The sequence below is a fragment of the Bacillus rossius genome, chromosome 11 (genome assembly GCF_032445375.1).
Source record: "Bacillus rossius redtenbacheri isolate Brsri chromosome 11, Brsri_v3, whole genome shotgun sequence".
Classification (NCBI taxonomy): domain Eukaryota; kingdom Metazoa; phylum Arthropoda; class Insecta; order Phasmatodea; family Bacillidae; genus Bacillus; species Bacillus rossius.
This window is the reverse complement of record NC_086338.1, coordinates 3,333,590-3,388,359: the sequence shown is the minus strand read 5'-3', so window position 1 is coordinate 3,388,359 and position 54,770 is coordinate 3,333,590. Positions and strand designations below refer to the sequence as shown.

Below are 54,770 nucleotides of genomic sequence, written 5' to 3'. Positions count from 1 at the left end.
AGTATGCAAATTATGTAAATGGTGGTTGTATGCTAATTAATATACTAATAAATTGTGATTAACTTCTCTCCCAATATTTGAAAATACACAAAATAAATTCTCTCTGTACTACTGTTTAAAAATCAGGTTCTCTGCTTGTTTTTGTTCTATGAGAGTACGGGAAAAATCAGCAAAATATTGTTTTGTACCAATATGAATTAAAGTTTGTTCATTCATATGGCACTTGTTTTGATTCGCACGGTATCTTTGAAGTAACATTTAAAAGCATTTCAAAATGATAAGAGAAAGTTTTTCCAGAAGTATTGATAAAAACTGTATTTCAGAAAGTTTTGCCTTTAAGATTTAGAAACTTTTACGTTCTTTTTTTGTTCAATAAAGTTAATTTTAGAATGCCATAGCTATCAAACTAATAACGGCTATAATTATGATTGAAATTAGTGTGTTTAAACACACTGGACTTTTTGTACTTTTTTATGGTGCGGCCACGGGAGGGTCAAACCAATGTAATCGATTAGTGTTTTGATGGCCAGTGCGAGAAAAAAAGCACCTTCATTAAGTAGTTGAATATAGAAATAGGGAAGTGAGGAAAGGAATGTTAATTAAAAGAGAAAAATGTTGGAAGTTTAGAGTTATGTATCTGCGAGTTGTCAAGAATAGTTATAGGACATTTTTAAATGTCAATACGATCTAATTGCTTGTAAATAAGTGTAATTAAAAACCAATAAAGTCGTTTTTTACTTTGTAAATCGCGTCTGTGAGCAGCAATGTCGGTGATGAAGTGGCTAAATGCCAGGGCTGTTTTTCTGATAAAATTTCGTACACGTTTGGTAAATCATGGACAAAGCGTTGGTGTAGGTCGTTGAGAAACATGTAAATAGTGGAATGATTGAAGTGAGGTAAATATAAGTTGTCTGTATTTACCATACGCAGGTGTTAAATTAACGAACTTGTCAACTAACAGCCATTTTGGAAGTTTGTAATTTTTACGAATTGTAGTTGACATTTGCTGCCGTAATGTGTGCGGTAATTTTCAAATAGTTGAAAAGTTGCTGTATTTGTGTTCATGTGAATCGAGTGTTGTGTCTATAATGAAGTTGAATGAAATAGGTGTCATTCATGAGGAAGTAAGGAATGTGTTACGTAAAATGATTTTATATCCTTGGGACGATATGTAACGACGACAAGGTGCGAAATTGTTTGTTGTGTCATGCTTGATTTCGTTTATAGTTATGAAATGAGTTAAATGTGAAAGAGCTTCCAAAGCGAAGGTTGTTTAACCACTTTGTATGCCAATTTAAATATTTAAATATGGGTACAAATGTTATTGTTAACCTTTTTTTTGTGTGGCACAATGTGTTCGGTACAAACTGTAAATTGATAGTTGAGTTTGGTTTTAAATTCTTTAATTTTAAAAGGAAGTAATTTAGTTTGTGAATAGAAGCAACTTTTTTTTGTGTGGTTTTCTTGACATGATGTAGTGGCTTATGCATGTGTGATTAGAAGGGTGATGGGTGCTGTTATATTGTAACTGTAGCCTTAAGGCCTTGCTAAAATAGGTGCTAGAATAGTGGCTAGATGGGTTATAGGTATGTGGAGGAGGGGGGAAGGGAGACACACACAGGCCATTGGTGAGATGAAGAAGCTGGGGTGGGACACACTACACAGAATGAGGATACTAGAGAAAATGGTGAAGTCTTAGTGTGAAAAGAGGTGAGGAGGGCTGGGAGATGCTGGGAAACAGGTTGAATAAAGGGAGGAGGGATCATGGGTAGAAGATTCAGAGTGGAGAAGAATGAAAGGGAAGGCAAGTATTACTGGTGAGGACGGGGAGGGAGTGGAAGAGGATTGAGGGAAAGATACTGGATGTGAGAAGAGGAAAGGACTTGAGGAAGAGGCTTCAGAAATTGGGCGAGTAGGGGGCAGACTCCTTGCCAATGGATGAGAAGCCCAATCACAAGTGTAAAAAAAAAATTGGTGCTTGAATGTGGAGCCTAGTTCCATGTCCTGGTGTGATATATCACAAATCTGTAACTAAAGTAAACATTATTTGTGTCATTTTTCGCACACATTTCAAATACTTACATATTATTTTATTTGTGAATAGGTAGAAGCTTTCTTAGCATCGAGCTTCCATTTATTCTTTGCTACACATACTTATACTGTAATAAAATTTATTCAATACACTTTTATATAAATTAATTAACTCTATATTAAATATAATGTAGAGAAATAACAAATAGCATAGTGAACATGAAGTGACAGTACTGCTTTTATTCTGTTCACAAGCATATTTTGAGCCAACAAAAGTTTGTAAGTGAGCTTGTTTTAACAGTACAAGAAATTGGTTTATTTATATGTTATTTCATATAATATTTTTCTTTGTGCCAATTGTGTTTCTTGCGGGTAGACATTTCATTTGGCGTAGGTATGTCATTTGTGATGCCGCAGAACAACAGCCAATCATGCGTGCCCGACTGCTGATGGCCCCATGAAAGTTGGCACAGCACATAGTGTTAACCCAAGTCGGCGTGACGTCACGTCCAATCAGCTTCCAAAATTGGGAGCAGCATGTAGTTTCATGTCCAAGGACAGTCCTATTGTATAGCAGGGCCTTAAGTTATAATAATCTAACCATAGTTATAAGTATCTTTTGATAGGTAATGAAGAATTGTTTTTTATTAAAATTTAAGGTAGTTCTGCTATACTGCTTTTGAGCAATTTAATTGTTGGTAAATATGTAGTTTAGCGGTATTTTCAGAAAAAAATGTTAAAAATCCAAAAATACTTTAATTATATGCTCTTTCACTTCCTCTTTTCATTAAACCTGGCGGAGATAAGAAATTCCAAATACTTTAGGAGATATCGCCGTTCTTATTTTGCAATACAAGACCTGTGCAATCATTCGACCGCCGCAATTTTTTTATTTTGCAGTGTGTTCGTGAATGCCTAATTAAAATGGTCAATTAGGTCAGGTCAGTTACATTATAAATTAAGCGGACATTAAAAATAATATGAATTAATTTTAATGGTTGTTTAGTTTTAAAGTATTTATAATGTAACTGACCTGACCTAACAAACCGGGACAAAGGATGAACAGTAGTAACTCACGTATTTTTTTTTTTACTTATTACTTGCGCAACAATATCCAAATAACAAATAAAACATTAAAATTTGAAATGTTTAAAACTCACCTAAGTTAGAGGCGGGTACAATTCCTCTGCTATTAGTAGAAAATTATGTAGTCGTTTATCTACTTCACGAAAAAAAAAATTCATACTCGTAAACAAGAAAAATTTTAAATGCCGCATGAATGCACAGGTATTCTGATGAAAATTTAAAAATTTGATATCTCCTAAAGTATTTGGAATTTCTTATCTCCGCCGAGTTTAATGAAAAGAGAAAGTTAAAGAGGATAGAATAAAAGTATTTTCGGAATTTTAAAATTTTTTTTAACAAATCGCCCAACTATGAAAATTAAAAATTTTTATATCTCCTAAAGTATTTGGAATTTCTTATCTACGCCAGGTTTAATGAAAAGAGGAAGTGAAAGAGCATATAATAAAAGTATTTTCGGATTTTTAACATTTTTTTTTCGCAAATACCGCTAAACTACATATTTACCTAATTGTTGCTTATTCATCCTTTGAAATTTTTTTTTTTTTTTTAAACGTTTAGTTGGATTCTGAAAGCAGTCAGTAATAAAGGCCTGCAATGAAGTCCATGGAATTTGTGCATTTAGAAACAATAAAAACTTGAATAAGTTTAAAATCAAAACTTTAGAAATTTCTTTAGTAAATTACAACAATTTCAATAATTTCCTGTCTAAATTCTTTTTTGTCACTGAATCCTCACTAAACTCCCTGACTTAAATGCTGTTTAAGACTACCAAATTTCTAGAATACAATGAGAATAAAAAATGCCTTTATGCGAGAATACATAATCAATATTTCAAACTATTTTAATTGTTGCTGACTGGACATAGCTAACCTTTCATGTAAAGAATAATTTCCCAAACAAATGAACCTTACTATGTACAAACAAATGCACATAACTATTATACCTACCTATATTTAAATGCATGAAATTCATTTGAAGACCTATTTAGTAGGTGGGTACAGTGTTTTGTCTTGAAATGATGATTTCTCTCACCAACATACCTTCGATGAAATATGAATTAAACCGGGTAACGTGTGAAATATGGTTTTGTTCATCTTTAACCAGATATATTTTCTATGACGTCCTGCCGAATTTCCTCTATTATTTGTGCCTTTTTCAGGATCAGCATAGTTCACACTGTATTGACATATGGACACACATGTGCTCAAAATTGTGGTGTGGAAGTAGTCTCTCATTATTGTCGCTCTAAGCAGAATGTAATTTTTGATTATTTGAAGAGTTCCGTTAGTACAAACTTACTTTTTCCCTGAAAACCCATTGCCCTTCATAATGCCTTCATTATTCTCTCTCTTCTTCTGCTTCGTAAATCTCGACCTCACTATTCTCTCTGAACGTCTCCACGATCTCCTTCAAACTCCGTTTATTTGTAACCTCCCAACACCACAAAGATCAATCCATCATGGTAGCGCTAGTGACATTAATTAATTCAATGTACTCAGATCGTGGTTGTGGTATAAACCATTATGTAATGACCATGATAGTTTGAATTAACAAATTACTTTTAAAAAAAAAACCATGAACCATGTCTAGAAGATTTCTTGAAGTTACATCTGTTTCACTCTCTCATTCTCTTACAAACTCATTTTACTGCCATCTGTGAACAAGTGCTAGCTCAATTACCACCTCACTTTGATTGCATGCTACTTCACATGAGAAAATCCAGTGAGATAGTAAAAATTCAAACAAGAAAGGCCAGTTATTGTTCAACCTTACAAAATCGTGGATGTCCAGAGAACATCCTCCACATAATTTTCAAAGACCACACGATGTACTGCTGGACAGACGCCATACCAAAAACAAACAGTACGAACTTACAATCCCAACACTCGAGAAAACTATGCTAATAATTTAGCATCACTCTCAGTCCACAACATAGGTGCAAATCAAAAATCATCACAAATGTTGGGCGTGTGTTTTTAGGCAATACAAATTATGTTATATCAAAATGTGTTTGTTGTTAAATAAGGAATGATTAAAATAAATGGTATTTTTTTATTTTTTCAAAGGAAAAGCTGTAACACTGCAGAATTATCTTGATATGATTGAAATATTAATTTCATAAGGCTGAGATCCAGTCTAAGAAAGACTGGACACTTACCTATCAAACATTGTCCTGTCATTCTTGTGTAGTTCAGCCAGCTGTCCCACCATTTCCAGTGGCCTATTTAATTATGGGTCTGTTATTATACAAACAACCAACATCACTATTTATGTTAGCAACACACATGAGGTTCAAAATTTTTAAAAAAATTTTAAATTGTCTAAAGGTTCAATGCATTGTTGAAAGACAGGGTTCTAAAAAAAATAAACCTAATAAATACGTATTGTGTTCATCTATTCCTAAAAATTGACATAAATTTGGGAAAATGATATTATTGAGTAGACTACTGATGTTGCTTTATTATCTCTTAATGAAGTTTTTTTTTTTTTTTTTCAATTCCTACTGGTTTCTAAGGAACTCAAATATTGTAATAATTGATGTTCAAAGAAATTGTGGAGTAAATTAATTACAAACCAGAAAATATAATGAATGATCAAAGACACTAGAAAATATAATTTAAGTTCAAAGAAGAAAAAAACTATCAAATATACCTGCAAATACTTTCTAAATGCTGCATGAATTTGAGTTTAATAATTTTCCATCAACATATTAAAACTCAAATTTTTTGTAGTCATTGTAAATGGTTAGAATTACTTGTTAACACATAAATGTTGATAGAAAAAAAAAATCAGATGCACAATTTATGCGTTGAAATACTAGAATGACAGTGCACTAACACATGATTCCACATGGTAAGTAATTTGATTAAATGATATAACATGCATTGTTACTTTTTCCACCATGACAAACTTAATTACCACGTCTACTCCACATGCAAGGTCGGTAACAGTATAAACTGAACAACTAATGGAATTCATAACCGGAAATTCATACCACGTTATACACTCGGCAATGTTCTAAGATAGTAAATTTGGTTACCAAACCTTAAAATTAAAAATTATAAATTAGTGTGTCAATTTTACATGTAAAAAAAAAAAAAGAAAAAAGAATATAGTACAACATTTCAGTTAAACCCATTGTATTATTTAGTCACCAGGGGCCATATGCTTCAGTTAACAGATTTCGCAAAAAAAAATTTTTTTCTTAACTATAAAATAACAAAAATAAATTTTTTTGAACTCTTGAGTTGAAATAAGTGAAGGAAATTTTTTTTTGATCTCTCAATTTTGGAATAAATTGAGCTCACTGATGTAAATTAGTTAGCTGAAAGCGCTGCAACTAACCTAAATTTTTGAAAAATGAACCTGAGTTTGGTGTCTAATGAAAGCTAATTTTATGCTCTTTTTTATATTTAACAGACCATACAATGCTATTAACTGTAAAAATAATAACATGAAATACAATTTTTTTCTTTCGAAATATAGTATTCTCATAACTTAGAAATATCACACCATTGAAACGGCTTTTTCCAATATCACCTTAGCTTACACTTAATACATTAAAAACATTTAGGTTTTTTTGTAGTTTTTGAATGATTGAATTTTTTTCTTTTATGCATGTACTGGCCATGTAGCATTTTAATTATTATAAACAATTTAAAAAGGGGGGGGGGGGGGGGGGAATTATGCAAGAAAAGAAATATAAAAAAGCTTTCCGAAGAATATGGCAGGGTGGAACAAACTGTGAGTGATTTACAAAAGAAAAAGGATGAGCTGTTAAATTTTGGATCCGTGTCCGACTACAAGTGGTTTGCAGAAATGCAAAACCACGAAGCAATCCATGTATCAGTATCTAGAGAAGGCCATGGTAGGATGCTTTAAACAACAATGGGTTCGAGGGGTCTCTGTGTCTGGTATAATTTGCAGCACAGAAGCAAAGGTCTTTATTTGAAATTCTGGGTCTGGACGGGAATTTTGATGCATCTCTGGGATGGATAACAAGATTAAAAAAATCATCGTGGAATTCGCAAAATTAATATCCAAGGTGAAAGGTTAAGTGGGGATCAAACAGTTGCAGATGCATTTCGCAGTATGTTTCAGGAACTCATTGAAAGAGAATATTTAATCCTACATCAAATTTGTAATCCTGATGAAACTGGGCTGTGCTGAAAATGTCTACCTACGTGAACCCTAGCATCCAAGAGCGAACAGAGTGTGCCTGGCCTAAAAACTAATAAAGAAAGATTGACAGTTTTGTGTTGCTGAAATGCTTCGGGGACAAAAGCTATAAATTAGCTGTCATAGGAACAGCAAAAAAAGCCACGATCTTGTATCCGTCCAAGAACTGTCTTGAACTTTCCAGTAAAGTATTTCACCCAGAAGGGAGTATGAATGGATAGTCATATTTAAGGAGTGGTTCTATAAAACTTTTGTACTAGAAGCCAGTGAATTTCTGAGAAGCAAAGGGGTGCCGGAAAGAGCGGTGCTTGTTATAGATAATGCCCCCTCTCACCTCAATGCAGCCGCACTGAAATCCGATAATGGTGGAATATTCGTTGAATATTTGCCATTAAATGTCACTACACTAATCCAGCCCATGTATCAAGGTGTGATTTATGCCTTGAAATGAATCTGTCGTTCAAGTTTGCTGCAGAAATGCACTGACGAAGGAAATTATTCAAAATCTTTTTGGAAAACAGTTAAGTGTTCTGGATGCTATTTATGAAATTTCTGCAGCATGAGATTGAGTAAAGCCATCAACTCTAGTAAAATCTTGGAGAGAAATTATCCTAGATAATAAAGATGATTTTGCTAATGATGAAATGGTAATACCTGCTGCACATTTAGCGCAAATTGCTAATGATACGAATCAGGCAGCGAGTGAGTACGTGAGCAAGACATGTGGAATGGTTTTGTTTTATTAACTGATATTCAAAATAAAAGTGGAAGAGAATGAGAGAGAAACTGAAAGTGAGTGAAAGAGAAGAGCCAGTAAAAGTGTTGCATACTCTCGCCACTGTTACATCAAAGGTCTTCTTGACTACCTGGATATGGAGGAAGATGGCTTGCGTATCGTATGGATAAAGGTTTTTTTTTTTTTTTTTTTTTTGAGAATTCTTACAATTTCGTAAGAAGGAAAATGAATCCAAGAAGCTGACATTACTGAAGGATTTTTGACTGCTGTGTAAATGTGACAGTGATGTAAAATATGGCTTTGTTTTAGTGATGTACTGAAACATTTTCTGAAAATTACCTCTTAACACTTAGTATGTATTGTGTACTGTGCATATGAATAGGGGTGTTTTAATAATTTTTGTTGTGAATCAAGCCAGAAAACTTTGCTGGGATGTACTCGGGTAAGTGTACATTTATAAATTATGAACAACTTTATACAGTGTTTGTCTAGATAGTCTGGATAAAAAATTTTTAAATTATTTTTTTTTTTTGACATTGCTTTAACCGTGTTTTTTGGTTATCCGTGGATCCCTTGCCTGTCATTACCTGGATAATTGGGAGTCTGCTTACTGTATTTTGCCTGATATTATAGAAGTGCACCTGATATGTACGTTGTAAGTAATGATCTGAGCACTCGTGATAAACGAGAACAACACACTTTTTTTATGGTCGGTTTCACCGTTTTGATTGCCTTGATTTCAGTTACACAACAATTGTTTGTTGTTAAAGTAACGCTAATCATAAAAGTTGTTCAGCTTGTGATCAAATTTAAACAGCTCTCAGTTATTTAATAACTGTTAGGAAGTGGGCTTTATTAACTATTTTCTAATTGTTTTTATAGTTATGGTTGTTTCGTCTATGATTACTTATAGAAGCTTTTTTGTCATTCATTCAATAGCAATTTATAATATAAAATGATCTCTAAAACTGGGACAAAATATACTTTTCATTTGAAGGAAAAAGGAAAATCTCAATGTCAGTATAGTGGTTCTACATAATATTGATTACCTTAAGTTATTTTTAGCCAATAACTGTTAATAATAATTATTTAAATTACTAGTTATTCAATTTGAACGTAATGGCTATAACCGGTGTTGATAAATAACCATTTAGCTCATATATTCTTTACATCTATACAATATATTATACCTTTGCCTTTATGACCAATTTTAGAATTTTTTTTTAAACCAATTCTTTTTTTTTGTTTTAACCAGCTTTTTTATTACATTAGTTATTTTTGTTCTCAGCATGTTCAGATGAAAGCCATATAACATCCCGCTTTTTGCCACTCATGTTGAACCAGAAAAGTTATAACAGTCCAGCAAATATGCACATCTGATAGGGACTTAACCACCAAAAGAGTATTTCCCCACAAGTGGAGGATTCTCTATAAAATGGGTTTTTCCCACAGGATGGGAATTTTCAGTATAGTCTGGGATTTCCCACGGAATAGGAATTGTTTTTAAATAATAAAATTTTAGTTCCTTTTTTTTTTTACACTTTGACTACAATTCACTAATTTATTTAATTTGAGATGAGTATTTGGCGGGTACAATTTACAACTTGTTCAGATTATTTAAATCCTATGGTCTTGATGAGTATATAATATTTATGTTTCTGTAAATCACAAGCAAAATGTATGAGCATACTATTGTTTTAAAGTGGAATTATACTTTTCATTAAAATTTATTAAGATATTATATTTAAAGTATCTTTTTTTAAAATATAAAAACTACTTTGTTTAAACCATTGTGGTTTAAATCAGCCAACCCTGTTTATGACCCTGTCTATTTGGACCAACCTCATGTCTACAGACATGGTGTAATGCAGTCAGCTATATGCACAGTTAGTATCAAACCGTCTTTGACATACAGGATGACAACATAGTTTAAGAGTTTTAAGCAGTGTCAAATCCTCAGTCAAAGTGACACCCAACCCGAGATTAAATACATTAATATTCATGTCAAAATTCCACTACCTTTCGTTGTGTTCCCCAGAGGAAGTAGAGCTGCTATTTCTTTTGTAGTGGAAAAAGTATTGTAAATGCCGCTGATAAAAATAGTTAACCAGGCTGTCTGTTACATTTATGCTCTCATTTAATGCCAATGTATAAAACTTAAACTGAGAAGTACATTTTTGTAAAGATTATTTTCAATGCTCTCTGCTGGTTCTTTATTTTTCGGACAACAATAATGCTGGCCAAACTTACTTTTGATAATATATATATTTTTTTTGATGGACAGAGATTCAGCGGCAGGCTCCATACTAATTCTCCATCACTATCAGTGGAAGGCTTCAGTCTAACAGCTATTTTTTTTTATAGATATTTTTGCCGCCACAATTTTTCACTGACAGCATTTTGTTTTGTAAATTATGTCTGTTGACATTGCAGTTTTCTTTTCAAATCATCTGCTTAATGTGATTGCAGGTTTCAATGCATGCTTCGTGTCGTTGTGCTCTTTAAATTGTATTCTTTTGATAGAGAAACCATGTTTTGACAAAGTAAACTAGTTTCTCTGTAATATTGACTAAAAGGTATAATAAGTCTTGACATTTTTGTTTAAACTTTTCACAGTGGTCAGCAAATTTCCTCTCTTTACTTGCAACCATTGTTAAACTGAACAAAAATTATAAACAGCTCTGCAAACCACAAACAACACAACTTGTACTGGGGGACGAGAGACTTGCGATAGTATTTTATTTATTTTGCATAAGAATTAATAATTCACACTTGGATCAATTACAGCTCGGCTGATGTTTAATGTATTCAGCGTTTCTAATTTCAGAGAGTTATAGCGCGGCCACTTTGTTGTGAACTTCATGGAGTATGTTTCACTTGAAACCCGCCTTCCGGTCAAATTGGAAGGGGGGGTCCCGTCCCCGACTCACCCTGGGTAACAATCAATACAAAAAACAGGGAAAACCAAAAATAGGTAATTCGCTCCAAAAGTTGCACCCGGGCGGTCGAGCTATGAAAGGGAGAATAATTACGAACGTATACAGCAAGACTTTGGCTCATTTCAAAAATCAAACAGATTAAGGCTACTCAAAATTTTATTATTAATAACATCTTTCGTAAGATTCATAAACAAAAAAATTAAACCTTTATGCATAGCAATTACCTGAACCAAATAACCTATAAAATCAGAAAATACAAATACTATAAAAATACTATATAATAAAAAACAATTCATTATGAAAGTTCCAAAAAGAGTCCTACTGGGAGCCGGATTTATACACGAGCACGACCATCAATATTTGCACGTCTTGCTTCCAAGAATCAAACAGCTGATAACCGTGACCTTCAGAAAATGCGTTGATATAGTTCAGTCAAATGTGCCATGGAAAATATCACTCAGTCAGAACGAGGCGGCTGCACTAAAAAATGTTTTAGTTCCGAGGGCAAATCTCGCAGGTAAACATAATTTAAATTATAAATCTCTTCAGGGCATAACGGGAATTTCTACACTCCACATTTATCAAAGTCAAGCAAAGTAGCATTCACCCATTATAACAAACGGGAGGGTCTAATCAATAAGCTTGCACAGTTATACGCAGTTCATATGTAAGTTCGCCTTGCAAAGCTATGCTTCTTTTTAATAATATATCTTCATCCACAACCCGCTACTGCCAAAACTATGTGTCGCCTCTTTACCTTAGCGTAAATTTCGAATATCTCGCCGCTGAAGACGCCTCCGGGTAAGGCAAGGCCCCATCTCAGCAGGCCCCGGCGAGGACTGGCCGGTGCAGAGTCGAAAAGCCGTTCAGCTTGCCTCGCGACACACGTCCGGTCGCGGCGACTCCAAAAACCAACAGACCGCGGCCCACAGTTCAGTCCGGGCCCGCCGGCACTCGGGCGCTCATGACGTCATCGGTAAATCGAACCCGCGCTCCCAGTAGCCGGCCATGAAAACACAATATATATATATATTGCAAAACAATAAACTAGAACGAAACCAAACCAGAATAAAACTATAAAAGGAAATAATCACAATAATTAAATAATTAACCAAAATAACATTAAATAAGATTTTACAAAAAAAAGAAATTTAAAATGGAAATAACTCGTAAAATCAATAACAACTAAAATAAATAACATAAATGTGGCCTGGGGGCCACACACTGTTTGTTTTTAATGGACTTTTTTTTTTTTTACTTTTTAAGCTTGCCTTGTTCAGACAATATGATACAAGAAAACATATATGCCTATTAATTATAAAAGTGCCGTCACCTTGTGCACCTAGGCAAAAGTAATGCTTGTTGATTGTTTGCGGGCCACAGAAAATCAGTTGGTAGCCGTGAGTTGAAGACCACTTATTCAGAAGGTGGGAGAGGGCGTCTCCAGCTGCCTGGGTTGTGGGTTGTACGAGATGGCAAATGTAGAGCACTCTGAGGAAATATAATTGAATCACTGTAACGTCAGCTTTGCTTTCTATAAATAAATAAATAAATAAATAAAACTGAGCTTAAATTTGGCTTGGTTGAACCCAAGCTGCGTTGCAAGAGGACCCACCCTAATGACCTTGCTGTTGATGAGATGTGAAGACACAAACTTCAGAAAATTAAGTGTTATAATTACTACACCACCCATGGCTATTGTTTGACATAATTGTTTGTCGTCACTTCCCAGACACAATTTTGACTCAAGTTTGCCATAACTGATACATCCTATATCTGTTATTTTCTGTCTATTTTCAGTTTTCTTTCTGTGTACTTTTCTTTTAGAACCAAATAAATCCTTAAAAAAGAGTTCCAAAATATTTGCAGTTAGGTTTTTTTTTTACTTATTTTTGTCAAACGTTGCCATAAACTTGTGCCTTTATGAACACATTTTTATTTGTTAGCCCTGCCTTTCCACCAATTCAACATTTATCACATTTCAAAAACTTAGAAAAGATTTTTTTTTTACGAAATACCAACAGGCGTAGTTTTACTTCCATTGACACTTAAACCACACATAGCTACAAGCTGCTGTGGAGTTTGGTGATAGGCAAAAATTGTATGATTTTAATAATAGGTTACTAACTTGATTCTTGGGAGTGATTTAAGCAATATTATAAAAATCTGAGGTAAATTGTTTTCTTCTGTGATGTATGTCCTTATGCACTCTTGGAATTTAGGATTTTATCTCTTCATTCTGCATGACTGTCCATTGGAAGCCAGCTGACTGTCTCCTTGTGTCTGAGCATGAATCCTTGTAAAGTGGTCAGTGTCAAATAGGTTTCTATCATAATTTCAGGCACCAGTCAACAGTGAAGTAATTGTTGGTGAGAACTGTTGTTTGCTAGAGGGAGGAGGGGTGAATGAATTTCCGCTCGTTCAAGAATTGATGGATCTTATGCATCAATTGTTGAGAACCGCTGTGGGCGAGGGAGCTAACGCAGCGGTGCTGTTGTGTGCGCAGGTGCCGTCATGTGGTAAGTGGGTGCAGCTTTGAGAGGGCAGCAGCGGGTCGCATGGCAAGATGGTGTTCTTGCTAGACAGTATGTGCCGGCTGTGCATGTCGCAAGAGGGCATCCTGTACCCCATCTTCTACCAGGACGCCAGCGGCGGGCCCACGCACAATCTCCCCAGCAAGATCATGACCTTCGCGGCGGTGAAGGTGCGTCCCCCGCTGTCGATCGGTAGGGTTTGTGTGCCTCCTCGACACTCTTATAGAGTCATTAATTGAATAAAGGCCCTTACAATTCACTAAGAATCATTCAAACTCCGTAATAAAGACTGATGACATACAAGTAACCGATCTTTTGTTTCCGACTTGGCATCAACAATGCTTCACACGTGTGAATTAAAATTGCAAATGGGGGGCAACAGGATTATATTTTATATGCTCTTTAAATTATTCATGCAATGGGGAATTTTGGTTTAATGCAGTTTTTTGGACTACGCCATTGCAGTTTTGCAATGTTAGTCATTGAAAAATTCCGGGAAAAAAAATATGAATATAAAAAATTCATAGAAAACAACACTGATTCAGCTGATGTTGGACACACGAAACCAATGAATCATTCAACCTCTAAATTTCAGACAGCACAAGAAATCCGTTGAAGGAACTTAGTCACGATAGCACTGACCAATACAGTTTTCCAGTGACATCAGTTGCGATATATATATTTTTTTCCTTATAACTATTAGCTTCCTACATCGCGTATTTATCTCAGACGATGTCTGAGTATTCAGCCAAAGTTTATGTTGCGCCATCCTGCATGTGAGCAGCAGCTCTGGAGAGTGAAGCTGGAAGCTTTCAGGGTTGGTTCGCATTGTGCCTGCTCGGATTCTCTAGTGGCAAATCATAGCAGACACACATTTAGTGAACATCAAAGTCGGGAATTGAGTTAACAGGAGAAATAATCTTTCCAATAGTTGAACATGTTCTGTTTATGCTTTTTTTAAATTCTTATTAGAACTGAAATATATCCCCTGTATTAATAACATTATTTTGTGACTCAGAAATGTTGTTAGCATCTACTTAGGAATGCTATGTTACGTAAACAATGTGGCATGTGAATTTTTAAAAATTTATTTTTAGGTTTTTTAGTCTCAAAATGTTGTTCAACATTCATTTGAATGTACTTAAATGACATTAATTTTAATGGGAGCAGTGATTAAAATGGTTGTGAGCAGATATGACTTACCAGATTGAAAAACAAATTATTTTTATTAACATGCACTCGCATGGAAAAATGTATTTGATCAGCATTGTTTTTGATTAGCACTCTGTTTTCCTGGAACAAATTAGAGCATTACTAGTGGAGCGGGTGTAATGGTTTTTCTGTTTTGGTCTGATAGCAATTTTCAATTGACCACACTGGTGTGTAATTGTATTCAGAAGTTAAAAAAATGCAAATTGTTTCAGGTTTTCAAAGGGCTAGTTTGTAAGATTTTATATTTTGTAAAGTAAAAAATTATGAACATCACTGTTCAGTGGTTTAGTGGCAACAATTACTGTAACATAGAATCCTACTTGACTGGCTGCAAGAGCCATGAAGTTGCACATTAATTTTTTTTTTGTGTTTTTGCATATGGTCCAATATAGCAATTGAACTTCACTATGAGACATTTTACTCTATCACATGAAAATCGTAATTCATTCTACTATTTGTAATTTGTCATAGACGGTGATGAAGAGAACATTTTAGAAAGTGAGCCAGAAGGCATTACCAGTAGCTCAGAACGAGATATTAGAGAAGAAACAGACAATGAAGCAGAGAAGCAGACCTTGCAACATAATGAGAGTAAGGCCTTGTAGTAGAAGTACAAGAAGCAGCAAAGTGTGAAGCAGAAATAGACACAAGAAAATATCAGGAACAGACTATGAAGATGGTGCAAATGTGTACGCAGAAGAAACTGGAGTGATGCCTAAAACAGATTAGGATGAACACAGTGCACCAATATACTTTTTTCTCACTTTATAAATGCAAACACAACCAAGCATATAAACAGGGTGTCTACCAACCTAAAACCAGGAAACCCTGTAGAATGGATTAGATGCACTGGGAAATAACTTGTTAAAAAGTCAAGATTTTCTAGATAATTCCAGGAATGTTTGATTGTGTTGATAATGCTTTTCTTTTTATTCCAAAAGTAAATTCATGAACATAATACCTTTACAAATGGTATGGTAATTGTCAATTTTGTGTTTGATCTTCGATTATATACCTTCAGTATTAAAAATACAATATATTCTCACCATTCGCTCAGATTTCTGCTCATTCTCAAAAATTAATTACAATAGCGAACAAATGATATATTTACTTTAATAACTAATATGACTCGACTGTGTGTTATTTTAGATTTATGCTTGATTGTAATCAGCGTGGTAGAACAGGACCACTCATTCAGGTAAACAAGTATTATTCAAGACAAAATATAATCAATCATCTAAATATGTATGTTGAACTATGTCAAATGCCCTGTTCAAAGGTCAAAACTCTATAACAAACAAGTCCTTGAAGTTATTCTACATCAAATGACAAACATGACTCTAATATGGTCTCGGCGGCAAAACTATGCAAATTAAATTTTGAGTTCATGGTGGAATGCAAACAATTATTACACAACCAGAATAACAACTATATTTAATGATGAACTGATTTTGTGTCCCAAAACAGGTATTCATATCAACCTACCCATGTCTCAGATATTTTGTCTCTAGAAATCGTCAACTGAATGAACCCTGTTACCAATACACATTACACGGTTTAAATAGATCTTACTTGTTCGTAGAAATTAATACCATTCGTATTCCCAAACCATTGATCACAAGATGTCCTGGTATATTTTGGTTATGGTTAACCGAAATAGACCCTCCAAAGTCTTACCAATGGTTCTGTAGTCCTCAGTACACGAATGTAGTTCGTACCTGGTGAATTTATCGTCTACCAAGGCTGCTACACTCTCTTCTTGGGTATGGAACTAGAACTGTTCCTGTGAAATGGCGGTAGAACTCCTTCCTTCAGTTTTTATTTCTAGAAGCAAAAGTTTTGGAGACAGTTATCTCTTGAAATTCTGAACGACAATTTCCTTGATGTGGAAAACTTCTATCAGTGTTATTCAGTGTTAGCCTGTGTTGTCTCCAGGCTTACAATTCTCAATGCTTGTCATTCAGTTTTTACTTAACACTGATATCATAGAATTATCATATTAGCGTAGTGGAATGATGTCAATCTCCTTCGAAAGTGCAGTTCTTGCAATTTCAACCTTGAGAAGCACCAAATATTACTTACATCTTCCTTTTTCCAAAACAATAGACAGTGTTTTGGAACCATATTTTGTAGTTCCCAAATAAATACAAACTTATAATAGACATACAAATACTATTGACAATAAATAAAATACCGAAAAATGCATTTAATCAAACATCAGCCTAGCAAACAATGTTGAATAGAGTAAAAATATAGTTAAATAGCTTTTCTGAATAAAATAATTAAGTATCAAAATTCCTTACAATAATATCCACATCAATAAAATACTACGTCGCCATAACCTTGAACCGTATAATCAGCTGATATACTGCAGTACTTAACATTGCCCTCAAAAATATCATGAAAAAATAGGGAAAGACAGTGGTCTGCAATGCCACAAAATGTAACTTTACTTTGCAGATCATCATGATGGCGAATATGCAGAGCATGTTTGCCATTTTTTAACCCAAACATTTTTTGCAGCAGGTTTAAAATTCCTTGCATTCTAATACATATTTTAGTTATTGAAAATAAAAGGTTATTCTTGCAAACATAAATAAATCAAAATTATTTTTACTATGTGAAATATAAAATTAGCCTTACTAAACCAATTGAAATAATATTTTGAAATAATAGACAAAAACATATACATAGTTATATTATCTCTGGAATATTTAGCCTATTCACCTTTATTGTTTTAATTATTCCACATACTGAATAATGAAATATGTTTACTGAACGTGTAAGCAAAATTAAAACTTGGCATTCTTGTGGAGTTGAAATATTTTATTTACTAGGTCTGTGCGAATATTAGAATTTTAGAATACTAACAAAAAACTACATATTCATATTCAATTCGACCTAGAATACTAACACTTTTTGTGAGTTTGTCATGTACCAAATTTTACTTTTGAGATTATGCATTTGTGCAATATAAATACTCTTTTTTATGTTTAATGGGACTTCATATCAAAAACATAAACCTTAAGCAATGTTTTAAACATCGAACAAGTGTTCAAAGTTATTTTTCCACTACTGTTTCGCCAAGCAGTAACATAAAAAATTGCGTAAAGAATTCAAAATACGGCATATTTGTTGTTTCAAACTTGAAAACAAAAATATTATTTGCATTCTTTTCATCACACGCACCAGAAATGGGAAAAAATAAAGTAAACATCAACAACACACACACTCCATTGAGATGGTCATTACAAGAAGTAAATCATCATAGTTTGAAGGGCATATAAATCAATAGTCACAATCAATCTAACACCACGTGATACAGTAGCAGCTTAATTTCTGTCTATGAAGAAACAGACATTGCGACTCAAAAATATATTTAAAAAAAAAGTCAATGTTTTAAGATTCCAGATGAAATTAGCAAAAAATGTGTTTATAAGATTGCTGAACTAAAAAACAATATATGCCTGGCTGCCACTAACAATGAAAACTTGTGAACAAATAGGGTTCAAATTTAGGACTAAAGCATTTTAAAAAAGGATTCATGTTTTTTATAAAATAGATTGCAATGGATTTTATGGTTCGCACAAAATTTTCTGGATCAATATGTGTAGTAGCAGATTGTGGAAAATAAGGCGAATAGGAACTGAAATGAAAGCTTGGTTAATTGGTTAGGTTAAGTAAGGTTAGCTGCTTGCTTAAAAAAAAGTTAATTCATAATTTAAATATATTAACAAACATTTTCCATATAATTATTACAGCTGACTTAACATAATGAATTTTTCACTTTAGTATTATTTGTCTAATTTTCTAGATATGACGAGATAAATTTTTTTAGTGGAATTCTAATTCTCATTCTTACTATTATAATTAGATATTTGTATTTGCGAATAATTTGATATTCATATTCAAATCAAACTAAAAAAAAAACTACATTTGCACAGGCCTGTTATTTATGTATCTTATTTGGTGTGTTTGGTTTACTGAGCATGTTTGGTCTTGCAGCATTATGTCTGGCTTACATTCTGGGTGATGGGTTTACTGCGTTCATCTACAATGGGGTGGTTTTACCCCAATACTAAAGCCTTTTTTCCATCCCTAATCTAAAGACGAGGCCACACAGAAAGCTACACTATGTTCGCTATGTTCGCGATGTTCGCTATGTCACTACGTCAGGTGGCCAGAAAGATCAGTCTAGTTCGCAATGTTGGAGAGATGCATGCCGTGGGATTCGAGTGATAATTCTGACAATGATAATATTCTGCTGACTTTTGCATAAAAAAGAAATGGGTTTATTCAATCAGTTTATAAAGAAAATAATTTATAGAATTTCATCATTTAAGAAACCAGGTGAATGAGGACGAAGCCAAATATATGGATTATTTCAGAATAAATACAACTATTTTTGGTAGCAATTCATTTCTTATCAAGAGTAAAATTGAGAAGAAAAATCTAAATTGCCGGGAAAGTGTTTTAGCAGAATGATGATTGACGTCAGTAAACAATGATTTCATGACTTTATAATTTTTTAGCGATTAATCGTCAACAAAATTAAAGGAAAATTAAAAACAATGGGAGTTCACACCAATAATTATTATTTCTTTAACACGCAGCAAAAGTGAACCCTTTAAATCAAATCCCAAGCATTATCTCGCATATCCTGCTTTCTAAATTCTTGTACCGATTTAGTCCATAAACATGGATATTTTCGTACTTCTTCAATTAACTTTTCCGTCGACATGATACTAATTTAAAGCAAACGCAGAAGTACAGCACAAATATGTGTAAAAACAGATGTGCAAAGTCAGCGACGTTTTAGAAAAACTATCAGAGAATTGAACACCTGGTGATGTCGCCAACATAGCGAACACAACTTTGTGTGGCCAGTGATACCTGAGATGCAGCTGGCCGTAGCGAACACCGCGTACATAGCACGCATAGCGCCCCGTGTGGCCGTTTGACACATGCCAACCCCACTGCCTTCGTGGTGCTAGGTGGCATCAAGATGTTAGTTAGTCAGTGCCAATAACTCAGCTACTTAATGAAAATAAATAAAACTACTCTAACTGAAGGAAATACAGGTTTGCTGCATTTTACTTGTTAAAAAAAGGGAGCACAAAGGGTTAATATTAGTCGAAAGCATAAACAACACTGTTGCTGTGCACTAAAATATAGCCCACCACACGAGGAATCATGTTTCTGTACTCTCTATATCCGCTAAGCTCCTTGCTGAGCCACGGAGCAAGGCACGTTGCTTGCCGGGTTTACAACTGGTTGTGCCGAGCATGCGAGGTCTAACTCCTGGAGCAAGGAAGCTGTGACAGCATGATGAGAAATTCAAATATTTAAACCCTTAAAGATAAATTAAAGTGCAGCAACAATGTTGCTTGTTTTTGAGGTAAATTTGATTGCTTTCCACTAACATTTTAATTAAATTTACAGTAGTGTTTTGGCAAACCGTGTTAGTGTGAACCGCGGCAACCTCAGGTAAACAAACCCTCTGATAATCCGGATGTTACTCAAAATGGTCATGGTTTTTTTTTAGTCCAATGGTATCATTTTTTTGGGTTAACTTTTTTCCAGCTTTTCTTCAGTGTAAATCCTTTCACATAATGTTGTGATTTACTTAACCAATAAATTGCATCATTGAGGTTAATTGTATTAAGGTTTTTGACGATGTTTAGATAATTTCCTATGTCCTCCAGCAAATGTTTCAACAGTCTTTTGCCTGGAATGGCACTTTAGGTCTGCTCTGAAAATACTGAATTGGTTAATCGAGACACTACTATAATACAAAAAAATCTTTAATTGGCCAAGTCAACAAAGGGGTTGTCTCAAATATTTAGTATAGATAAATAACACTTTGTAAATATGAGTTGCTCATAAATAGAAGAGTTGCTACTGTAAAGTTATAAATGTAAGCATGTCTGGTTCATTGTTTTGGTTTGGGTTTGGGCTGTGGTTGGTAAAAATTTTTTTTCCCCTTGTAGTTAAGAGGAGAAGAAATCTGAAACATAGCATGCTTTGTTTTTGATTTAATTTACTTTCTGTATAAGTTCTGAAAAAAAAAAAATTATTTATTTCTCTTCATTTCATATGTTTTCAAAAACTTCTGTTGAGTACATTGTAAATATTGAAGTAAAAAATAAATAAGTTATTTTTTGAATCATAATGAATAACTATTGACTGAGAAAATAGCAGCCTTTGAAAAGGAGAGGGTATATACAAATTGTCCATAAATTGACTCTACAAGTGTTTTAATTAATGTGTTTGGATGTCATAGGTGTATGAAGGAGACGGATTGCCAACATTAATATGCCAGCAATGCATACATCAGGTTAACCGCTCGTACGACTTTAAAATACAGTGTGAGAATTCTGACGCAATGCTACGCCAGTACGCAAGCAACATGCAAGCGAGTTCGTTTCAGGTTAGTCACTTCAACAATACATAATATAAATTTGGCTTTTTGTAGTTGTCATGATGAAATTGAAGACTGTTTAATATACTTTAGGTTGAATGATAAACTGTGCATGTCCAGCCAAATATAGGAGGGTTTGTATTTAATAAAAACTAGAAATGCACAGTTTTGTTGACTTGTATGTATCTTTATCAACTATAAAATAAGTTTTTAAATGTCATGATTTAGGTTTATAATTTGCAATGTTTTTCACTTGTTTTTCTCATATTTCACTTTTGCATTTTTGGTTTATTTGGATTGTATTGAATTATTTTAATTTCTTATATAGTAGTTATAATTTTGTTCTGTTATGTAATACAATGCATGTATATGAATTGTCATTAGTATTCAGGGGGGGGGGGGATCTTTAAATTAGCATTTTGAGGTATGTACTGTTAAGCTGTTTGCTATCGTAGTGTGTGTTGTGAGCAGTGTTAACGTAGTTGTTTATTTACATTTTGTATAAAAAATTTTTTGTTAAAGATTATAATTTTTTTATTTAATTTGTGTATGTGATATCTCGACTAATGTGTTTTAACATTTAACTTTCTTCTTAATATGAATTATTTTATTTAAAATGTAACTTTATTATAAATCAAATCAGCCCAGCTAGAAAAATATCCTGACTTAAATGTTAATAACCCCTCTTCAAAAAAAAATTCTGAAAATGTAAGCTGAAAATATTCATCAGTGTTTTTAATTGAGATGTTACGATTGTATTTAGGTAAACTGTCTGTACCAAAGCATTGATAGTAAAATATTAATGTGTATTTAGTTTTAGTTTTTCCAGAAAAACAAACACTGGCCGCCATTACATGATGCTCACAATTCCACATCATCTTCGTAGCATCAAAACCAATGAATTTTCACTGTTTGAAAAATTAATGTTGGTTAATTTTGATGATAGCGAAAATGTTTTGAATATTCTCATACCAATCACCTCTCACAAATAAGTCTTGCGGTTGCTTTGCGTCGACGGTACAGCCAAGGACAAACATGTTCCTGGGATGGCGGCTAAAAATCATTAGTCACATCTTGGGTAGATCACAGGCGACTGGTCGCAAATATTCTAGTTAATAGATCCGATAAGGTTTATTACTAGGGCAGCCCGGACCACAGTTGTTAAATTCATCGTGACCTGCTGCTTGATGTGACTTGCTTAGTCCGCATCGAGCAGAGAACAAAAGAAGTGACAAACTACGTTCAACCATGCAAGGAAGTATAGCTGCCTGGCTCTGTCAGCCAATCAAATCACAGCTTCTCCGTACAAGGGAATCAATACTACATAAAATACATTACCCTCACATCTAGGTGTTTCTGTAAAGAACACACACAATATTACAAAGTTCACTTCTGGTAGCACAATAACATGATAAATTTACAGTTTCCCGTGGGAGCTAACACTTGCCGATTTTCACATCGTAAGAAATATACACAGAAAGCAGCAGAATGTCTCGGTTGTGCTTTCTGATAAAAAGTGTGGATAATTGATGCCACTGTGTGGTGCAAATGTCTCTCAACGTTTCGCTTACAAAAAAAATAATGTTCTTGAAACATTACCAATAAACTATGTCATACAAAAAATATATTTACAAAAATAACATTTAAATGAATTCAAATACTGCAAATACACTACATAAATAGCAATCTAGTCAACCTTGTGAAAATCTGAAAAACATAGTCAAAAAGCTTTACTAAATAAAAATAATGAACTATCAGACTTACTGCAGGATAACCATGACCTTGAACCTACATTACTGGTAAACATGACATCATAAAAATACTCTGTATAGCTAGGGTAAGGACCACACCTTGTTTTAAGGCAAGCTGACGGAGTTAGTTGGAGTGCTAAACGCAGCAGCGGTTGTCAACATGGAAGTTGGAAGTTGCCTATCCACGGTAGGTACTCTCTCAAACAGCTTCAGCTGCTGAGCTTACATGTATGTGTACATGTGACAGTTGGTGCTCATTTTACAATGGACTAAAAGAAAGACCCTAAGTGGTTGGCAGACAGTTTGCTTCAAGACTTAATATTGTGGTAAATAACAAGGTTTGTTAACTAGTAAGTAAAATTATTAGTAAGATAGCAGATAAGACCTGGATGTGTACTGATTCCCTTTGTTGTATTGTGTGTTCATCTGGAGTGATAGCTCTCCAGACGTGTGCGAGATGAAGGTGGAGTTCCCGGAACTGTAATGTCTCCCATTGAACACTTGGCAGCACTGCTTAAAATATACTCTCAGTATTATCCTATTACATGTTAAAATTAACATCATAATAATGACTTGGTGTTAGTGTTGATTACATGAAAGTCAGACCATTATTCGAGATCCTATCTAAACCTCTAATTACTTTTTTGTTTTAATTTTCCTATAGTTTATTATTTTATTACATTGTATGTATATTATACCATATAGCTTATAACATGCTGCTTCACTTGCACAATTTCAGGGTATTGATTATACCTTGTCATTGGAAGAAATGTATGTGATTAATTCCAAACATTTTTACGAAAGAAATATACACAATAAATTTTCAGATGTATGAAAGATTTAATTCATCACAAAACTGTTTAAGAATGATATTTATTTAAAGTGGTCAATGATAGGTATTTTTAATTTTTAGTATATATGTATTAAGTACACCAATCCCTCACTTAGCACAACTAATACGTTCCTAAAAATGATTGTGTTATTTGAAATTGCGTATTCTGAAGCATGTCTTCATGTATAGCAAGGCTAATTTACATAATGTGTTTCCAAAATGTGTAGGGAAATACCTTTATGTAATATAAATACGTAGAATGACACCTAACGATAAATAAGTCACACCATTTATCTTTATATGCCTACCATAGAATACTTTGTTTGACAAATACCACACCGCATAACGGGAGATAGGTGGTTATGTAGGTCAGTCGGCTGGTTGGCTTGCCTGCCCGGGTGTGACCTTCAGCTCGTGTTGCGTACCTTTCCACGAACTTTCTAAACTATCCTTTACTGGCAGTGCTTAAAGTGTTTGTTCGCATATCACCGCTTGGTTCACACCAATCAGGTCAGGTCCATGATTTTTTTCATTGTACCATTCATTTAATAACCTTATCCATGTGAATCATCTGTTCATTTCTGTCCTGATATCTAATGCCATATATATTCCTGCTAATACAACCAACAACATCAGACTTGTATAAATGTTTGATAGAGTCCTTATTTTGTACGACTGTGCGCACAGTTGACTTGCTTAAAACTAAAGTGCGACCAACACAAGTGTGGTCTTCAGGACATACTGCATGCCATAAAACTTGTAGTTTTGTCTAAAATACTTGAACACAATGCATTATGCTGTCACTTGGAAGCCATGATTCCAACTGCAGTTGCTAGCGCACATGCAGTTACCAGCAAACGAATGGCTAGATTTTGCTTTGTGTTGTGCGAGTTCCCTGCCACTGGCTACACTGAAGTTCATCACGGCCCGGTCTGTGGCCGTATAGCCCGGCGGCATACGTGCGGACGTAAAAACATTTAGTCCTTACATTCCTTAGCCGCAACTGAACTTGCCTTAGCTGATGTGTGTACAACAGCTGATAATTTCCCCCCTTGTATAGCTAACTGTATGCCACGGCACAGCTGTTGAGTTGAAACAGACTTCTTGGCGTCATCCCCGATTTTTTTTTAATGCCTGTTGGAATTTTGTGCTGTGCGAAATTTACAGACGTGCTATTCAAGACTGGGGCAGTATAATTAACATAGCACTAAATTAATTTGCGCAATTGGAAGATGTGCTAAGTGAGGGATTGGTGTATTCTTATTTTTCCGATAACTTTGAACTCCTGGTAAGTGAGCTCAATGATATTTATTATACTAATTTAATCACACTTGCCTCCTTTTCTTTTCATTAGCCAAACATTTTAATAAATTGTTAAATACACACCTATGTCATTTTAATTAAGTAATCCCATCATTTACACTCACACTTTCATTTTTTCTGGTTAAATATATACTTAGAATAAGTAAATAAGTTCACCTTATTACAAATAAATATCTTCATTATTTTAAGATATTTGATATAATCACATCTTTATTTGAAATGTAGAATACAGATATCAAATTTTTTATGTAAACATTAGTTTATTCTTATATGTGCTATTTAAACTAAATTCCCAAATTTTTTACTTCTCTCCTCTTTATCCCTCAGGGATGCCTATGTAAAAATTCAGAACTAAGTAAATATAACAACATATGTTAACCAAATAGAACCAAACTCATCTCGTTTTAGTTACTGTAAATGTGAACTCCAAAATAATTATAATAAACTTACATCTATACTGAATTTAAATGTATCTTGCCAATATTGATTTGGTGTACACCAAAACTATTTTTCGTTCATATTATTAACCTCTGTTACAACTTCATTGGTGATATTTTGGAGAATGTTGAATAAGAGATTGTAGCTTAAGGTTTGTTTATTAATCATTATCTTAAGTTTGATTTGATTACAAGACATTATTTGTTTTGATATTAAAACCATATGTACAATATTTCACCCCTTAAGAAGTAGAACTTCAGCAAGTAGTAAAGAAGAGTTGGTAGATTTTGTATGTTTATACATCATACTGCATAATATACAACTTTTATAATAGAATGAAATTGACTGCCTTTTACCCCTTTTGCAGTTGATAGAAAAATTGGTATGGATATAAAACATTCCATTAAATCATATAATGTACGATAATCAGTTCAGTTTCTTACTCCATCATAATTTGCTTTAGTATCTGATTTATTACTATAAAAACTTATGTACCCCTGTTTCACTGTCTTTGGAGTTGGAATATATAAAAAAAAATTGAAAAACCACCCTACATAATTAAGTTATTCATGTTCAGTTTCTTAGATTTAGCTTTATTTGCTATGGAAATAAGAGTATTTTTTTATGATAAAACAAAATTACTCCCTTTTTACACCCTTAAAAGTCCAAACCCAGAAAATTGAAAAAAATACAACTTGCAACTCGATATGCTCTTTGTCATTCTTAATTTCTTACCCCTAGATCTTGTATGTGTGCAAATATGAATTTTTTCTTTAAACCAAACTAACCTTTTTACATCCCTTATAGGCGGAATCTTGCGAAGTGGTAGAATGTTAATTTGTAATTTATTATTTTTATTCTTACAAAATAATTTATATCTTAGTTAATTAGTTTTGGAGACATTTTTTAAAATAAATCAATTTACCCCCTAAATGAAAAAAAATAAGCAGTACTAAGGTAGATGTACCAGTAGTCGTCATGCTAAGAAGAGTTTTATGAAAAAAAAAATTGTGTACATAACCTTGTAGGTGTATTACTGCTCCTACATGTTTGTTTTTAACCTCAAACTTTACTCTACAATGCTATCCAACACTCTTCGATAAACACAAATTATTTTTGTAGATTTATAATTTTGAAAAAAGTGTGATTTCGAGCCAGTAGTCGTCATGCAAATTTTCGTGTTTGCCAGTGTTCGTCACATGTTTGTGCCAGTAGTCGTCATGTGCGATTTCGGCTGCATTAGTTTTAATTCATGGATCCAGAATGATAGTATTGTACTATTTGGGCTTCAAATTTTATTTGGTACTATATTTTAAACATCAAAATGGCATTTCATAAAGATCGTTCAGTAATATAATGAATAATCCTCATTAAATTTTGAATTTACTTACAGCACTCACGGAACAAAGAGGGACAGCACATAGAGCTGTAGCAAACCGAATGTATTCGTTACTGAGTAACGGGTGTGCCGTCTAGTAACGAGTAACGAAACGTTACACACGGCTGCATTTTATACTCGCATTTCTCGTATATTTTACGCATGCGCGCGCATATTCAATGAATTTACGATACAAAGAACGATGTTTGTTTATTAATAAAGTATAATTTGGAAATTCCTCGTCTAAGTTTTTTTACTGTTTATTAAAGGTATTATGTGTGTAGACAAAGTTTGAGATTGGAACAGAAACAACGTAACAAAGTATTTTTTTACAAATTAGAAATATGTATGTTTTTGTTTTTCACTATCGCGTATTTTCACGTTTTTTTTTTGTTCTTATCTTAAAAGAGATATAATAATGCCGCTCTAATGAGATTTAATTGTTTCTTGGTTAACAAAAACTGTTTAATTATCAAATATTGTTAATTGTTTATATTCTATTTATTATTATTTACGCGACGTCATACTGTACGCGTACGCAATACGACTCAATTCGTTGCTGCAACATAACATAGCATGTTATGCGGTATCACAAGTAAAATATAAAAATGAATCAGGGCCCGCCCATCTTCCTACCCAAGGGCGATTTGCCTTTGTGTTTATCGGACAATGTGTTCCTTGGCACACTATTTTTTTCCGCTGCTCATTTTATACTCATACCATTCGCTACATCTTTAAGAGCAGCTTCCATGGCTGACTCTTCATACAACAGTATTTTCCGTTTTGGCATTTTGCCCTGTAATTAAAGAACGAGACACATTACAATGTTTAGTTTACTTATTAATGTCAAAATATATATCGAATGACCCCTAAATTAATGTAAACAATGCCTACACAATTTTTGCAATCAATAAAGTAAAGTAATTTCCGACCCAGAAGTCGTCATACACATGCATCGGAAGTCGTCATAGGTGACGACTACTGGATCTGATCATAATAACGTACTTTGTCTATTAACAACAAAGAACCAATATTATTTAAGAACTTTAGGGTGTAACTTAGCACAACTTTAAATAAAATATTAAATGTACCAGTGCTCGTCAGGTATGACGAACACTAGCAATACAAGGTTTTTATTGATCCAGTTTTCGTCACCCTAACTAAATCATACAAAGAAAACGAATTTTTTTAAATAAACACTTTCACCTCTTCAAGAACATTTAACTAACACATTCAGCACAAAACATCACGAATAAACATGAAAAATTACAGAATTAGAAGTAAAAATGTGCACTAACGTCCTTAGTGTTTTAGTATAGGAATTCCCCTATTTATCTTCACTGCTCTACGAACTTTTGATGCACGGACTTTTTTTGATTGAAAATAGTGTTTGTTCCGAAAACTATTGTGGTAATTTCAGCTAGAACGTCGACCAAATTTTTGTCAATATTTAAGTTGGCGATATATTGAGCTACTTCTCTATTATTTACATTTGAAGTTGCTAGTGACGACCATTGGAGCAGTGACGAGTACCGGTGCACTTACCTTAACTCTAATAAGTTGTTTTTTCCTAGTTTCTTATTTCTAGCTAATGGAATCGGAATTCTTAATTTTTTGTTTTAAAAACATACTTACCTCCCTAAGGTTTTGAATTTCACAAAGTGGTAAAATTGTGGTTGGTAGTTTTCTTATAATTATTATTGGTATCCAATATATATTTTAGTACAGTAAACTCCCGGTATATCGCGCCCCGATTGATCGCGGAATCGGGTATATCGCGGGTCAAACCATGTCCCCCAATCATAAATGAATAATAATAATAATAATAATGGAATAATGGTTGACAACCGATTAGGATAATTTTGCGTCGTAACTCACAAACTGAGCATCGGGCAGAAAAAAGCCGAGGCGTAGAAAATGTCCGCAGCGAAATTCTAAACAAGATATCTCTGTACATTATTCCTCTATCTTGTAGGGTTTTCAAACTATGGTCCAATCCAGCCCAGTGTAATTTTCTGAAACACTAGTTCTTAATGTCGCTTTATTTCACAAATAAAGCATCGGACAGGGGACCTGATAAAGCCCACCGTCCAGCGACATTATCCAGCGTGACTCGGCTGGGGATTGATGTTGGATAGGCTTGGATGACGGCAAACGCTGGGAGGGGAGAGGCGCCGCGGGTGGGAGGGGAGAGGTGAGCCGAGAATATGCGACCAAGTCACCCGGGTAGTCGGGAGGGGTGGAATATAAGCGCTAGTGATGAGAGGGGCGATGAGTAAGCAGAAAGGGGGGAAGTCTGGTGATTTTGAGTATGTAGTTCACTCATTTCCCGTCTGCACACTTCTCGTGGTCACGTGTGTTGACAAGCAGAGACAAGTCATTGTTGACCGTACGTTATTGAAGCCGTGTTTTTACAGTGAGTCTTGTTAGCGCTTGGTACGATGTCACAGAAACGAAAAACTCATTCTAAAGCAGATAAACTAAAAATCATTGAGCGTGTGAAAAAAGGTGAGACGAAAGCGAGCATATCACGTGAGTGCGGTATCCCAGAAGGTACAATCAGAGGGTGGATGAAAGAGGAACAGAAACTGAGAAATTTTGTGGATGTTATTGAAAGTGATGTAGGGTTGCAAAGAAAAACAATCAAGTTAGGTGAAGACAGTGAACTGGATGAATGCCTTTACAGGTGGTTTTTAACTAAACGAAGTGAAGGTGTACCATTGTCAGGACCTATTTTGAAGGCTCAAGCTGTGAAGTTTCATAACGATTTGCATGGAAAGACGGACTTCAAAGCTTCAGAAGGGTGGTTTTCGCGATGGAAAGTTCGTCACGGAATACAGCAGGCAAGCATCGAAGGCGAAGCCCAATCTTCTGACAGTGTGTCTGCAACACAATTTCCTGAACAACTGCACAAGGTAATGAGTGACGAAAATTTGACAGATGATCAGGTTTATAACTGTGACGAAACAGCTTTGTATTTTCGACTACTTCCGACAAAATCTCTAGACCTCAGAAATTCAACAAATAGGTCTGGATTTAAACAGAATAAGGATAGAGTTACTCTTCTTTTTGCCGTCAACAAATCAGGCAGCCACAAACTCAAACCACTCTGTATCGGAAAAAGTCGAAGTCCAAGATGCTTCAAGCATGTAAACATGAAGTCGTTGCCTGTTATGTATGTGCACACAAAAAATGCATGGATGACGGCCGAGATATTTTCCAAGTGGTTCAATGAAGAGTTTGTTCCGTCAGTGAGAAGCCATCTGCGGTCACTGAACCTAGAAGAAAAAGCTATATTGACACTTGACCACTGCCCAGCACACTCATCTGCTGATTTGCTGCAGTCACGAGATGGAAAAATAAAAGTTATGTTTTTGCCGAAAAATACCACTGCTCTGATCCAGCCCCTCGACCAGGGTATTATAAGAGCATTTAAAGCTCACTATCGACGAGAACTTCTCAGCGCAATTGTAAGTTCTGACGATGACATGGAGGCTTACCTAAAATTGCTTAACCTCAAGGCGGTAGCCTATTCCGTGGAACTAGCGTGGCAAAGTGTTTCCCAAGCAACCATTCAGCATTGTTGGAAAAAGTGTTCTTTTTCCATCAGCGAAACAAAGAACTTCAGTGATGAGCCGTTCCTAGGATTTGGTGACAACGATGTACAGTCTGCACGTAATATTGTTGACTCCAACCTATCTTTGGATGACCTAGTGAATTGGGCTCAATACGACAGTAGTGATCCTGTGTCAGAGACCGTCGACGAACTAGACATTATTGCAGCTGTGCGGGACGAGAATGATGGTGATGAAGACGAATGTGAAAGTGAAGTGGACGAAACGGAAGTGCCAAGTGTAAGACAAGTAATCAACAACATTGATCAAGTCATATTGTGGTTGGAAAGACAGAGTGAGCCAAATCATGTCCCGTTGCTTCACCTGGCAAACTTAAAGCATTATGCAGAACAGAAACGCACTGCATTAGTACGCCAAACAAAAATGTCCGATTATTTTAAAAGAAAAGAATAGATACATATACATATGTAATGCATACATATATTTTAGTGATTGTGTAAATTCTCCACGCTGTAAATGTAAATTTGAGGGCAGTTTTTTTTTATTTACCGTCTGACCCGTCCCATGCTGTGCTGTCTTGACAGGGGAGGTTGCGGTATTCTGTATAGCAGTGGGTGGGGCGGGGTAGTTGAAGTATACTTTCGGAGAGGGAAAAGGTGGGAGGGAAAGATAAGGCGTAGAGAGAGGTAGAGATTGGAGCGGGCAGAAACACGGACATGAGGAGGGGGTGGGGGAGGGAATGTGATCACGCAGCACAGAGGCAGAGCATGAGTCACTTGACTGAGCAGCGTCGCTGCGTACAAGGCAAAATCAGGTAGTCCAGTGTTTAAAATTCCACTCCAGAATCTTCCCGTTTAGTGTGGAGCGCTTACACAAACTATGACTTATTTAATTTTTTTACATCTTTTACTGTACAGTATGTACTGTATTAATTGGTATTTTACTGAACATCTGTATATAAATGTTTTGTTACAACGTGAACCTACAGACGTAATGTTATTGGGTAATTCATTGTATTATACACGTTCATCTTTTTACTTTGGTATAATGTTTTAACATTAAATAGTAAAGTAAATCAACTAGCGTATTTTTAATCTTTGCCGAGGAATTCCCAGTGGTCCAATACTTACGTGAACCATACTGTACCACTTTTGCCGTGAGGTAGTAAACAAGTCCCGGAAATGTTTATGTGTAGCGGCCTCCCGACCTTTAACCAGAGGCTGGGGAATATAACACTTGCCGATCCGAGCCCCACACACTCAGCAACTCGACACAGCGTTTGGTGGAATAAATAAAGACAAAGTTTAACAGACTTTTTAATACGGCGCCGCTGATTGCGCTAAAATTAATTTGGCGCAATTTTTGTTTCCCACATGTGACCATTTATAATTTACTGTAAGCATGGATAATAAAGTTTAACCACTTGACATGATAGACGATTCTTTAATTTTTATTGTACGAATGCTAGAATCGTTTTTCCCGTATCTGCGGCCTACTTCTGCAAAAGACACGCTATGTGTAAGTAAATCTAGAATTTTTATTTTGTCAATTGAACTCGGTACGTACTTTGCGATTCATATTCGGTTTGAAGTATCACTACGGCCTTTCTATTTAGAAGACTTCGACCACAGAATCGTGTGTAACCGCACAGACTGCACTTACTTCGTTACGGACACTGACGAAGCAGATACTGTGGCTGACACCACGAGACTGGCAGCAGCTTGTGTGCCGCACGTGTGTATGGCGGCGTGTGGCGCGCTCGTAGGCCGTGCGACAAACTGTGTGCCGCACGCGGAAAAATAATTAAAAGTTCAATATTTAATATATATCTTTAAAATTTATTATTTTTATTTTTTTTCACCCACGTTAAGTGAAAACTGCGGATGCAAAGTCTGCACATAAGGCGGGCCGTCTATACTGTGCATGCTTGCCGACCTATTAGAACACAAGCGGTATTTTATGCCTTTTGACCTTGGTCACATCGAAACATCGCGGTTATGCAACAACGCGGGTAAAAGTTATGTCCCCCGACAACCGCGTTAAATAGGGAGTGTACTGTATTATTGATTTTATTCTGAAATATAATTATTTACCTTAAAAACATATTCACCAATTTTTAACCCGTAAAAGTTGGCTTTTGCAAAGTGGTAAAATTGTGGATGGTAATTTTTGTATGTTTATTATTGGTACCCAAATCTTTTACTTTGCTTAGTTACATTTGGAACTAAAATAATAACAATTTAAATCATATTTACTTTTTTTCACACTTTAGGGGTAGAATTCTCTTAAATGGTAAAATTGTGGTTGTTAGTTTTCGTATTTTTCTCATTGGTACCCAATATATTTTGTCATGCTTGAATAGGTTTGGAGATATATTTAATTATCTTAAACAATATTTATCGCTTTTTCACCCTTTAAGGGTAGGATTCTGAAATTATATGTAGTCTAGTTTTTAAGTTAGCCAAAGATCTTTCTACTAAACAACATTCCATCAAAATCCATCAAGTAGTTTTCGATTGATGCTGAAACAGACAAACAGTCTAAAATTTAACAAAAAATTATATTATAGATCTCAATAATTTAAATAGCCATTTTCAGTAGTTTTTTCATCATTTCATCCAATCACAGACTCTTTACCTCAAACAGTTTTATTATTAGTATAGAATATATATATATATATGTATATATAATATTATATATGTTGTTTTTAGCCGAAACCAATTTTGTAGGTAATTGTTACAGCAAAATGACATATTAATTTGTTGATGATCTGACGCTGTGGTGGCTTGTCCAGACAATGTGTGTTTGGTACCAGGCTTGAGGTGGATAGCACCAGCTATGGATATGGGAAACATTCTAGGAGTCTGGAGTCTGGAGGCAGTACACGAGTCACCCCACATGTGGCGTTCAAGCCATTATCACCTCTAATATACAATTGAATAGTCAACATTTCTTGTTTTTCTTAATAACAGTAGTCTACATTTCTTTAAATTGTCTGGTTTAACTGATTAAAACAATTTTTGAATTTTTACTCTAGCCCGAAAATGGTTAATTTTATGAATTTGTATGATTAGATTAGTTTTCCAGCCATGGTGTCACTCACAGCCGAAGTGCTGATAATTAATGTTGTATTGATCATGCCAAAACTTTTCTTAATGCACGCAATAGCTGCAACAAAATAAAACTAATCAGGGCATGTGAATCCTGAAAGAGATTATTATAATCCTATAAATTTTTAGTGATGATGAGATGTGCTAATAATTTATTTTCCATATAAGTGTTTTCATGCACTTATTTCTTTTTAGTGTAGAGCAATGTATACCCCAGGAGAGCAGATAGAGGGGCTAGGGGACAGCTGCCCTCCCCTTTCCAAAGTGGAGACATTATGTTCCTTTTGTACTGTTCATTATTGTATGGCACCATGGACCTCCTTCCCCATGACAGAGGCTGAATGCTGAAAAAAATATTCCCCCACCTCGTTTTTCATTTGGAGCTGGACATGACCTTGGACACGCTGGTGGACGCCCTTCTCCGAGGTACTGGTTGTGAAGGTGGGGTAGCGAGTGTACTATATGTACATGTATACTAGCGGAATGGTGGTGGGTCATGTGCGAATCACATGTTGACTTAATAATTGACAGAGATGGTTATATTTTATTTTTTTACTTAAGAATGATGGGTGCACCAATCAGAGCATAGTATAATGTGTTGTTGGGGTGAAGTAATGTTGCCTTGGGGGTAAGCAGGTTAAGATACACCTGCCCCTCGAAGGAACACTGTTTGATTAGCGCAGTTTTGAAGTAACGACACCAAAAATTACAGCATGATTTGAAGTAGCGCGGTTATATAATTCGTAGCGCTGTTTTCTTTTATGTGAATTTTATTTCCGTGTGCGCACCAATGGCACTTTTGTAGCACTAAATAAAATGCAACAAATTAATGATGTGATGACTCAGCGATATTCTACTTTCATTATGTATTTATTCCCGACGAGACCTTTGTGTTCAGCCAACGTTTATATTATGCCATCCTGCATGTCAGCAGCAGCTCTGGAGAGTGAAGCCAGAGCTTTCAGGGCTAGTTTACCTAGGACTTACCAGGATGTGCTAGTGGCAAATGATGGCAGACATGCATTTAATAAACAACAGAGCATGTCCAACACTGTTTTCAGAACACGTTATTGTTCACTGCTTTACAAGAAAAGCTGGAACCTAACTGAGGCATTTTTGCACTGGCAGTGTGATCCGTGTCAGTATTACCAGACATTCTTAAGATGCAGTATAATTAGAAACCTGAAAAAATAGATGTTATATTTCTCAAAAATAGGTGTAATTACTTCCCCAAAATATATTTAATTTTTCTCAAAAATAGGTGGTATTTTCCTCACAAACAGGTTTCATTTTTCTTGACTTCAAATGATAAAAAATATGTAGTTATTTTGGAGAAGCGTGTTTAATATTCATATGAAATTCATAAAATTCATATTTTGCTATAAAATAGAAATTTCACAGTTTTTGAATGTATCTTGTTAATAAACAATAATTTTAAAACTATGGATGTAGGAAAGTTTTAAAACTCATTTAAATTAATATTTGACAAAAACAATATTTGCTAACCATATTTTACTCAAATGCAATTTTTGAAAAAATGTTTTGTTGGAAAAAAAATTGTTTATTTGAGCATGGTCAATAAAACAGAGTGACTAACATAAATACTCAAAATACTTTAACAAGCCAGTTATTTCAACCGAAAAGTGAAGGCATTGTTTAAAATGTAAGTACAAATTTAATCGATGTTCTAGTAATACAGTGGTTCCCAATTTTTTTTCGGCCAGGGAACCCAATGATCGACTTTTCTTTTGGCGGAACGCCAGCTCCTTCAAAGAAAGCTATTTGACAGTAATTGTGCCTGCTCCATGTGACATTCGTCCTGACTCACGGAACCCCAGGGTTCTGTAGAACACCTTTAGGGAACTGCTGTATTAATATATAAAAACAATGTACTCAAGAAATAGAATTTTGTATTTACATAATTATGTCAATTTTTTTTCAAGTGAAACAATTTTTTTTTGTGCCAACAAAATGGTGGTGACCAAACAACGGAATCAAAATAACTGTCATGTCTAAATGAATAATGTAAATACATTTTTGTTATTAATTACGATATATTTTTAGTATTGACACATAACTTAACAAAGGAATTTAAGAAAATTCCTTCTAAATGTGCCTAAAGCATGATAAATAGCTGTTTTCAATTGTAAATGCAGAAGTTCACATTTTACTTTTGAAAATGTTAAATTTGCGTTATTATTCGCGTGATTGCGGTAGCAAATTTTTCAGGTCTCTAGGTATAATGTAAATATATAATCTTTTAAGTAGGTTTTTATTTTTTTTTATTATTATTTGGACTGATTAATTTTTATTTATGGAATGTTTTGCATTACTTTTTCATCCATTAAGTTTCTGTAATGGTTTTATATAGCATGGTTTAAATGTTGTTAAACTGATATTTTCATTTTTGTACTTTGTAATAACACTAGAAAATTTTAAACGGCCTAGTGCTGAATTTTGTTCTTGTATAAATAAATAATTAAATAAATAAATAAGTAATAATAAATAATTTTGGCATGATTGATTTTGTCATTTTCTGAGTTTCCACAGCTGGCTCATACAGAACTTCTTCTGTCATGTAATTTTCAGAATATTTATTCACAAAATTCCAAAACCAAGAATGCAACATGTTGGCTGAAGCAGGCCTGGAAGTAAAGGGCTCGTTTATTTCCCATGTTTTCCTGCCATCAGCTAGCTTCTTTAATGAAAAAAGTAGTTAAAGCATAATATCTAACATCTTTGCTAAATTAAACATTTGTTTCATCACTGATTATAGATATGTGCATTTATTCTAATTGATTAAAATTTTGAACTATTTCTAAGTGTTTGTGTAATTAATCTGAAATTACCCCTATCATAATAACACAATTTAAAAACATAATTTGAAACGGAAATTGCGTAGAAGTTGAAAACTTATCCTAATGCTTTATGGTATCTTGACCTTCGAAGCAAAAGCTAAACAAATCTGTTTTTTTTTTATCCCACACTAGCTGCCCGACCCGGCTTCGCACTGCTATACTAATGGAAAAAAGTTAAGCCACATTTACAGTAATGGTAAATAAAAAAAATCAGTGAAAATTTATTACAATGCTGTATAATGTACCGGAGAGAAAATGAATAGCACCGATGGTTTCCCGACTCGTGCACGCAACGTACAACTGATGTACCCGTACTTCACTACGGCAGTCTACAGGCAGATCACTCTTGTGCCGCTCATTATACATGCCCCTCCTTGTGGGTACGCCACTGCCGCGCGATGCCCGTTGCCATGGAGACGCAGAAGGCATGAAAATGCAAAATCCTGTTCTCATGCATACAAAGTACCCACTGTTGCCTGGTTTTAACCACCCATGGGATCTAATTTTTGGAAAATGTCATCCTGCGTAACATAAGGAACATTACTGTGAAGTTTTAAGTCTGTAAAATATATATACTTGAAAAAAAGGGCAATAAAAACAAATTAAACAGAGAGAGAAAAAAAACAAGAATTTAGGTTTGCGATTTAAAGTGATAAAAAGTATTTAAATACTAATTGAACTCTTATGAGGGTACTGATTGCTTTGTTGTTAATATCACACAGGTGTTTTTTACTTGAATGGGAAAATTAAGAATGATAAGGCATCTAGTGTGTGGCAACAATGTTAATAGGTAATAGGAAATAAACTTCTAGCGCCTGCGGCATTGTCATCACACACTTCGTACGTGTACTGCATGTTGTATCTAACCCCCTCCAACGCATTTGATTCTAAATTGGGCTTTTAGTAACGATCCCTAATGTTATTGATAATATAATATTACCTATAGCCTTCCTCGATAAATGTACTATCCAACACTGAAAGAATTTTTCAAATCGGACCAGTGGTTCCTGAGATTAGTGCGTTCAAACAAACAAACAAACTCTTCAGCTTTATAATATTTGTATAGATATTAATTTTTTCAATTATTAACCATTTAATATTGGTTTTTAGTTCATATACTTCACAAAGTTTATGTAGAAATTGCAGCTGGTTTCATGCATTAAGAAACATGACTGACCACATTTCACATACTGCTAACATATTGATTTTTTAAACATTGTTAACTGACACAGAAAAAAGTAGTTGTAGTTTCATGTGACTGCAAAGAACCAATAAAATGCACTCACATTAACTATAGTATAATATTTGTAATGGAATATATGTACTTTGTCATTACATTTGTACTTTTGCAGATAATGTTGTATAGTATAGTATGTTTAATGATTTAATAAATAAATAAATTCATATATTTTCTTTGTCAACTTTTTTCATTACTCTTCTTAATTTTTGAAGGTCTGCTGTTACAACAATTTTTTTTTTCATTTTTTATATTGGTTTTAGTCATATTAAAATATTTCATAAAAACAATTTAACACACTACACACTAGCACTTATTAGTTCATAGTACATGTTTGAAATATGACCATACTAATTATTAACAACCAAGTAGGAGACACCAAGGGACCCTTGTTTGCAGCACTTGACGGGCACGGGGGACCAGGCCTCCGGGGCGAACCCCTCGGTGCCGTCGGAGAACGGGGGCACGAACCCCACCTCCAAGGACAGCGGCACGGACTTCCTGAACGGGTCCAGCAACGGCTCGGTGAGCAGCACCAGCTTCGCCCAGGAGTCTCCGCCGGAGAGCAGCAGCGGAGACACGCCGTACGTGATCCAGGAGCTGGTGCCCATGAAGATGGAGAAGGAGTCTCCGCTGGCGGGCATCGCCACCTTCACGGCGGTGAGCCCCTCGTCGCAGGTGGCGCGCATCCACGCGGAGGGCTACATCCTGCAGGAGCTCAGCCCCACCAAGATGAGCGAGGCGTGTCCCCCGTGGGTGACCAGCAGCATGGTCCGGCGGCCCTCCTTCCCGGTGCACGTCATCCACGGCACCAGCGACGCCTTCACGCAGTACGGCGAGGGCTGTCGGCCCGACGACACCTCGGGGGAGCTCCTCAGGCTGAAGACGGAGGCGGAGGTGAAGAAGGAGCCGGCGGGGGAGTGCGGGGAGAGTCCGGACGGCTACCACTGCCCCATCTGCGAGCGCCAGTTCCTGGACGGCAAGGGCTTCGAGGTGCACATCCGCTCGCACATGGGCAACGGCAACGTGTGCCCCGTCTGCCACAAGCGCTTCGCCGGCAACAACTCGCTGCGCGTGCACGTGGGCATCCACGCCCGCATGAAGCCCCACCGCTGCTCCGTGTGCAACAAGTGCTTCGCCCAGAAGGGACAGCTGAAGGTGCACACGCGACTGCACACGGGCGAGCGGCCGTACCAGTGCCACATCTGCCAGGAGGCCTTCTTCCAGATGGTCTCCCTCTCGAACCACATCAAGCGCAACCACACGGGGGAGACGCCCTTCAAGTGCATGCTCTGCGGCAAGTCCTTCACGTCCAAGAGCGTGCTGACGGGCCACATCAACATTCACACGCGTCGGTACGAGTGCCCCGTCTGCCACGACCTGTTCACGCGCAAGAAGCACCTCACCACTCACCTCAAGATGCAGCATGCCAAGAGCTGAGGCTTGCCTTATAGCCACTATGTTCACCCGGTGGCTATCCAGTGAGGCTCCGCCCGAGCTCGGTGCTTTTCATTCCTCAGGTTGCAAACTGCGTTGTCCGAGTGCTCCGTGTGAGCAGAATTGAGGTATGTTGTATTTCCAGTGGCTTAATCACAGAGTAATAACTGCAAACATGAAGGTTTCTTATCCTCTTGTAATATTCTGATCCATCACCATTACTCATTATTCCATCCTATGCATATGTTAGTGTTACATTTCATTTCCAACCTTTACATTGTATCAGCACATAGTCTCACGTCTTGCAGGGAGACTTACAATATCAGTCTCTAGTTAAGAAGTGGTAATTATTTTAACTATAATTTAACTCTTTTCCATTATGTTTTTTTTTATTTTAATTAAAGTAAAATACAACATGTAGGAATGCAAGTAATCTCAGGGTAACTACCTAACCAGGAATACTGGTTAACTGAAAGAATCGTGAATTTTTTTGCTTTCGAAAAATCCATGAGAAAGTCTTTTCGTAAGTCACTGGGAGTTATCTGTCTGTCTAGGAAAAAGGGAAACAGCTTAGGTGAAAAACTACATGTTCTGCTGTCAGTTATGTCACTGTTGACTGCTATTGTTTATTGACTCAACCTGCATGGATGTGGCAGATAGAATCACAGTTAACACACTGTACTAGCTGACTTCATGCTTCTTTTTTCCTCCTTCTGGTTTTTAATCTCGGTAGACAACTGCAGTCGCAGCACCACCTTATATATGCAGTGGAAGTGAGCTGTAGCAGACTTGCTTTTGACAGTTCTCCCTAGACTAAGTTTTAATAGTTCTGAACGTTAGACTTGGAAAAACCTGAAAAAGAAAGCCCCACCCAGGGTGAAAGGAATGGGTAGTTGACAGTAATACCGTATTTACTCGCGTAAAGGCCCCACCTTAACCCAAATTTTCGACTCCAAAAAAGGGGAGGGGGCCTATACGCGAATTTGGAGGAAAAAATAGATTTTTCTTTTTTTCAGGTATGAAAAACTAACATTTAATAAAAGCAAAATGAAATACCGCCACAACTTATTTAAACACCAATTAAATTTTGATCGTGCGTCTAGCTAGCCAGCCAACCAGACAAAGGAGTGTTAGAAATACCAGTACCTGCTCCACCCACTTCCCTTCCTCCTTCACTTCCCCTCTTCTTCCCCGACAACACTCCACTTCAACACAGCGGCAGCGCGCGAGTTCGGCTTTCTTTATCTTTATGTCGTTTGAGATAGGACTAACTGCTTACATCTGGCATGCCTCACGGCGGTCCTACTGAGAGCGGACAAACTATAATACCAGTCTCTCTATCACTGCCGCTTACAAAATCACCTCCCGCCGCTCTTTGATGCATGCCAAGCTGCCCTGCCCTCAGATAAACCCAGAAAAACATGTTTTTAAATTTTTTCTCAAAAATATTTACAAATCAAGGAGGGGGGGGGGGGGGGGCGTATACGCGGGCGGGGCCTTTACGCGAGCAAATACGGTATTCACTCCCTCATTAGAAAGAATACACATTTTTGCATGGACGTTAGTTCACATTCACCTGTATTCCTTTTCCTTAATGTATTCCTTACATGTGGTTCTTGCTTGCTGGAACATTTTCCACGCATCGGAACGAAAAACGTGCCGTGGGATCAAAGAAGGAGCATTTGAGTGGCCAAGCAAGTTGTTGAATGTTGTTGGTTTTATAAAATTAACAGAATATCGACAGTGTTCTGGTGTTGAACCCAGAATCGCTTCAAGGCAGTGCCTACCGCCTGTGAATGAAAAGCACCCAGTCCAGGCAAAACTTGACTTTGAGGACGTGTGCCGATTACAAATATTGAACATCTTCTTTAAGCACTTAAAGAGAATAATTTTGAGTGGTGTTGGTTGTGTGGCCATGGCTTGCGCACTGCGTGTGAGCGGAAACTCTCGTTGCGTATAACATATCAGGAACCGCACACGTGCTACGGAGCTGATGTGCACGAAATTTAAATTTGCATTTGGATCAAGCAGTTGGCCAGAAGTTGGAGGAATGCGATATCATTCGACAATATTGTTGTGATGTGCGAATTTTGTATGTTATTCCACATATTTTGTAATATTTTTTTTGTTTTTGTATTTTAATTTTTTTTGTTTTATCAATCAGTACCTAATTATTTTGTGAGGTTGTTAGTAATGTTATATTTTCCCCCCCCATAGTTTAACACTAGTACAAAATAGTTATTTTTGCTGAATATAACAATATAATTAATCTCATTGCTATCTTGTTAATAGTGTTGCAAAAAGTGGGAAAAAAAACTTGTGTATTGCAGCAAATTAAAAAAAAAAACTTGCTCCAAACTAAGTGTTATATACATGTGTACTTATTATTTTGTAATTCCAAGCTGTTTACCAGATACAGAGATTTTAGAATTATGTTCACATGTACTTGTTTAAACCTCTTTATTGTGAGGTTTGCATTTTATAGCAAATTTTTGATTGGAGAACTGGGAAATTATGTTGGCTTCTATTGATGCTCATAAACTGTCAGTGATAAATAATTTTTGTGTTGTTATAATTTCTTCGTAAAAACTTCTCATACGTACTACAGGTTAGTTTTTAAAGTTACCGTTGAAAGTATTTTAGTTTCTAGATTGTAATAAGTTCCTTCAATTTTCAACATACTGATAAATTCATTACAAAATTAGCTTGTGATGGTTAATAACTATCATTAATATTTAAAAAAAAACTGTTCTTGATAAATATTGGTGCATTTTTATACATACTTGAAGTTGTTTCAGTAATAATCAAATTCTGAATAATATTAATGATTAATGATTTTCAAGAATTTCAGTGTTAAAATTTGCTGTGTTTATGATGCAAATACAGTTTACCTGCTTTTTATATTTCAGTGAATTTATTTGTAGTATTTAGCTCAAAGAATATTATATTTACAGCAAGAAAAATTTTTGTAAACATTTTGACACATGTTATGCTGTTATACGAAATTTCATACATGCATTTTTAGAGGAATTAAAAGAGCTAATTTCAAGATTGTGTGATATTTCAGTGAAGGAATTGTATTTGCAGCATATTTAAATAGTTTTAGAATCATTTTGTATGATTTAATTAGGTAGTGAAGTGCCCGTTAAATTAATCAAGCATGCAATTTTTTTGTGGTTTTAGACTCTTTATAATGCACACTTACATACTACACATTTTTATCATGTGGGTGACATGATTTGAGATATTTTATACTTATCTGATAAAAATATGATACCTAATACTGTTATTACCCATATCATCTAACATAGTTTTTATAAGAACAGATTAAGTATTTGTGTGTTCTTTTTTGTGTATTCAACCGGTCATATTTTTTTTATTTTAATTAACTGTGCACATCAGTTTTTATGTTTGCAGGGTTGAGTTTAGCATGAGTACCTATCACCCTGGACAATAGTTACCATCTTCTTGGTAGTGAATTCAGTTTAGCAACTACAAATGGCATCCCTTGTTATTGTAATCAAAGGGTGGAGCTCTAGATAGCCTGGAGTCGTGCAGGAAACCCTGCCGAAGAAGCTTGCGAAATGCCAGAAGGTCTGAGAGGCTGTTACAACTAGACGTAAGATGGTACATATTGGAGTGATAGTCTCTATCGTAAACAACATTCGTAGTCAGTTTGGCTCTTGGTGTCTAACAGTAATTCTCCTTGACTGCAGTTTGTAATAAGTTTCTTGTCTTTTTCCACTATACTTGGCATACAAACTAAGGGTAGCGACACAGTCTGTTTTATAGCCTTAAGCTGGTGTTAAAATTTTTTTGATTAATTTAATTGCAGTTTCAGTTTTGCTGGAGTTTATTGGGATTATTGTATTCTTTTGGCAAATAGATTCTTTGAATGCTCCTAGCAATGTACCTATGTATTTGATAATATTTCTGCTTTTTTTTTTAACCTAGAACATACTGATTTGGGTTTTCTACTTTTAATACTTCCAATTTTTTTTTATTATTCATTCAGTTATTTGAGCAGAGTTCTTTTCACAGTATCAATGGTTCCTAAAAATTACGTACATGTAAATTTCCTGAGTTTTTAGATTTGGGACTGAAATTTGGATTTTACTGTACTTTCTGTGAAATATTTACCTGTTGAATAGTATTCATCAGTTTTCTACTCTCCTGAACTACAATGCTAAAACTCGAAGAAAGATTGCTGCATCTCCATTTCAAAACAATCAACGGGTAGATAACAGGCATGGGTGTGCTGAAAGAAAGGGAAATGAAATGTTTGAATTTAGAGTTTGATACATTTTTATTAGTTACATAAAGCTAATTTTTTAATGTCATTTATAGTGACAAGTCAGTGTGATAATTAGCATGTATGTAGTTTCATGGTAACCTGATGGTGATAGCTATTCCTTACTGGTATTTTAAATTATAGATTTTTAAAAATAATTTTATTTTATGTAGTTGAAATATTCAAACATGCTTTTGATTTTGAAATGCAAACTTATTCAATAGTGATAATTGTTAGTTGTTATGTGGCCATTTGGTTTGTTTAAATATTTTTATTGATATAAGCAAGTGATAAGCTGTTCATAAATTTTTGGCGTAGTGCATCCGGTTGAAAGCATGTTTGCACATTCGTAACTCTTACTGTTATGCACAAACAGTCTAGATATGCTGAATAATACTGCTCACTTATGTAAACATAACAGAATGTGAGTACAGACAAAAGGCAGTAATCAAGTATTTATTTTAATCACATTACTTATTGAAAATTTCCTACTCATTGGTTAGTGCAGCTGTGTGTGTTGTATTTTCTTGTTTGTACCCTGTTTCAATAATCATTGTGTTCAGATGATTGCTGTTTGCATTTTAAAATGAACAAGTCATGGATTGTATTCTAAAATCCAACATGTCATACAAATTATCTTTAGTGTGCTGATACTAAAGTTTAATGCTTTCTTGGGAAGTTTAAACTGCATTCTTCCTTCCACTGTTAACGACTCCTGAATAGTTCTCCAGAATTAACATTGAGGCACAATCTGTAACCAAAATAGTTATAGAATTTGAAGGGAGAACTCTTGCCAATTTTATTGATCAATTGGAGTAAGTTTTGTACTACAGAATCTCAGATTTTGACTGCTGGTAATCATAGTTGATTACAAAGGATATACATAGACACACACATACATATAATTGTAATTATGCTAGTTATGTTCTGATGTACTAAAATCATTTACACCTGGGCAAATCATCAAAATATTTTACTGGTTGCTAGTCACTTCCACTAGTGAGTCATGTGGGGATTTCAAGTGTTGCAGGCACACTGCTTTGGGTGGGTGCAAATTTATTTGGAGTGTGTTAATTCTGTTGATTGCAGTTTTAATCTAAATATTTGCTTCACAAGTTTTGATGAGCTATATTTGATTAGTTGTTCAAATACCAATAATGCTTTGTTACATTATTCTAAGGAGAGATATGTTGAATGTGCGGTTGAATACTTTCTAATGTTGTTGGGGTGGTCCACAGATCTGTGTTTTAAATGTTGATAAATTTTCTGTAGTATAGTTAAATCATAAATTTTTTTACATCACTTTATTTTAGTAATTCCTTGTAAAATTTAAAAAATATGATGAAGCAAGACTGTAATGTTAGTGGTTGGAGATCATGTAAATGTGTGTATATGCACGGGCATTTTGGTGGAAACTCACGGGTTCTTTATTTTTCATATACTTGCCTTTACAATAGACTGGAAGACATACAAAGAAATAGTAATTAATTCTGTCCTCAGGTCCATCCTGTACAAATCCAGATTTTCTTACTCTGTCCACAGATTTTAATTTTAAAGATGTCAATAGCTCTGTATAGTTAGGTAGGTACATATGTAATAGTTGTATGACAGTGTTCCCACTAGTTCCTGATAGTGGTTAACATTACACATGCCTTACTTGTGTTTATTTTGTGATGAGTTTGTGGTGTTGAAACCTGTAATAACTGTTCAATTTTTAATTGTTAATTGTTTGTGACATTGTGCTGCTGCAGACTCTCTTAGTCAGATACATTCAATCCACTAAACAGAATGCAAAACTGGGTTTCACAGAAACTGAGAGAATCCGTTTGCAGGAACCTCCGTGTGAAAAATGCTCTGTTTTAGCTTTGTCAAAAGATTTCTTTTCTTTTCTTAGAACTACAGAAATGTTTTATACCATTGAATGCACGAGAGCATTTGATTTTTCTTATCAGTTTCCTAACATTTTTTGTCCAGGAACTGAGTGAAGTACATTTACTTGAATATAAGATGCCTTCAATTCTAAGACACTTTTTTTTTGACACTAAAGTTTCTCTAAAATAAATTATTTACCTGCTAATATTAGATGCACTTCAATTTACGTAACACATTTATTTGTTAAAGGTGAATGATAAAAATATGGCTTTTAGTTTTTTTTAACTACTTTCCTAACCCAAACAGTTCTGCTCAGTAGGTTTTGTCCTGGTTGTCTTAACATCTAGCTGCTTCAATCTTTAGTGAGACAAGGTTGTTCTTTGCCATAGAAAGTGCTCATCCTTCAGAAATAAACACAAGCCTTGCTTACATGTTGTATCTATAGCAATAATTTCATCTTTGTGAGACAGTTAACTAGCTAGCTGTCCCTAGTTCTTATCACATCCTTATCTACCATCTTGCTAAATAACCTGCTCCATTTATACTGACACAGGAGTTGCAAGTGCAGGAAGTTATCAATCACCCTTGATGGTGGCTGCAGCAAGGCACACTGAAATGTCGGGCACATCGTCACTTACAAGCACTTTGCCTCAGCCCAAAAGCAGTTTTTGTATTTAAGGTTTATTTAAATTTTCTTTGTTCATTAACCCTCACACACAGAAACATCTCTGTACGTTCAAGGATTGTGAATCCTGAAGTCTCCTGTCCCATGCTTTAGGAGTGTGGAAATGCTACATAGAATCTGTAACATGCAATCGGTAAAAAATACATGAACATAGCAAATACTGCAAAATGTTTGTGAGCATTCCACACATCAGGGGTCTGTTGCATCTCATTGGACGTAACTACTCTAGTGATAAACGATGAAATGCTGGACTTGTTCATTGCCATTTATGTCTCCTCAGCATGCTACATAATTACCCACAGGTTTGACGTATATTTGAGCTACAATTTGATTTACTGTTTAGTGAATTCATCTGTACTTTGAGGTGTCTGCAAGCACAGTTTGTTCCACTTTACTTAGTTAAATAGGTGACAATTTTAAGAGTTTTTTTATTTAGTTTTAAATAAAAATATGAAGACCATTATTTTTTACAAAATAGGTGATAATTGTTAATCATTCCAGCAGTACTGTTGCTTTGCATTTACTGCATAGTTTCTAAACTCGTCGGAATCTCAGTAACTCAAACTTGAGGCATGATAGGCTTATTTTGGGTTGAAAAAATTCTCTCACTTAGCTATTTCAGTGACTGTAAACACATGCAAAGGTTTTTCTCACCATGTAAAACTCAGGATGTCATGTTCTAGGCTGATAAATGAACCGAGATGATATTAGGAGATGTATTTTTAATGCAACACAAATGCATCTTAACATACCACAGTCTTATTTAATTTACCACTGCAGATATCTGATGGTCACGAAAGTCGGAAAGAACTGAAGGACTGGTCACGAAGGTCAAGGAAAAGTCCTGAAATAAACAGTAGTGGATCTGAGAGTCACGAAACTTAAGTTTCCAGCAGCTTTGATCTAAGTTGCATTATTTTCTTTTGACACCTCACTTTGATTATAGTCACACATAAATATAAATACATTGAGTCCCAGAAACTCTGCATGTGATAACCCGGCAGTCCGGATGACTTGGCCACACCCTGGCAGGGCGAGAATACCCCATGCGCAGACCCCAATGTCCCACATTTTTTGTCTCGTGCCACCATGTGTCTGGCACCGGCGTGCTCAGCCTGCAGCCTTTGCCAGGGTTACTCGATTTCTTAACCGCGTTGCGTAACTCAATGTGAGTGACTGTGCTGTTTCACAGTTTGTGGGTGATGGCATCTTCCATTTAAAGAATACAAGTGAACTTGTCTATGGAGCAAAAGTTGCAGGCATTAAAGAGACTGGATAGGGGAGAAAGTGTCGTTACAGTGGCTAAAGACTTGGGATTCTGCAAAAGTACTCTTGAAGACTGCGGACAGAAATCGAGTCGTGGTGTGTTAAGAGAATGCGTACAGAAATATTGAAAGAAAGGAAAAGTATGAAGGAAAGTGACTTTGAAGTAAATGAAGCACTTAACATTTGGTTTCGCTAAATAAGAGAGAAGGGCATGCCAATTATTGGGCTAATCTGGCAAGAGAAGGCCTTGAAATTTTATGAAGAATTTAAAAACGACAACGATCTTAAATTTTTTTACGAGCACTGGCTGGCTTGATCGTTGGAAGAAACGCTATGGAGTCCGGCAGCTTAGTATTTGTGGGGACACGGAGGGTATGTCTCAGTTTAAGGGAAACTTTCAGAAATGTATCTAAGTTGAAGGTTAGACTGGAGAGCAATTGTACAGTTGTGATGAAACAGGTATTAATTTTAAACTGTTACCAGCGAAAAGTCTTGCTTTCAAGGAAGAACAGTCAGCCCAAGGTTTTAAAAGGAGCAAGGAGATGGTAACAATCCTAGCATGCAGTAATGCAACAAACAGGTGAGCACAAATTAAAACTTGCTCTAATAGGAAATCAAAGAAACCATGTGCGTTGGAGCACTTTGGTATGGACAAACCTTCAGTTTGGTACCCAAACCAGTCACATGCCTGTGCAATTTTCAAAGAATGGTTCAAAGAAATATTTGTTCCAGTGATTAAGCAGTTTTTAAAATATAAAAACCTGCCACAGAAGGCTACTTTGATTTGGGACAATGCGTCTTCGCCCCCAGACATCTAAGAGTTAAAAAATGGGGACATGCGAGTAATGTTTTTACCACCCAATGTCAGTGTTATGCCAGCCAATGGACCAAGGAGTTTTGGTTAGTCCCAAGAGAAGATACAGGTGTAAGCTGTTATCCTCCCTTCTTTCTGCAAACGATGTTGTTGGATGGGTGGCGGATGCCTGGAACTCCTTGATCGCAAGGGAAATGAGTTAGTTGAACATGATGACGCAGAAAATGTAAACTTACTCGACCTCCTGAAAAGAGTTCCTGGATATGCTGAAGCTGATGAAAATGACGTCTCAGGCGCGGTGCACACAAGAGCGATACGATAGACGATGCGATAAACGATACGATACGCGTCGCGACGTGAATACGACATGGTTCCATGGAATGTGTGGCAACTATATGGAAGCAACGTAAGTAGGTGCACACTAGCGCGATAGCGATACGATAGCAATACCGATCGGCGTCGTATCGTGGAGGCTACACAGCGTGCTGGTCGCGCCAGGCAACAGTATCGCTTCGTGTTCCCTTCACGAAACATGGCGGGTTCGCAGGAGGATGTTGTTACGATGATTGCATCTATCAAACATGTAGAAAACAAACCTTGTTTGTGGAACTACACCCTCAAAACGTATTCTAGGACAGATGCCACTAGTTTGGCATAGAAAAACATAGCAGAAGAAATGAAAGACACAGGTAAATGACCCATTAGGGTCAAGAAAAAAAAAAAGAAAACCCTATTACCTTGCAGCACATCTTGCTTTCCTCCGTCCCTATATGAAGGGAACGACTACGTCAGGAAATGCAACCGTACAAGTATGGGATCACTACGAGGAATCAAAATCGTCATGCATGGCAGATAGACAGTGATTTACAACAATCAACAGATAGTGTCATGGAAGTATCATTGGGTATGCCAGAGGGTACACATTAAGATGTGGATTCTGAAATTCTTCAACAACCCCACGTGTCAAAGAAGAGGAAAGTGGTAACCCCTACACACGACATGGACAAAGAATTTGTTGAATGGCTTGCTTCGAAAAAAAGAAGAAAGAACTAGGAAACTGGAAAACGAAAGCGAACAAAATGATTCTGACTGGCTGTTTTTAAGGTCGTTGCTGCATGATTTCAAGAAACTGGATGACAGGCGCAAAAGAAATCTTAAAGCGAAATATATTCTACAGCTTAACGAACAGTTGAATGATGCTGAGAGAGAAGCATCAGGCATGTTTTCTTCACAATGTGATCCGTCTGCTTACAGTACTCCACATGAGATACATTGTCCTATTCCAACCACTGTACTCTCAGCCAACAACGTTCACACAGTTTCACACACTGATTGTTTACCCAATAACATCGACACAGTTTCATTAACTGTATTGCGTTAACATTTGTGTGATGCAAGTAGTGTTTTTTTTTCTTTGTTTTGACTGTATTGTATTCTCTTCTTTTGCTATACATAATAAATGAATGTTTACACTATATACCGCAACTTACTCTATGGCCTCTTAATGGCTAATAACATAGTTTACTTACCTTAATGTAATAAGTAATTTCTCAGCAGGTGAAACAGCAAGCCTGTATTTAGTGTCTTGGCTTCGCAGTTCCTCTGAAACTAGCTGCTCCAGAATGTGAAACGTTTCTGTGCTCATCCTATACATTTCATGAAATTTTTTCTTTTGTTTTGTCGTAGTTCTCGGCCAACCACAGCCGAACTATGTTTAATATTCATGACATACGGATGTACCCAGTACTTCCTTGCCCTTTTCCATTTACGAATTTTTAGGTACCTGTAAGCCACTACAACATCCTCGTCAGAAGAACTCATCATTACAAATGAGGCCTTTATCGCTTTCTGTATTGCCTGTAGCATTGCTCTGGTGTGTACCTGAGAGTTGACAAGATAAAAGTTGCGTCGCGCAAAGCGATCCCACGCTTATCGCATCGCCTATCGTATTGCTCTGGTGTGCACCGCGCCTAAGAGTAGTTCCAAGTGATAAAACATTGTCTGATGCAGAAATTATTGCTGCTGTCACAGTTAATGAAACAATGATGGAAAATGATGTTGATGTTGACGTTGAGGACTCCACCATACAAGCTCCATGGTGAGCGACTAAAGGCTGTCGAAACCACCCTTCGGTTATTTTGAGCAACAAGGTGCGTCTGTAATGGACTTCCTGTTCCTTCGTCGTCTTCGCAATGAAGCAGCAAAATGCAGAGTGCAGTGCTGAAGACAACAGGACATTACGCATTTCTTTAAAAAAAAGTAGCCAGGTTTTGCAAAGACGGCTAGTTAATGTTTATTACAGACAGCTTTATGCCTTCATAAAATATTTTTCTGGGATTTGTCTTATCATGTAAATTACTCTACACTGTTTATTCATTAATTTTCATTTTCATGTAGTAAAGGCTCTATGCCTTCATAAAGTACGTACTTTTCCTTTGTTTATGGGTATTTGGGCAGTTTATTCTCTGTTGTATTCTGAAGCAAACAATACATTCAAGTACAGTACTGTATTTTCTGAGGAAACACTCGTACTTATTCTTTTTCAACCCCATTCCAGAATACCCGGCATTTTCACAAATTCGGCCACCCTTCAGTCCACGTTAGGCGGAGTTTTCGGGACTCCACTGTAGTTGGATGGATACTGTCTACTGCAATCAACTTGGCTCACCATGTAGGTAGGCACCCTGCAGTGGGTTAGTTCTGTGTGCTCTGGTTTTTGAACCTAAAGCCATGACCCAAATTAGAGAGTTTATTAGTGAGGGATGTGGTCCAGTTTGGGGGAACTTAATAATGCAATTTTTAGTTCTGTCTTCAGAAACATCTTGTAGTGACAGTAGGTAATGCATATAGCGTAAGGACAAGATATAATGGTGAATTGCCATAGAATAAGCCCTGTACAAAATTTAAATTTTCTAATAGAATAATAATATTTTAATTATCATATTCAATTGGATTTCGAATACTAACACTTCTAAATAATGAACATTCAGTTTTTGATGATATAAACAGAGCATACCTCGTGAGTTTGTCATTTTCGTGATTCAAACACCCAGTTAAGAATGATTTAACAGGGCTGTATAGTCAAAAACATGAACAGTACTTGGCATTTTAACAAGCAAAAAGTATTTGGAGTTCAGTTACTATATCATAAAACAGTAGCGGAATGAATCGTGTGACGATTCAAAATACTATTTGGAGGATTTCATACTTGAAAACAAACTATTATTTCTGTTTGTTTCATCACACTTACTTGTAGAGGGAAGAAATAGATAAAAGTCAGAAACCATGGACTACAACACAAAACATGGACCCTCTGCGATGGTCATTAAATAGGCCTGTGTGAATATTCAAATACGAATACGAAAAATAAATTAAGCAAACATAAATAATGGTTCCAAATTTAGGAAAAAATTAGCAGAAAATGTGTTTGTAATATTGCTGAACTAATATACAATTTACCTGGCTGCCATTAATAATGAAAGTGTGTGCATTACTATGGTTTAAATGAGTAATTATAAGCAATTTTCAATTGCATGATTTAAAAAAAAAATAAACTTTTTCGTGAAATTGATTGAATTTTGTGGTTCACGAAAACTTTCTGGATCAATATTTAGAGTAGCTGGTTATGAAAAATAAGGCAAATAAAAACTAAAATTAAAGGTTGGATAGGTTAGGTTAACTGTAAAAAACATATTTTTATCATAAGTTAAATATTCTAACATTCGTTATACTTATATAACTTTTGTAGCTGACTTAACCCACCTTTCACTTTAGTATTAATTATTTACACTCCATATTTACCTTTTTTCCGCAATGAATGTGTTACATGATGCAAAAAAAATTGTGCAATTATATTTCTCATGTTTACTATTCAAATTCAATATTCATATTTGTGAGTAAATTGGCTCAAGATATTTGTGACAAATTGTTTAATTAAACAAATACAGCTTGTACAACAATTGAAATGACATGATTTTGGTTTAATTGGTGTTTGGAAACATATTATCATAATATTTATGTAAGTTAGTACCATTTTTATAAAACAACAAATTAAAAAAAAACCTCTTGATTATGAGGATTTTTTTTTTTTTTTTTAACAAAACAGCCCAAAATAAGCCGGAATATCTTGTCTCTACAAACTCATCTTAACTTCCAGTTTACGAATTTGTTTCCTTAAGCAGCAGATAAAGTAGATGTTTATCTGACATTATTATTTAACAAAAGTAACATATTTTAGGGAGTGGTTACTAATAAACTTAATTTTATTGCAAGCCTGTGTCATTTTCATGCAAAGTTATTTTTTACTCCTAACTCGAGGAATGAGTATTTCAGTTACTGATGTTTTTGGAGGATTAGAAAAATGTAGAATGGTAAGTTTTATTGACAATGTAGTGACATTTTAATTTTATTCATAGCTATAAATGTTCTTGGTGACTATGTCATGTTAATGTTCATGTTTATATTTTCATAAACTTCTGTGACTGCTTATATATTTTTAGCAATAGTAGATAGTTTGCATTTTGTACTAAATGATTAGTTTGTATGTTATGTTAGCCATTACCTGCAATACAAACATTATTTTATTAGTAACTATTAAGCAAAATAGTTTATCTACCAGTTGTGCTATTGACTTGTTCCCTAGGAAGTAAGTACATGTTGTAATTTCTGTCTCAGAACAGTGTAAGCTACCTCAGTTTAAGACAGGTTAAAGTTTTTATCAGATCCATAGTTAATGTACACAACAAATACAAGGGTTTAAAACTTTACTTTTTCTCGTTTGATTTGGAACTAATTAATTGGAATTAATTTTGGATGAACTGAGATCTTCATGGTATTATCCGAATGTTTCACCATTGTCCACGCAGAATTATATTTATTGTGAAGGTTTCATAATGTGAAAAATTAAAATTGAAGCATGTGTGACATTTCCTGTATTTAAATTACTTCATTAAAACCTAAAAAAAAAATTAATGTAAAATGAGATATTTCTCCACTGGAGTTCTTCATAGCAATGTACAATATGATTCAGCTACATTACAAAGATTTGTGAGTACCAAAAATTGAACGTATCTCAGAAGTGTGTCAGAATTTAGATGTGTTATAGTGGTAATTAATTATAGGTAGTAAGTCCTTGTATAATGTACAGTTTAATTAAATTTAGTAGTGTTGTTAAGTGTCATCAATGAAAACTTAGATGTTAATGGTTTTTTAATTAAATATTTTATAAGTTTCACTTTGCACAAATGTCTCATACAAATTTGTTTTGATAACCTAAATTTTTTTAAAGGTTTTAGATTGTTGTAGAGATATTTTGATTTAGCTATATTTTTACAGTTATAGGTAAAATCAGACATTAGTTATGATTTTGTTGTTCAAGATGGTTCGAATAATGTCTCAACATTTGTTAAAAAAAAATAGGGTTAAAAAAAGTGTAAAAATTTCATCATATTTATATTAGTTATTGCTGCATAACTGTATGTTTTGTGGTAGTGCCAATTTTACTGCAAAGGAAGTAGAAGTGGAATTTGTGGAACAGACAGGATTGCAACAAATATTTTGTCGTAGGAATTGTGTGGCACTTTATTGCTTTTATTGCTTTATTGCTTTTTTTGTTGCTATTTTTGATTTAGCAAGTCATCATAAGCATTAGCTTACACTTTTTTTGTTTTTAAATAATTGGAAATATGTTCATCTATGTAATTTGCTACCCATTAAAAGCAGACATTTTAGCATATTACTCAAACATAATTTTTACATGCTTTATATTAGCTTCACCTGTATGTTTGTCTGTCCGTCTGTAACTCTGTCTGTCCGTCTGTAACTCTTTCGACTAAGAGTGAGTGACTCATCACAGTAAAATGTCCCACCCATTTCATTACGTTCGTTAGCCGAGCGGTCTAAGGCGCGCGACTTCTGTGACGTCAGCTTTCGGATTCAAAGATCGTGGGTTCTACTCCCGGCCACGCCGAAAAAAAACATGTTTTTTTTTTTTCCCCCGGTAAATTCTAATATTATATCCATACATCTAACTGCAAATGATTCGTAGAGACTTTACCATTTCTTTGTGACGTTGCAACTCCAAATAGTTATCTCAGATGGTAATAGGTAGTGTCGGTAACTCATTTCCCTATGATAATTATACATAAATATAGTTTAAAAAACTAAAAAAACATGCTTTTAAAGAATATCAAACTAAAAAGTTAAAAATAAATATAGTTTAAAAAACTAAAGAAACATGCTTTTAAAGATTATCAAACTAAAAAGTAAAAAATAATTTTAAAATTAAATTTATGACAATAGTATATAAGCAATACTAGTATAAATGAGAAAAAAGCATGGGGCGCTTAATATTCAAAAAATATGGCACAAAGCGCCTCAAGCTTTTTTCTCATTTATACTAGTATTGCTTATATACTATTGTCATAAATTTTTTTAGTTTGATAATCTTTAAAAGCATGTTTCTTTAGTTTTTTAAACTATATTTATTACCAGCATGTTTCCATTAACAGCAGGAGATACCACAGTTATATAGTTGCATTAGGATAAGAACTTTTGAGGCATGCCTGGATTTAAGTTCTACAAGTGTCATTCTAATTGTCTGCTCACTTGCACCTGGTTCTGTGAATTTATGGCTTACCCTTTTTTAACATAAACTACTACGAACAGTAACCATTAGTTCACTACTTGATTAAAGTAAATCCCCTGTTACTATTTGTCCTATCTGACAGTCGCAATGCGTAAGACTACCTCGTATGGCTGCTAGAC

At 35.2% G+C, this 54,770-nt stretch overlaps 1 protein-coding gene across 2 annotated transcripts; it reads left to right on the top strand.

Annotated features, from left to right (window-relative positions):
- Positions 1 to 254: 254 nt before the first annotated feature.
- LOC134536572 (zinc finger protein 674-like) lies at positions 255 to 54,192 on the top strand. Of its 2 annotated transcripts, none has more exons than XM_063376327.1 (4): positions 255 to 896; positions 13,478 to 13,675; positions 21,001 to 21,147; positions 38,040 to 54,192. In XM_063376327.1, exons 2-4 carry the CDS (start codon positions 13,538 to 13,540, stop codon positions 39,078 to 39,080), a joined length of 1,326 nt encoding a protein of 441 aa, XP_063232397.1. In that variant the 5' UTR covers positions 255 to 896; positions 13,478 to 13,537; the 3' UTR covers positions 39,081 to 54,192. The 2 variants fall into 2 exon arrangements, with proteins under 2 accessions (XP_063232397.1, XP_063232398.1); XM_063376328.1 differs by having other exon boundaries at positions 255 to 1,185.
- Positions 54,193 to 54,770: the final 578 nt, after the last annotated feature.

Excerpts from the sequence above, each read along its gene's own strand:
- LOC134536572 (XM_063376327.1), top strand. The coding sequence starts at position 13,538 with ATGGTGTTCTTGCTAGACAGTATGTGCCGGCTGTGCATGTCGCAAGAG. Across the intron at positions 13,676-21,000 it reads TGACCTTCGCGGCGGTGAAG|GTGTATGAAGGAGACGGATT; the intron begins GTGCGTCCCCCG and ends TGGATGTCATAG. Across the intron at positions 21,148-38,039 it reads TGCAAGCGAGTTCGTTTCAG|CACTTGACGGGCACGGGGGA; the intron begins GTTAGTCACTTC and ends CCTTGTTTGCAG.